This window comes from Anomaloglossus baeobatrachus, chromosome 7, assembly GCF_048569485.1.
Source record: "Anomaloglossus baeobatrachus isolate aAnoBae1 chromosome 7, aAnoBae1.hap1, whole genome shotgun sequence".
NCBI classification, from domain to species: domain Eukaryota; kingdom Metazoa; phylum Chordata; class Amphibia; order Anura; family Aromobatidae; genus Anomaloglossus; species Anomaloglossus baeobatrachus.
Genome location: NC_134359.1, coordinates 42,365,844 through 42,437,932, shown reverse-complemented (window position 1 = coordinate 42,437,932; position 72,089 = coordinate 42,365,844). Strand labels below are relative to the sequence as shown.

Sequence of the window (72,089 nt, the reverse complement as noted above, 5' to 3'; positions counted from 1 at the left end):
TTCCCGCAGCTATTCCGCTGTAATCTCGCAGCTAAAAATAGCTGCGGACGCCAGCGGGCAGCTGCGGGAAACATGCGCTCGTACCTGCGGATACATCTGGATTTTCTAGATAAATCTGCAGGTTTTAGCAAGTACAGACACTCTCCATGTTATCCTATGGGACATGGGGAGTGCTGTGTCCATGCTGCGGTATGTGCAGCTGCGGAATATGCTGCAGGTGTCCCGCAGCCACACGTAACCGTGTGTCAATTATTCATGTGGAAATACCTGCGGATGTCCCGCTCCTCCACTATGGAGATAGAGTCCGGGACTTCCGCAGGTAAGTCGCATGAATATCCACAGGTTTACCGGAGATATTTTGCTGGAATGGTTACCTGCGTATTCCGGGGAGCAGCTGCGGGAAACCTGCGGACAAACCGGCGGATTTATCCGCAGGTACATAGTCCTGTGGGTACATAGCCTAAGGCCCCTTTCACACGTCAGTGATTCTGGGACGTTTGTGCTTTTTTTTAAACGTACCAGAATCACTGACATACGCAGACCCATTATAATGAATGGGTCTGCTCACACGTCAGTGATTTTTCACTGCACGTGTCTCCGTGCAGCGTACCCGCGTGTGCGTGATTGCCGCACGGAGACATGTCCATTTTTTTCTGGCATCACTGATGTCCCACGGACCACGCAGTGGTGTGGTCTGTGAGACACGTGCCAGAAAAAAACGTGCATTTAAAATAAAAATCATTTTAACTCACCCGGCGTCCAGCGATGTCCTCTGCAGCCCGTCCTCCCTGCTGCTTCTAAGCCGGCTGATTACTGTCGCGCATCTTAATGATGCAAGACACAGCCGACCCGGAAGCAGCTGTTGCGGGGGTCACCGCCGGCCAGATGCTGCATCGCGGGAGGATTCAGCACCACGGACAGCGGGAGCAGGCGCAGGTGAGTTGATTTCTAAGTGCAATCACGGGCCACGGAGAACGGAGCCCAGATTGCACTTAGACAACCCACGTGTGCCGTGAATCACGGCACACGCAGGGACATGTGCGTGTTTTACACGCCAGTGAAAAACGTCTATGTTTTTCACTGACGTGTGAAACGGGCCTAAAAGTGAGGAAAAAAAGGCACTAAACAGTCATTTAAATTACCCAAACTGTAAGGCTATGTTCACACACTGCAGATTTGGTGCAGACATTTTCTGCACCAGATCTGCATGCTGTGGCAAAAAACTGCATCAAAATCAGATGCAATTTTGGTGTGATTTTTTTGCGCCATCAAGAAAGTCTATGAAAGTGAAGTCAATGGGTTAAAAAACGCTGCTAAACCTGACCAATAATTGACATGCTGCAAACCACACAGTTTGCACAGGAAATCTACAATCCCATGGACTTTACTGGCTTCAGGAGAGGCAAGCAGATTTTGGTGCAAATTTAAAAAAAAAACAAAAACACCTGCTTCGTGTGCACAGGGCCTAAGGGTGTATTGACATAATGCAGAGAGCTGCATTATTTCTGTATCTTGGCAAAAATTGCAGAAGGCTTCGATTGGATGCAATTCTCGAAAACTTGAATTCTCTGAAGCCAGTGGTATAACATAGCGGAGGCAAGGATTGTGGTTGTATCCAGGCCCTGGAGCCTTAGGGGGCCCAAAGGGGTTTATTTGGGCAATATGATAGTTGGGGCCTCTATTAAAGATTTTGCATTAGGGGCTGTAAAAGTCCAAGTCGACAGCAAGGCCCCGATTATCCAAAGTGATTACTCCAGACACTTTGAGTAAATCAAGTTGAAAGGTTGCTTTTTTTGCAACTTTTGTCCAACTTCTCCAAAAGTAGTGAAACTGGGGAGAAACGGGGGGGGGGGTGGGGGGGGAGGGGGGGTGGTGCAAGCAACAGCTCGTCTAATTGATAACAAGTTGCAGCATTCCTTATGCCAAAAAACTTACTCTAGACATAAAGAGGAATGGGGCATTTTAATTAATCAAAAGCATCTGACTCTAATATGTGAACATCACCAGTCTTGGTGAATCGGGGCCACAATGTTTCAAACCCTTAGAGGGAACCTGTCAGGTGAAATATGCACCCGGGACCATGAGCAGTTCTGGGTGTATATTGCTAATCCCTGCCTAACTGTCCCTGTATACAGTTAGGTCCAGAAATATTTGGACAGTGACACAAGTTTTGTTATTTTAGCTGTTTACAAAAACATGTTCAGAAATACAATTATATATATAATATGGGCTGAAAGTGCACACTCCCAGCTGCAATATGAGAGTTTTCACATCCAAATCGGAGAAAGGGTTTAGGAATCATAGCTCTGTAATGCATAGCCTCCTCTTTTTCAAGGGACCAAAAGTAATTGGACAAGGGACTCTAAGGGATGCAGTTAACTCTGAAGGCGTCTCCCTCGTTAACCTGTAATCAATGAAGTAGTTAAAAGGTCTGGGGTTGATTACAGGTGTGTGGTTTTTCATTTGGAAGCTGTTGCTGTGACCAGACAACATGCGGTCTAAGGAACTCTCAATTGAGGTGAAGCAGAACATTCTGAGGCTGAAAAAAAAGAAAAAATCCATCAGAGAGATAGCAGACATGCTTGGAGTAGCAAAATCAACAGTCGGGTACATTCTGAGAAAAAAGGAATTGACTGGTGAGCTTGGGAACTCAAAAAGGCCTGGGCGTCCACGGATGACAACAGTGGTGGATGATCGCCGCATACTTTCTTTGGTGAAGAAGAACCCGTTCACAACATCAACTGAAGTCCAGAACACTCTCAGTGAAGTAGGTGTATCTGTTTCTAAGTTAACAGTAAAGAGAAGACTCCATGAAAGTAAATACAAAGGGTTCACATCTAGATGCAAACCATTCATCAATTCCAAAAATAGACAGGCCAGAGTTAAATTTGCTGAAAAACACCTCATGAAGCCAGCTCAGTTCTGGAAAAGTATTCTATGGACAGATGAGACAAAGATCAACCTGTACCAGAATGATAGGAAGAAAAAAGTTTGGAGAAGAAAGGGAACGGCACATGATCCAAGGCACACCACATCCTCTGTAAAACATGGTGGAGGCAACGTGATGGCATGGGCATGCATGGCTTTCAATGGCACTGGGTCACTTGTGTTTATTGATGACATAACAGCAGAAAAGAGTAGCCGGATGAATTCTGAAGTGTACCGGGATATACTTTCAGCCCAGATTCAGCCAAATGCCGCAAAGTTGATCGGACGGCGCTTCATAGTACAGATGGACAATGAACCCAAGCATACAGCCAAAGCTACCCAGGAGTTCATGAGTGCAAAAAAGTGGAACATTCTGCAATGGCCAAGTCAATCACCAGATCTTAACCCAATTGAGCATGCGTTTCACTTGCTCAAATCCAGACTTAAGACGGAAAGACCCACAAACAAGCAAGACCTGAAGGCTGCGGCTGTAAAGGCCTGGCAAAGCATTAAGAAGGAGGAAACCCAGCGTTTGGTGATGTCCATGGGTTCCAGACTTAAGGCAGTGATTGCCTCCAAAGGATTCGCAACAAAATATTGAAAATAAAAATATTTTGTTTGGGTTTGGTTTATTTGTCCAATTACTTTTGACCTCCTAAAATGTGGAGTGTTTGTAAAGAAATGTGTACAATTCCTACAATTTCTATCAGATATTTTTGTTCAAACCTTCAAATTAAACGTTACAATCTGCACTTGAATTCTGTTGTAGAGGTTTCATTTCAAATCCAATGTGGTGGCATGCAGAGCCCAACTCGCGAAAATTGTGTCACTGTCCAAATATTTCTGGAGCTAACTGTACACTAGCATAGATAAAGATCTTTAGAAAAAGTATTTGTAAAGATTGTTTATTATATGCTAATGAGCGCAGGGACTAGTCACAAGGGCGTTAGTTCCCTTGGCTAGTCAGCCCACATAGCATGTTAGCACGCCCCTGTCAGCGTACTAACATGTTAATGAACGCACAGTAATGCCGCACATGCCTCACTCTTGATGGCGGCCGTCATAGGATGAATGCGCACTGCGCATGATTAGAAATCCCAGGACTTCCGATCATGCACACTAAACTGATGCTGGGTGTAACCTTTCCGGCTTCAGTGAGGTATAGTGCCCATGACTAGAAGTCCCGGGGACTCCCGATCATGCACAGTGCGCATCTATCCTCCGCCGGCCGCCATCAAGAGTGAGGTATGTGCGGCATCGTTGTGCATTCATTAGCATGTTAGTACGCGCACAGGGGCGTGCTAACATGCTATGTGGTCCAACTAGCCAAGGGACTAGTCCCTGCACTCATTAGCATATCATTAACGATCTTTAGAAATATTTTTTCTAAAGATCTCTTTATTTATGCTAGTGTATACAGGGACGGTTAGGCAGGGATTAGCAATATACACCCAGAACTGCTCGTGGTTCTCTGTGCATATTGCACCTGACAGATTCCCTTTAAATTGAAAATTTAGTAAAACCCCTTTAATTTCTTTTTGACTTGTGACGAGAATATATTTTATTCTTCTTCAGATACCCACATTTTGAGGCTTTTGCTCTGGACGTCAGACTCGTCTTTAACAACTGTGAAACATTCAACGAAGATGACTCTGAGATCGGTAGAGCCGGACACAAAATGAGGATACATTTTGAAAAAAGATGGACGGAAATTTTCAACATGAGTTGAAACCATCTGACAATACTTTTATCCTGATAACAGCAAGACCAGCAATGTGAACGATCGCAACACCCACAAGAAATGGAGACCATGGAACACCGAGGCGTCATCAATAAAGTCCTAGGTTACAACATCATTCCTACGATGACCATAACCCTTTTTTTTATGTTTGTTCTATTGTGTTTGCGTGTGTGCGTTTTATCAACCACTACTGTCTTGCAGTCCAGGGGCGTATACACTCAAGTCAAAACCTAAAAATATAAGAAAAGGGTTTCCTAGTGCAATAGGTAATAAAAAGGTATCAAAACGCACTGATTCTTCATCCGCCAGAGCTGTACTAAGGAAAGGGTTACTCATTCCTTTTCCAATAAATATCTATTTTTTATTGTTTAATATTATTATTATTTTTGTTATTTTTTTTATTACTTTGTAGCTTACTGTTAGTGAATGTATTTAATTTTTATGAATTATTTATGATTAAACAAACAGACCGAATCTTCGTTTTCTGTGAAAAGGAAGACTAGATAAAAAAAAAAATAAAATAAAAAAAATATTGCTTTAAATCTTGAAAATACAAGAATGTTAAGAAATAAAATAAAAAAAAAATAAAAAAATATAAAAATAACAAAAAAAAAACAAGCCAAGTAAAACTGTTTACACGGATGTGCTGAAACGGCACTGAAACGGAACTTTACTGTAAAGTTACAAGTACATTTATATAAATATACGTTGCTGCATCACTCATATAGAAAATTGTATTTCAAGATGGTGAAGACAAACGGAGAACTATGTATATACTGTTCACTATTGTTTATATTAAGTCTTGTTATATCTGTATGATGTGTACATATTGTTTGCGGGCATCGGCTATGATGTCGGTTTTAGAAGGATTGTAGCATTATTATTTTAGTTAGGCGAATATTAACCTATAACTTGTACAGTATCCTCTACCAACACTGTGGCGTCTCCCTAACATTGGTAGTGCCTGCCTTCAAAAACAGGGTGTAGGGGATATGATATTGTGACTTGTTTGTTTTTTTTGTTTTTTTTTTTGTTTTTACATTGTTTTATTTCATTATTTTTTATTATTATAATTATTATTATGTTTTATTTTATTTTTCATTTTTGTTATATCATTTGAAGCCAAGTAGGCCTAAAAAAAAAAAAAAAAAGTATAATCATTTGTATCCATGTGAAATTAAACGTGTGACGAATTTCCTACGCACAGTATTTTTTCATAGATGCATTTCCCGTCATTCGCCTCGCCACAAATGATGATCATAAAATAAAAAAAATAATAATAATAATAATTACAACAAAGACATTTGTAACCACTGTGTTTTATCTACTGTGTGGTATGGTGGCCCGTCAGAGGCAAGGAGATCAGACATTTTTTGTACCAATTGTACTTGAAGTTGTTTTATTTAAAAGCAAAAATGTTGTGAAAAGGGTAGTTTTTTTCACTAGTTTGTGTGGCACGGATACAATAAACGACTGTTTTGCAATAACTGGTGTTCTTCAAGTGTTTTGTGTCCATAGTGGACTTTATTCTTACTAAAAGGGCAACTGTCATATGTCATAAACATATGTATATTTTAGCTTGGTGTAAATGTTTTGTTCCTGCTCCTCTCCATCCCTGCGATATGGCCTCCTGATCCCTGTATATAAACCTGGTCTTGTTCTCTAAGTGGGCGTGGTCCTCTAGAAGATGACGTCCATAGTAAAGTTGTGGACCACTCCCACTTAGCTAGAAAGACAAAACAATCGCTGATCTCGGGGAGACGAGCCAGAAAAAACACTGCCGGCAGCCAGCAAAGGCGCTCAACACAGTGAAATCCTAGGTGCATTGCCCCCTGGGAAGTATGCAAATCAAAAAAGTCCATGGAGCCTCTGTTAGGAGTCTTGACACGGAAAATAGCCAGATATTCCTCCGGGAAGGACCTAGTCAAGAAGTGGCTCTTTTTAGGAGACCACATATTAAGTGGACCTTTTGGTCGATATCTAACTCTTGACGAGTTTAAAGACATGACAAGGTAAATACCAAGGCCAGGTATCCATCCACAGACGGCTGTTTCGGGGTATTGCCCCTCATCAGTGTGGAGTATGATTCTGGCCAGGTGGGAGAACAATCACTGATCTCGGGGAGACCAGCCAGAGAAAACCAGGGGGCAATGCACCTAGGATTTCACTGTGTTGAGCGCCTTTGCTGGCTACCAGCAGTGTTTTCTCTGGCAGAATCCTACTCCACACAGATGAGGGGCAATACACCGAAACAGCTGTCTGTGGATGGATACTTGACCTTGGTATTTACCTTGTCATATCTTTAAACTCGTCAAGAGTTAGATATCAACTAAAAAGAGCCACTCCTTGGCTAGCTCCTTCCCGGAGGGAAATCTGGCTATTTTCCGTGTCGAGACTCCTAATAGAGGCTCCATGGACTTTTTTTATTTACATACTTCCCAGGGGGCAATGAACCTAGGATTTCACTGTGTTGAGAGCCTTTGCTGGCTGCCGGCAGTGTTTTCTCTGGCTGGTCTCCCCGAGATCAGTGATTGTTTTGTCTTGTTGGTCTATTAGACATTGCTCCCACCTCGCCAGAATCCTACTCCACACTGGTGAGGGGCAATACCCGGAAACAGCTGTCTGTGGATGGATACCTGGCCTTGGTATTTCCCTTGTCATATCTTTAAACTCGTCAAGAGTTAGATATCGACTAAAAGGGCCACTTAATATGGTGGTTATGGTGGTCTCCTAAAAAGAGCCACACCTTGGCTAGGTCCTTCCCGGGGCGTTATCTGGCTATTTCTTTATCGTTCCTATGGGAGACCCAGACATTGGGTGTATAGCTTCTGCCTCCGGAGGACACACAAAGTACTACACTAAAAAGTGTAGCTCCTCCCTCTGAGCATATACACCCCCTGGATAACCAGATCTAGCCAGTTTAGTGCAAAAGCTGAAGGAGAATAGCCACCCACAAGTAAAGACAGAGCAAGAACCGGAACAACCGGAGCCTCTGTCTACGACAACAGCCGGTGATAACACGCGGAACAAGAAACTGCCAACAGGCAACAGGGAGGGTGCTGGGTCTCCCAATATGTAACTATAAGAAAAAGAATTTTCGGTAAGTAAACAAAATTCTCTTTTTCTTTATCGTTCCTGTGGGAGACCCAGACATTGGGACGTCTCAAAGCAGTCCATGGGTGGGAATAAACAGAAAACTGAGAAGTAGGCGGAGCCTAACATCACAAATGGGCGACAGCCGCCTGAAGGATGCGTCTGCCCAAGCTCGCATCTGCCGAAGCATGAGCATGCACTTGGTAGTGCTTTGAAAAGGTATGCAGACTAGTCCAAGTGGCAGCCTGACAGACCTACTGAGCCGTCTGGGGAGATGGGGAGAACGAGGCCCCTGCCGCCTCTAATACAGATTTGGCCAGAAGGTCAACCTGGCGGTCAGTGGAATCCTTAAGAGAGGTGCCATCAGCCACTGATACAACGGTCCGGGCTGAGAGTCTAGACACCGGAGGGTCTACCTTTGGTGAATGAGCCCACTCCTTGACCACCTCAGGTGGAAAGGGAAAACGGTCATCAGAACCACGCTTTGGGAAGCGTTTGTCAGGACAGGCCCTAGGCTTGGTCACAGTGGCCTGAAAACTGGAGTGGTTAAAGAACACACTCCTTGTCCTCTTAGGCAAGGTAACCTGGTGCTTTTCTGCCAGAGAGGGTTGCTCCTCTGATACTGGCGGATTGAGGTCCAGTACAGAATTAATGGACGCAATCAAATCACTAACATCTGAGTCCCTTTCGGACAGATCAATGGGGCACATGGAGGTAGCCTCCGAGCCCCCAGTAAAGGCATCCTCCTCGTCCTGCGAGACAGCTCTTGAATCAGAGCCGCGGGACGAGGAAGGAGAGGGGACCCTGCGTCTCCTTTTAGGAGGACGGGGTCTGGGACCAGATGAAGAATCCTCTGTGAGCTCCGCTGAGAGAGCCCTAGCAGCAGAGGCGCCCTGAGAAGGGGGCTGATGCATGTTCAGCAAAGTCCAGGACAGCTGTCCCATGGAGTCGGCAAAAGACTGGGAGGTTGACCTAGAGAAGGATTCTACCCAAGCCGGGGGTTCAGCCACCGGAGCCGGAGCAGCCGGAGGGACCACTGTGGGTGCGATTCCAGGCTGAGGCATTGTCAGGTTAGAGCAGGCATCACAATGTGGATATGTGCTCGGTTCAGGCAGCACGAGCTTACATGCAGTGCATATTGAGTACAGCCTTGCAGCCTTGCTCCTCGTGTGAGACATGCTGCTGAAGTGGGGGCTCTGAGTCAGAATGACCCCCAGAGAGTATATAAGAAGGTCCACAACCAGAGGTTGTGGCTTACCAGACAGTTTGTGTGCCCTCCAGATCCCACAGCCCGGACCCCCAAGCAGCTTAGCAGGGATGCTGCAGCCAGCGCTGATCCAGAGAAAAACGCTGAGAAAATGGCGCCGGAGCGAGGAGAGGGGGCAGGACCTGCTCTGAGAGCGGGATCTGGAGGGCCAAGGAGACTTACAGGGGAGGGGACATGTACTCAGAGAGGAGTGTCCCTCCCCTGTGCCGAACGGCCGCTGGGCGGAGCCGCACTGTCCCTCTGCATGATTGACATGCGAGGGCAGTGAAATCGAAAGTAGGCCTCCGGCAAAGCCGGGGCCTAAATTTAAGCGATGCGGCCGGCGCGCAGGCACCATCGGCGCGGTTCTCAGGCGACAACCAGAGAACCGGCCGGAAATGTCAGAAAAGTTACACAGCACACTCTCCCACAACAATAAAGTACCGGGACCCCCCGAATATAAACGTCTCAGGTACTTAGCTTGCTGAGAAGCAGGGTTCCAAGTCCTTGGTGATGAGTGCTCCGTCCAGCAGGATCCTGAAGGGCTGCGGATGGAGACCGGTGTCCTGCAAAGCAAGGAGAACCGTGCTGGCTCCCACTTCAAGCCAGAGCCCGAGGGATGGTGAAGGGGCTAGGCATGTAAGGCTCCAGCCTTGGAATCAACCTTAACAACACCGCCGACACAGTGGGGTGAGAAGGGACATGCCGGGAGTCCAGGCTTGGACCCGCTTTTCTTCAAAAACTTTCCAAAAATGAAAAATCAGATGAGAATGCATTTGTGGATGTATGCCTCCTTAAGGTGGTTTCTCCTTTCCACCTTAACCAGGACATTTCCCTGCCTTCCTTTTGTCCGGCTCCTGTTCATCGCTTTGAAAAAGCGTTGCATACTCTGGATCTGGTGCGGGCGCTCCGGATCTATGTGTCTCGCACCGCTATTCTTAGGCGGTGCACCTCTCTTTTTGTGCTAACCACAGGTCGGCGTAAGGGCCTCTCGGCATTTAATAACATACATAAAGAGATTTTTAGAAAGAGAGATTTTTAATAAAAGTATTTCTAAAGATCCTTTATGATATGCTAATCAGCGCAGGGACTAGTCGCAAGGGAGTTATGTCAACTGACTAGTCCACCCTCTTAGCATGTTAGCACACATATTACCCAGCGTCATCAGCGGTGACGCGCTTACCTGTGTCCATTGTCACGGCTTTAGTATGCCGGGTTTAGGGTCAGTGCGCATGATCAGGAGTCCTGGCACTTTCAGTCATGCGCACTAGACCTCTCTGAAGCTGGGACGCGTACCCCTGGCTTCATAGTGCACATGACTTGGATTGCGGTGACATCTGATCATGCGCACTGACCCTAAACCCGGCTTTCTGAAGCGGTGACAACAGACAGAGGTATGCACTTCGCCGCTGATAATGCTGGGCAATGGGCGTGCTAACATGCTAAGAGGTTGGACTAGTCGGGGGAACTAACGCCCTTGCGACCAGTTCCTGCGCTCATTAGCATATCATAAAGGATGTTTTGAAAATCTTTTTCTATAGATCTCTTTATCTATTCTATTAGATACAGGGATGGTTAGGCAGGGATTAGCAATATGCACCTAGAACTGCTCGTGGTTCTGGGTGCATATTGCACCTGACAGATTCCCTTTAAAGACTTACAATAATTAGGGTTCCCATTGGAGCTTCTGCATTGGGGCCCATGAGCTTCAACTTACGCCACTGGTAATTCTGCATCTATATTGGGGCAGCAAATGACTCCATATAGTAACATAGAGATTTTAGCCTATGCGTTTCAGATTAAGCATATCATGTCTGCACAACCAAAAATAAATGAGCAAATTTCCAAATCCATATGAGGAACAGCAGTATGCCAGACACACCCGCACCCTAAAGCTGGCGTCACACGAGACGATATATCGGGTGATATGTCGGCGGGGTCGCGGAGTTTGTGACGCACATCCGGCATCGTTTGATATATTGTAGTGTGTGACAGCTACGAGCGACTGTGAACGAGTAAAAATACTCACCTTATCGCTGCTCGTTGACACGTCGTTCATTTTCATAATGTCGGTCCTCCTTCTGTGCTCCGGTTGTTCATCGTTCCCGAGGCAGCACACATCGCTACGTGTGACACCCCGGGAACGACGAACACAGCTTACCTGCGTCCCGCGGCAATGCAGAAGGAAGGAGATGGGCGGGATGTTACATCCCGCTCATCTCCGCCCCTCCGCTTCTATTGGCCGGCCGCTGAGTGACGTCGCTGTGACGCCAAACGTCCCTCCCCCTTCAGGAAGAGGATGTTCGCCGCCCACAGCGAGGTCGTCCGGGAGGTAAGTGCGTGTGACAGGGGGTTAACGACTTTGTGCACCGCGGGCAACTAATTGCCCATGACGCACAAACGACGGGGGCGGGTGCGATCGCCCGATATATCGTCTCGTGTGACGCCGGCTTTAGAGTCGGGAATACTCTTCACCCGCTCCCACTAAAGGAAGATGGACTTTTGCAGAGCCCTTCCCAGGTGCCTAAAAGTGGGTGGCTGCGCACACTGGCCACAGATGGGTCAAACTCATCAGTAACAATAGAGCTAAAGGGGCAGAGTAGTAAATGCTAACAAATGAGCAAAAAAAAAAATAAGGGAGAATGGTAGGGGCAAAAAGATCAGCAAGTGCCAAAATCAGAGCCAAAGATTAACCCAAGAAACTATACCCTAAGGGTATGTGCGCACGTTGCTTTTTACCTGCTTTTTACCTGCTTTTTTGCTGCTTTTTCTTCTGCGCTGTTTAATGCCAAAATGGATGTGTTCTTCTATTCAAGCAAAGTCTATGGGAATTTGGGTTTCTTGTTCACACTATGTTGTTCAAAATGCTGCCTTTTTGAGGCAGAACTTTGGTCAAAAACTCAGCTTTTCAAAGAAGCAACATGTCAATTGTTTTTGCCATTTGGGTTTTGCACTGCAAAGCTGAGTTTTTGACCAAAGTTCGGCCACAAAAAGGCAGCATTTTGAACAACATAGTGTGAACAAGAAACCCAAATTCCCATAGACTTTGCTTGAATAGAAGAACACATCCATTTTGGCATTAAACAGCGCAGAAGAAAAAGCAGCAAAAAGCAGGTAAAAAGCAGGTAAAAAGCAACGTGCGCACATACCCTCAAAGCTACCCTCTCACAGATCACCTGACACCTCTGGGGTAACACCCAATTTCCACCTTCCACCTAGACTGAGAACAGGGCCAGGAGGGTGGACAAGAGGAAACCTCCCACCACACACCTGAGCTAGGAGACACAGTGTCCAAAGTTCTCTGACAACTGATGCTGGGGAACCCGGTGTCCCAGGACCCAAGAACAGCGTCAGTGCTGAGAGCAACGGCATGCTGGCCCCCACCACTTCAAGACCCGAGGCTGGATCCTGGGAACAAAGGACAGGCACAACAGGGCCCCACGCCGATGCTGCACCCGGAAGCGGCCCCCCCCCCCAACTAGAGAACCATGGGAGACTACCTGCCAGGGCACCGCTAGAAGCATGAAGGACAGATCTGCGTGGGAACATGGTAAGACCATGCTTGTCCTCTCAGTTGCCTGACATTTTTCAATTTTTTTGGGCCTAAGACAACTTAGAGAAAAGATCTTGAAAGTCCTTGAAAGCAGTCGACAAACAGTTGGATGCTCAGATGGGTGCGACTCGTGTACCAAGTATTTTGGAAGTCAATACTTCCAATATACTCTGCTACTTGAGTCGCAGCCATCTGAGCATCCAACTGCTCATTATGAATTCCGAACATGGTAGTGCCTGCTAATTATTAGTTAAGAGTATCCAGCACCTGAGCATAGTAGTGCTCACTCATCACTAGTTACGAGTACAGAGTACCCGAGCATGGTAGTGCTCGCTCATCACTAGTTACGAGAACTGAGCACCCGAGCATGGTAGTGCTCACTCATCACTAGTTACGAGAACTGAGCACCCGAGCATGGTAGTGCCCGCTCATCACTAGTTACGAGAACTGAGCACCCGAGCATGGTAGTGCCCGCTCATCACTAGTTACGAGTACTGAGCACCTGAGCATGGTAGTGCCCATTCAACACTAGTTACAAGTACTGAGCACCCGAGCATGGTAGTGCCCGCTCATCACTAGTTACGAGCACTGAGCACCCGAGCATGGTAATGCTCACTCATCACTAGTTACGAGACCTGAGCATGGTAGTGCCCGCTCATCACTAGTTACGAGTACTGAGCACCTGAGCATGGTAGTGCCCGCTCATCACTAGTTACGAGCACTGAGCACCCGAGCATGGTAGTGCCCACTCATCATTAATATTTACCATTTCTGGGTTAGGATGCTGTTAATGTCTTAGCCTAAATATCACAGGACACTTCAGAGGTATTGCATATACCACAATCTGCGCATGACCAATGTTTTGGAGCCACTAGGACGACCTAGTATTGGGCAGGTGTTTTTCATGTTTTGATTAGAGCACAAGCAGTTACTTCCCGCACACTACATAACCTTTCATTTGTACAATATCAAAATAGACTATATCATATCTCACCATCCAAAATGTACATATAGGAAGAGAGCTGTCATTCATTCTTCTGCAGAGGGAACCTTGGGGAATCTGCCTCTCACATTAGTCTTCTTAGATGCATTATCTCCAGACGGTTTTTAAATACATATTTACATGGAGACACCAGTAAGACATACACTGCGGCAATAACGGAGCCGGTGTCTAATTCCTGCTGCCCGTGTCTTGTGCAGCATCAATCAGCCAATGGCTTCCCTTTAAGGAGCAGAGCTTTGCTGAAGCAACCTGCCACACACTTAGGCTATGTGCGCACGGTGCGTTTTTGAGCATTTCTCGGGTGTGTTTTTGGTCTTAAATCCGCATGACTATGAGTTTTCATTTTTGCTGTCCGCACAGTGCAGTCTTATTTTAGGTGCGTTTTTGTGGTGATCAGAAAGAATGAACATGTCAATTATTTCTGCGTTTTTGCCAGCGTTTTTCACCCATGCAATGCATTGGAAAAAGATGCAACAAAAACGCGGTAAAACGCATGCGTTTTATTATTTTTTTTTTAACTGCGTGTGCGTTTATGTTTTTTAGCGGCTAAAAACGCACAAAAACTCTGCATCTTTGTGGTCACAAAAAATGGCAACATGCGCACATAGCCTTACCTAATATATATTTAAAGGGGACAAAAATAGTGTAAATTCCCCTTTAAATGTGTAAAGGAAACTCGCATGTATTATAAATCTATATTGAAAAACAAAAAACTTGTCCAAAAAATCCTTGTGAATTTCTGAGAAAAACTATTAAAACAAAAACAAAAGCACTCACTGTCTGCAGCAAGCACCTGGGGTCACATGACTTACATAGGAGAACCACGTGACTGCTCTATCAGGGACCGAACGTCACCTCCTGCGTCCCTCGCTGCTCTGCACGCTCCGCCCCCTGCCGGTCAGGACGCGCTGTGTCGGGTGAGTGCTAGTTGTAGAATGGGGGTCTGGACTGTCCCACTTGACAAGCGGCGCGGGGGGGGCGAAGTTTATCTATTTACGCCTGTATTCTTTTGTATGTATCCAACTTCCGGGTTCGGATGCACTGAGTTCCCTTCTGGTTATTCTCATCCCTTTTTGCTGTGCTCAGTTTATATTTCGGTAGTGAACCCCAGTTAGATAATCCAGCGACCCCCATACTTAGGAGTGAGCAGCCCCAATACTTTCTATAGAAAGCTGCTGTTACTAAGCAACAAAACATGGGGTCCACGAATTAGTGTGATGAATAAATGATAGTGATGTGTATTTTAGGGCTGATTCACACGACTGTGTCTCATAAAACAAGCGCAAAACGTCCCTCACATTGACCCATTGGTGTATTTAGGACTGTGGCTACAAGGCGACATGTCAGGTGGCCAAAAACTTATTTGTAGCCTATTGTCTGCATTGCTGTAGTAGAATAACAGCTAAATCGCCGACAGGTTGCATATAACCTGCACTGAAGTCTCTGGCAAGTGACATGGCGACCAGCGACAAAATCCCTCACATTGGGAAACAGTTGTGACTTTCAGTCACTATAGGAGAGCATTTCTTCCCGTGTCGCACCGCGATCTCAGTATCGCACGACACGTTACGCAAATAAGTCACAGCAGGAAAAAATGCAACAGAAATCACATGCAGAATTACCATGAATTGTCATGGTTTATGTTGTGGTATATGGCCATGGTGAACTTTATGGAGTACCACTAGTATCAGGAGACAATATGGCAACTCAGGAGGCTGTGAATAGAGCCCTTGTGAGCGGCACTGAGGCGTATCAATTTCAGTAGTATCTGCGTCATCAGGATTCACATACAGATGAATTCAATGTTGGAGCAGCCGTCATTCAGCGTCTGAGTCTTCTTGCAGCAGGCATGACGATATTACTAGTTCGTGCCTCCTGCGTGGAGCGTCCACAATGTCTGGAGCGAAGCACGGCATCAAGGGAACCGAGCTAGGAATTTGTATCCATTGTCAGCACTTATGAGTGGGGGGTGGTGGTGGTAAACTGTGGGGGTATCATGCTATGTGGAGGTATCTAGGTATGAGGGCATGTGGAAGTCATACTGTGTGTTGGGAGATGTGGGGGCCGTCATACTGTGTGTTGGGAGATGTGGGGGCCGTCATACTGTGTGTTGGGAGATGTGGGGGCCGTCATACTGTGTGTTGGGAGATGTGGGGGCCGTCATACTGTGTGTTGGGAGATGTGGGGGCCGTCATACTGTGTGTTGGGAGATGTGGGGGCCGTCATACTGTGTGTTGGGAGATGTGGGGGCCGTCATACTGTGTGTTGGGAGATGTGGGGGCCGTCATACTGTGTGTTGGGAGATGTGGGGGCCGTCTTACTGTGTGTTGGGAAATGTAGGTGCCGTCTTACTGTGTGTGAGAGGCTGTGGGGGTATCTAGGTATGAGGGCATGTGGGAGTCATACTGTATGTTGGCAGATGTGTGGACCATTGTACTGTGCTGTGGGGGTATCTAGGTATGAGGGCATGTAGGAGTCATACTGTGTGTTGGCAGACGTGAGGGCCATCTTGCTGTGTGTTGGCAGACGTGAGGGCCATCTTGCTGTGTGTTGGCAGATGTGAGGGCCATCTTGCTGTGTGTTGGCAGATGTGAGGGCCATCTTGCTGTGTGTTGGCAGATGTGAGGGCCATCTTGCTGTGTGTTGGCAGATGTGAGAGCCATCTTGCTGTGTGTTGGGAGATGTGGGGGCCATCTTGCTGTGTGTTGGCAGATGTGAGGGCCATCTTGCTGTGTGTTGGCAGATGTGAGGGCCATCTTGCTGTGTGTTGGCAGATGTGAGGGCCATCTTGCTGTGTGTTGGCAGATGTGAGGGCCATCTTGCTGTGTGTTGGCAGATGTGAGGGCCATCTTGCTGTGTGTTGGCAGATGTGAGGGCCATCTTGCTGTGTGTTGGGAGATGTGGGGGCCATCTTGCTGTGTGTTGGCAGATGTGAGGGCCATCTTGCTGTGTGTTGGCAGATGTGAGAGCCATCTTGCTGTGTGTTGGGAGATGTGGGGGCCATCTTGCTGTGTGTTGGGAGATGTGGGGGCCATCTTGCTGTGTGTTGGCAGATGTGGGGGCCATCTTACTGTGGGGGTATCTAGATATGAGGGCATGTGGGAGTCATACTGTGTGTTGGGAGCTGTGTGGGCCATCCTGCTGTATGTTGGGAGATGTGGGGGCCGTCTTACTGTGTGATGGGAGATGTGGGGGTCGTCTTACTGTATGTGGGGCTGTTGGTGTATCACACTGTGTGTGGCAATGTCTGGGAGCCATCCTATTGTGTGAAAGTGACTGCGAGCATAACACCATTTGTGGCTGTCTGTGGAAAAACCATCATAATGTGTGGGGTGCATCATCCAGTATGGGTGTGATAAGGTGACCCCTGGATGGATCACAACTGTTGCCAGCGATGACCGAATGCGGAGAGGGTCCCGGTCACCCCCTCGGCTTCCCTTAACCTTAATGAGATACAGACAGAGAATAGTGTCTGCACATAAGGCAAGAGAGTGTGCGCTCTGAACTAACGTTTATTGTACATACAGGTTTTTATCAAACTAATAGGGGCGTAGCTATGTTGTGTACAAAGGCATAACTTTCGTTTCTCGGCAAAGCATAAGTAAGTTTCATTTCTCCTTGGCTAAGCACAAGTCTTATCTGTCCTTGGTTCTTCTCAGTGTCTGATGGGTCAGTCTATGCTCTTTGCAAGCGATGTGGGTGTCTATCTATTCAATTTTAGTTAACTCTTTCCTCACAGGTGCATCATAGAGTCTGTAAATAGCTTTAAGGTCTATGATCCTCATACTGTATGTTGAGCGTTATGGGGGGCTGTGGATGTATTATACTATGTGTGGCAGTTTGTGGAAGCCAGAATATTGTGTGGGGGTGACTGTGGAGGCACCATACTGTGTTTAGTGGTCTGTGAAAGCCATCCATAATATGTGTGGGGGGTGGTGGGTGTATCGTCCAGTATGGGGGAATCATAGTCTCTGTAAATGGCTGTGAGGTCTAGGATATTCATACTGTGTGTTGAGCGCTGTGGGGGGCTGTGGATGTATCATACTGCGTGTGGCAGTTTATAGGAGCCAGTATATTGTATGGAGGTGACTGTGGAGACATCATACTGTGTTTGGGGGTCTGTGAAAGCCATCATAATGTGTGTGGGGGGGCATCATACTGTCTGTAAAGGCTGTGGGAGCTATTATACTACCTGTCTTGTTTATGTTGTCAGTACTTGTGGTGGTGAGGGGTAGACTGTGGGGACGTCACACCGCAGGTAACTGTGGGGGTATCTTGGTATGAGGGTATGTGGGGGTCCTCATACTGTGTGTTATGAGCTGTGAGGGCCATCTTACTGTGTATGGGGGGCTGCGGGTTTATCACACTATATTTAGTCTGTGGGAGCCATCATATTGTATGGGGGGTGGGGGGTGTATCATCCAGTGTGAGAGCATTATACTGTCTGTAAAGGGCTGTGGGGGCTATGATACTGTGTGGGGGTCCTCATACTGTGTGTTGGGAGCTGTTGGGTTATCATACTTTATGTAGCTGTGTGGGGGGATTTGTTTTGTTTTTTTATTATAGGGAAAAAGGGTATTGTAGCCAGTGAGAACAGTCTGGGGATTAATGCGGCAATCCATGTTACTGTACCTGTCTGTAAAAGTTGGGAGTATGTATTTTATTTGCTTATATTATGTGACCTTCTGTGACTGCGACTTTGCTCCTAAAAGCCTTGATACTGCTGAATTTGTATGTATTTTTTCAGCGGTGGCCTGGTGTGGTGGGGGAAAGGATGAGAAAACCCAATTAGGACTTTTGCTATGTGGCCTCATGATTTCTTAATATTCTTTTTGGTGAGACACATAATGAAAATAGGGGAGACTTACTAATCTAAAACAGAATTCTTACCTTTTTTGTGCCACAAAAATGTATTTTATGGGAAAATATACTATATAAGGGGAACTGTATGGGGGACAACTGGGTACATTATACTGTGAGGAAACTGTGGGGGCATCATACTGAATGGGGAGGGCATTATACTGTGTGGGATGCATTATACTGTGTGGTGCGACTGTAAGGGCATTATAGTGTTTATTAGTGGCAATTCGGGGGCATCACACTCAATGATGTGTGGTGTGACTGTGGGGGCATTATAGTGTGTATTAGGGGCAATTTGGGGGCATCATACAGCGTGTGGGAGGCACTATAATGTGTGGTGCAACTGTGGGGGTATTATTTGAGGGCATCATACTGCGTATGGTAGGCACTAAGCTGGGTGGTGCAACTCTGGGGGCATTATAGTATGTATTAGGAGCAATTTGAGGGCATAATAGTGCATGTGGGAGGCATTATGATGTGTGGTGCGATTGTTGGGCCATTATAGTGTATATAAGGGGGCAATGTGGGGCACCATAATGAGGCTTAGAAATCAATGTTGGGGCATCATATTATGGGGGTAACTAGTCATCATTATGTGTGTGTGGGGATACTGTAGGTACAAAACTGTATGTTGGGTTCATCATACTGTGCCTCCTTCTTAACTTTCAAAGTTGGGAGCTATGACCATGGCTTTGCTGAGAAGGGAGGGGGCTTAGCTGAAATGGACATGGTCTAACGTCACAACACTGTGTGCCAAAAAAGTGCTTAAAATTGCCAAATATTTGTATCACAAAGTAAGTCAAGTAATAGGCAGCGTAAACTATCAGTAGAGACGCTCCACAGTTATCAATCAACATGAATCACTATGATAAAGCTGACGCATTTTAAGCCAGTCTCATCTAATCTTACTCTGTACAGAAGGTAGTCATTGATAATGTGCCCAATATGAGTTTCCCGAGCCTCTACCCGGCCTGAAGGGCTGAGAGTTACATAGTGACATGGATCTCCTCTCCTGGGGATGAGCCGATCACAGGGGGGAGCTGCTGGCGCCTGCACATTTCCTCTGCAGGGAAGAAGTAATATTACTTGGCACACGCTGACATAGTTTTTGCCCATTAGAATGAAAACTGCTCTGTACAATGGCTGATAGCATGAGCTGTGACCGGGGAACCCCCACCAAATTATTTTCTTTGGCCCCACACCAAGTGAGCACTGCTCCAAAAAGTGGAAAAAGTGCAAGTAACTCACAACAGTACCAGTGCTGCATACAGTCCTGATGGCAACGATGGCAAAAACACTTTGGTACTGATAGTCTGATTCCGATATTATCACTTTTTAATCAGTGGGGGTCTGACATTGGAGAATGAAGGAGTCACAGCGCTGATGTTGCTGTATTATTCCTTTGCACAGCGGCTGTGCAGGGAAACTGCGGCACTGATATTAATGTGGTACTTGGTTGCGGTACTCTGCACAGTGAGGAAAGCATGGTGAAATAAAGCGAAAGGGTCCACATAGCTACATAAGTGCTGCCCCAGAGGTCAAAGCCAGCCAATGAGAGCACCTGTCCTAATAGACGATTTTACGATGAATGTAGTCAGTAGACATTGTCAAGCATACAGTGTGTCTACCCATATCCTGTCCACCGCCATTAACTTGAGAACGGCGGAAGCTATAGGTATGGAAGTGGTGTCTAGGTATAGTAAAGTAGCCATGCAAGGTGTCGATTCGTATTGAATTGATGATGCCCTACAACTTTGTAATTCACTTTTTTTCTCTCTCGTTCCATTTTAGAGATAAAAATGCTAACTCCGTTGTTTTCCACCAGGTGACGCTATAGGTGGTTTCATTGCGTAGTGCATGGCTACTTTACTATACCTAGACACCACTTCTATGCCTATAGCTGCCGCCGTTCTCAAGTTAATGACAGTGGACAGGATATGGGTGGGCACACTGTATATACACAGTAAGTATATTCCCCCTTAGAGCCTGGATTATGGTGGTTTAATTAATGAAGGGGCATATGATGTTAACCAAATTTTTTGTTCTTATTTTCCAGACTCGGTAAAATGGTGGAATTAATCCGGACACTATCGGATCACACCGATGATGTAAACAGCTGTTCCTTCTCGGACTCGCTCCTTGCTACGTGTTCTTTGGATAAAACTATCCGGGTTTATTCCATCGAGGACTTTGCGGAGGTATCGTTCTCACCGCTGCGGGGTCACACCTACGCCGTGCACTGCTGCTGCTTTTCCCCTAATCAGACCGTCCTGGCTTCATGTTCAACAGATGGTAAAACCATCCTCTGGAATATGTGTAACGGACAGATTCTGGCATCGTTGGAGCAGCCAGGCAGCAGCCCGGTTAGAGTCTGCAGGTTTTCACCAAGCTCCATGTATTTAGTTTCGGGGTCCGCGGATGGCTCGGTGGTCCTATGGAATGTCCCTTTGTTAAGATTTCACAGGTGTGTGCGCTAGATGGGTAAAATTGGTTATGGAAGCAGCTTAGTGGTCAGAATGTCCGGATGATTTTTGTTTGTTAGGTTTGTTTACAGAACGATTTAACTGAGAATCAGTCAGTGAGCCGATAGGGGAGTTTATGTCTTCTTTCAAGTTCCTCTCGGATGATTTATGACCGCAGACCACATCAAAGTTGAATGTGCAGGGAAACGCCAAACAATGCTACATTTTAAATCAATCCCAATTGCAAAAATTATTAATTTTTGCCCAAATACATACATTTAAGTACAAAAAAATGTCCTTGAAGGTGGATATCCATATTGGCAGAAGATATAACTGCAAGCGTTGCGGCTCATAAACTGCTCTGTGTGCAAACTCATTAATATATTCGGGTCATTTCAGGGGAAACGTTAATGAATGTCTGCTTTATGCTCTACCGTAGGCTGGCCACAATAAAGGCCACTCTACAATGTGCAGTTTTATCACACAGCACAGTGCCACAGATGTCACAAGGAGCGTGCAGTTGGCTACTGACTGCAGGAATGGCCACCAGAGATGTTGCCCGTGAACTCAATGATCATTTCTCTACCATTAGTCATCTCCAAAAGTGTTTCAGAGAATTTGGCAGAATATCCAACCGGCCTCACACCCGGGGACCGCGAGTAACCACAGCAGGCGAGCACCGCCACATCTTCACCTTCTGAGACCGGCCGCCCGGACAGCGGCTGCAACAATCCAAAGAATTTCAGCACAAATTTTCAGAAACCGTCTCCGGGAAGCTCATCTGCTGCTTGTGGTCCACATCGGGGGTCTCCACCCGACTGCATAGTGTTATCATAACCAACTTGAGTGGGTAACTGCTCACATTCGATGGAGCCTGGCACATTGGAGAACCTTTTATTTTCCGATGAATCCCGGTTCTCACTGTACAGGGCAGACCGTGTGTACGGCATCATGTGGGTGAGCAGTTTGGTGATGTCACCGTTGGGAATGGAGTGGCACATGGTGGCAGTGAGGTTATGATATAGGAAGGTGTATGTTATGAATAACGGACACAGGTGCATTTTATTGATGCCATTTTGAATGCCCAGAGGTACTGTGACGAGATCCTGGGGTCATTGTCGTGCCTCATCCACGACCATCACCTAATGTGGCAGCTGATAATGCACACGGCCCCACGTGGAAAGGATCTGTACACAATTCCTGGAAGCGGAAAACATCTTAGTTCCTGCATAGTAGCATACTCGCCCATTGAGCATGTTTGGGGCTATGGATCAATGTTCAAGATCCTGCCAATATCCAGAACTTCGCAGCCATTGTAGAGGAGTGGAACAACATCCCACAGGCCACAATCAACAGCCTGATCATCCCTAAGCGAAGGAGATGTGTGACACTGCACGAGGCAAATGGTGGTCACATCAGATACTGACTGGTTTTCTGCCCCCCCTCCCCCCCCCCTCCCCCGAACGACTCCAAATAATGTAAAATTGCACATTATAGAGGCCTTTATTGTTATTGTGGTCAGCCTAAGGCACGCCTGTGCAATAATCATGCTGGCCAGCCTATGGCACAGGTGTGCTATAATCATGCTGGCCATCCTAAGGCACACCTGTACAATAATCTTGATGGCCAGCCTAAGGCACACCTGTGCAATAATCATGCTGGCCAGCCTAAGGCACACCTGTGCAATAATCATTCTATCTAATCAACATCTTGATATAGCACACCTGTGAGGTGGACAGATTATCTCCACAAAGGAGAAGAGCTCACTAACAGATTTAGACAAATTTGTGAACAATATTTGAGAGAAAAAAGCTTTTTATGTGCATAGAAAAAGTCTCAGATCTTTGAGTTCAGCTCATGAAAAATGTGCTCAAAACCAATGTGTTGTATTTATATTTTTGTTCGGTGTAAAAACATTACATGTGAAGGTGCTCAAGAGAAAACGCTTTACCAATATTTGGTGTCAACACCTTATTTCCAGGCTGATTTGTATGTGTTTGTAGAAAAATAGTTTGGATCTTTAGTTTGATAAGTTCTGACAACTAATGTACTAAAGGGTGTCTGTCATCCCCAAACTGCAAATCGGCTACTTTTATATCTACTTAGCCCCTATAAAAATAATTCCAGTAACATAAATTTTAGTGGCCAATTTCTCGTGCACCCTTGGTGTGGTCAATCTATCAGCGCATCATTATGCACTTCTATATGCATGTTTAGCACTGTCCATCAGCTTGATTGGCAGCATTTGCTTTCACACACCGAGAGATCCTTAAACTGAAATTCTTGTTCATGCGCTTGCGCGGTGACACTGGAGGAGTCCAAAGGTCACAATGTCAATGAGGACATGCACGTAATGTGGGTGAGGGTACACACTGATCCCCGGCCTCCTGCCAGGCCGTGGCCAGTTTAGTGAGAGTGGCTTCAGAGAGGAGCCAGAGCTCAGAGCATGCACACACTGATCCCAATAGCATGCCGCTCCCAACATAATGAGCATGTCTTTCTGCTCCTCCAATTCACTGTGCAAGCACAGGAACAGGGATTTCACATTAAGAGATCACTCGCTGTGAGAAATTAAATGCTGTAAATGGCGTAACTGTGCAGGGAGATGTTGACCACACCATGAATACAGGGAGATGTTGACCACACCATGAATACAGGGAGATTGACCACACCGAGGGTGCACAGTGAGGTTGACCACACCGAGGGTGCACGCGGGGTTGACCACACCGAGGGTGCACGGCGAGGTTGACCACACCGAGGGTGCGCGGAGAGGTTGACCACACCGAGGGTGCGCGGAGAGGTTGACCACACCGAGGGTGCGCGGCGAGGTTGACCACACCGAGGGTGCGCGGCGAGGTTGACCACACCGAGGGTGCGCGGCGAGGTTGACCACACCGAGGGTGCACGGCGAGGTTGACCACACCGAGGGTGCACGGCGAGGTTGACCACACCGAGGGTGCACGGCGAGGTTGACCACACCGAGGGTGCACTAAAGTGCTCTCATTTACATAATGGATTAAAAGTGTTTTTCTTTTTTTTTTTGTGCAACTATATTCCGGAAAGGTTTGCTGCTTGTATGATTTTTATAGGGATTAGGTCCCATATAGTTGCTGAATTTGCAGTTCGGGAGTGACAGACTCCATTTAATCAATAATCCAGATGTAGAAAGTTATGAATATATTACACTATGGCTTTTTCCTTGCAGATCGGGCCAGGTGAAGGATGGCTCTCTCGTGGCTTGTGCCTTCTCCCCTGCTGGGAATATTTTCATCACCGGTTCTTCATGTGGAGATCTGACAGCCTGGGATGAGAACATGCGCTGTCTGTACAGTGACAAAGCTCATGACCTGGGAGTAACGTGCTGTGACTTCTCATCCATACCAGTAACTGGTCAGTAAAGAGAGGCGGTCATCAGAGGAAAGGAAGTTTCAATGTATTAATATATTTAATAGAAAAACTTCCCATTCTATTTATTAGCGGGATTAACATCAAACTGACGGGGGTCCGACACTTGGCAGCTCAGTACCTGGAAGTGGCCTCTCAACAATGTACAGACCCTCTTATGTCAAGCCCCATATATTGTGCACATCTGGTCAATGATTGTAGGGGTACCTAGTGATAGACCCCCACTAGTCTGATATTGACGACCTATCCTACAGATAGGTCATTAATAGGGATGATCGAATACCTTAAATATTCGGCTTTGCAAATATTTTCCGAATAGGTCGCCACTATTCGCGATTATTCGATGTGCAATATAAGTCTATGGCAAACCCGAATAACAACTATTCGGGCTTCCCATAGACTTACATTGCGCATCGAATATTCGTATAGCGGCGACCTATTCGTCGGATATTCGCAAAGCCGAATATTTGAGGTATTCGATCATCCCTAGTCATTAATATTTTAGTCCCAGTCAGCCATTGTGTAATTAATAGTGATGGGCGATTAGTAACTATTCGTGTTCGGATTATTCGTAACGAATCCCAAAGTTCTATTCCGGTATTCATCACCAATAACAAACCTAATGCAAGTCAATGGGGAAATGGAGCATTTTTCTTGCCATGACGAACACTGGAATAATACTCTGTAAGCATTATCCGAACACCAATAGTTACTATTCGCCCATCTCTAGTCATTAATAAAGCAACTTGATATATAATTCTTCACCAGTTTCAAGATCCTTTTTGGTGATCAGTGAATAGAAACAATACTGTGCAAATTCAGAGGCTGAAAACCTAGAGACCTAGAACCTCTCACAGCTGAGGATTTGTTACAGTTGTATCCAGTCTCCTGTCTTGATGATGTGCCGCTGTGTATCAGTCTAGTTTCTTATTCGCGGATGATTCATTTAGACTGGATACAGTTGCAGCAAACCTTCGGACCCTTGGGGTCTGTGCATTCAAGACTTACCCACTTTCCAATTTCTGCAGTAAAATTCCAACAGCAAAAAAAACGCTGCAAATATACAGCTGGATTTGCCACATATATCACTCTTTGCATTACTAAGGCTATGTTCACACTTCCGTTGTTTTGCTTCCTTCGCAATCCGTCGCCTTGAGGAAATACAGTATCCTGCAAAATATTTTTCAGGGACCCGTTTTTTTCCCCATAGACGTCTATTAGCAATGGATTGTGACTGATGGCCTTGCGTTGTATCCGCCGCATGACAGATCAGTCATTTAGTGACTGTCAGTCGCTGAATGTAATGTTTTTTGGAGCGGCAAAAAAACGCACTCCGCAGGTGTCCGTCACCATCCGTCACAAGCTATAATGGCTGTCTATGGTGCTGGATTCCGTCATGCTCTACTGAGCATGCCCAGCATGTCTGGAACACCCACTGTTCACAAACGGATTACGATGGATCCGTCAAAAAACGGACGCACAGCGGATGTAACGGACGCGACGGATCAGTTTTTTCACAGGATTCCTGTGAACCGAATCCTGTGAAATAGCACATCCGTTGCGTCAGTTGATATTTAAAAAACGACGGATCCGTCATTGTGTCGCAACGACGGACCTGACGGAAGCAAAACAACGGAAGTGTGAACATACCCTAAGAAATGTACTGGATCAGCTGTCGTGCTCTGGAATCTGGGAAGGAGATGTTGATTTTTTGACATTTTGGACAACCATATGTACCAGTTCCTTGTCATCCTACAACTAAAACACCCCTAAAGCGTATAATCCCTGGCTCCGACCCCATCAAACGCACCTTCTCCCTTACGATAGATGATGATGTCTCCTCCGGGTCAACTCGCCCCTCTTTTATTTTCTAATTGGGAAAGAAGTCTTGCTATTGCCTTTGATTAGGCTCAACTTTCTAGACTGTACAGGTCTCACAGCTCCTCCATGTCTAGTCGTTTTCAGCAAGCGGTTATATGGCCATATCAGGATGGTATTTGGTTCCCATCAAGCCTCCTGCACTGATGCCCGTTATCTCCCTACAGGGCTGAGAGTACCTCTCTTGCCATAGCAATGGGTAGTTAGGGGCCTCGGGTGGCTTCTAAATTTTTTCTTATCTTTTTTTTTTTTTCTTATTTTATTTTTTTATTTTATTCTTTTATTATTGTATCTGTCAGCAGGCTTTTTCTATGTAATCTGTTTGCTGCATGATGTAGGGGGCTGAGACCCTGATTCCAGCGATATTACTTTGCTGTGTTTTATTTTCAATAAAATCAGTGTTTTATCAGAAGGAAATTATCACTACAGGTCAAGCTGTCTCATGCCTCCTGGTCCAACCACATTCGCAGCACAGATTAGCAGCTATAGATCAATATACAGTGTACACAGAAAGCTGCCAATCAGTGGTGTGGGCGGGATTATACACAGCTCAGCATTCCGAGCTCTGCTAGATCTGCAGCAGAGGAAACTGTGATTATATCACAACTGCTGCACCCAGTAAACTAAGCTGTGGATGATATAAGCCGGGCTGCTGGATTTTATGCTCGGTGTGTATAATCTGGATGACACTTTTGCACGCTGCTGTTGTTTTTGACATTTTTGTTCTCCTCCAGACACAATACGTGGCACCGAATGCTTCCAGATGGCGTCTTGTGGTCAAGATAACGAGATCAAAATTTGGCTGATATCAGTTGGAAGTGAGAAAGGTGATAGCAATCCACGAGGATAAAGCTGCGTAGTGCGGGGGCGCATCCGTCATATCATTTATTTCTATTTATCTTTAAAGGTTTTGACATGAGATGCAAGTTGACCCTCAGCGGCCATGCAGCCCCGGTCTTGTCCTGCGCCTTCTCCAGTGACGGGGAAACCATTGTCTCCGGGTAAGATTTTTTTCCTTACAAGATTTGGATACCTTTTTTGTTTTTTTTTTTTATTTACTTAAATGCATTTATTAGGCTAAAAAATAATTTTGCAATTAGTTTTCATTAAGAATGTTGCACCAATTAACATTTAACCCTTGTCTAGTACCCTGGGGTTAATGTGACCCCCATGCAGATTGGTACAACTATTGATTTTTTTTCATGGTATCAGACAGGGGTAAAGGTTATTTGATTCCCCCTCTTATTGCTGGCTGCAGAATGAGCTAACTAAGAATCTGTCAGTGAGCTTTTTCTGAGGGGTGAGTTATGACTTATCTATAGTTGCTGAACTCCTATCAGCTGTTTTTTCTTACCACACCAATTATCTCTTCAGGGAAGGGGATGAACTCTAGTGCCTCCTATTGGAAGTAGCAATCCTAAAGGTCAAAAGTGGTTTGTCAGTCTCCGCAAGGAGAAAAGTTTCCCCCTTTGACCACAGGTTACATGAAAGAAGAGAAGCTTAGTAAAGACAGATAAGAGTTACAGACTAAAGCTGGGTTCACACATAGCGACAACGACGTCGCTGTTACGTCACCATTTTCTGTGACGCAACAGCGACCTTGTAAGTCGCTGTTATGATCGCTGCTTAGCTGTCAAACACAGCAGAAGCAGCAGCGATCATAACCACACGCGTCGCTGTGCTACATGTGCAGAGAGCAGGGAGCACACACCGCTTAGCGCTGGCTCCCTACACTCCTAGCTACAGTACACATCGGATTAATTACCCAATGTGTACTGCAGCTACATGTGCACAGAACAGGGAGCTGCGCACACCGCTTAGCGCTGGCTCCCTGCTCTCCTAGCTACAGTACACATCGGGTTAATTACCCGATGTGTACTGCAGCTACATATGCAGACAGCAGGAGCCGGCACTGGCAGCGAGAGCGGCGGACGCTGGTAATGAAGGTAAATAACGGGTAACCAGGGAAAGGTCTTCCCTTGGTTACCCGATGTTTACCCTGGTTACAGCTTTCCGCAGCTGCCAGACGCCGGCTCCTGCTCCCTGCTCGCTTCATTTCGTCGCTCTCGCTGTCACACACAGCGATGTGTGTGTCACAGCGGGAGAGCGACGACCAAAAAATGAAGCTGGACATTCAGCAACGAGCGGCGACCTCACAGCAGGGGCCAGCTCATTGCTGGATGTCACACACAGCGACAGCGACGGGACGTCGCTGCAACGTCACAGAAAATGGTGACGTAGGAGTGATGTCGTTGTCGTCGTCGCTGTGTGTGACACCACCCTAAAGGCCCTGTCACACACAGATAAATCTGCGGCAGATCTGTGGTTGCAGTGAAATTGTGGACAATCAGTGCCAGGTTTGTGGCTGTGTACAAATGGAACAATATGTCCATGATTTCACTGCAACCACAGATCTGCCAAAGATTTATCTCTGTATGTGACGGGGCCTTTAGAACCAACTCGCTGGCAGATTCTTAGTTAACACATTCTGCAGCAATAGACTGTGCAAAATGAATAATGAAACTAAAAGGAAACATTATTTTCAGTCCAATATACATGTATTTAAGAGATAAAGGTAACCTTCCCAGAAGGGGTCCATATCTTTCAGTAGGATTCGTCAGAGGAATAGGACGTGGTTCAGATCAGATTTATAGCCTTTTAATCATATATTCAGGACCTATTAAGGGATCCTGTCAGATTAGATTTCGGTCAGCTATCTGACAGACACGGACAGAGAAGGGCCCCTGTGCAAATACAATATATGGGCCCTTTGCAGCTCAAGAACTCATAGAAATGCCCAATTCCACCTGCTTTTTAGGTTGGCCTGGGCCCCCCAAGCTTTTGGGCCCCTGTGTCTGGTCGTGTAGGTTGTAGGATGTCCATGAAATATATATATATATATATATATATATATATATATATATATATATATATAGATAGATAGATAGATAGATAGATATATATACACATATAAATTTATTTATATACACTGTTGAAAAAAATAAAGGGAACACTTAACACAATGGTATTTTAGTGTTCGCTTTATTTTTTTTGAGATATATATATATATATATATATATATATAGATAGATAGATAGATAGATAGATATATATTTTGAGATATATATTGGATCCTATGGGTACCATTATCAGATCTGTGTCAAAGCCATCCATATAAACAGAACCTTTCAGGATGATTTATTAATCGAGCTAGTGGTATGGCTATATACACTGTGTGTGTGTGTATATATATATAATATATATATAATATATATGTAATCTATGTATGTGTTTGATACCCTGGCAACACATCAGCCTTTGATACCAGACTTGTCTTTAGCGGCCCCAAAAAAAGGGGGTCTTTTATTGTCCACTATAACCTGTGAGCCCTCGCGGGCAGGGTCCTCTCTCCTCCTGTACCTGTCTTTGCCTTGTATTGTTTATGATTATTGTACTTGTGCCTATTATGTATACCTCTTTCGCATGTAAAGCGCCATGGAATAAATGGCGCTATAATAATAAATAATAATAACCTTTCATACTGTGTAGTGTAATTTTACACAAGGACACTAGAGGGCAGCAAACCATTCACTGTATCTTTTATGTGTCCTAAATCGTTAAGTTTCTGCCCAAAAAAATCTCGGGAATAAAAGTTTTATGTAGATCCTTTATAGGTCCCATAGGGTGAGTTACCCGGTTATGTTCGGTCTGTACTGAGAAGTGTAACTTGTTCTTAATATTTCATTTTATTCTTTTTACAGGTCCGTGGATAAGTCAGTAATTATTTATGGGGCAGTAAGTAAATTATTTTTTTTTAATCAATTTTAATAGTCTGTAAAGGAGATGGTCACCTTTTATCTTCTGAGATGTTGTTAAAGATAGAATTGATAAAGGATCTGTGAGCGGAGACTCCACCAGTTGCCAGAATGAAGGCCGATCTCTCGCTTATGCTGCTTTGTTGAGACAGAAATCTGACATATTCCAAATTACTGCAAGTAAATGACTTCCTATATCACAAAGCCATGAAATCAAACCATTGTGTTTGCATCTACCACTAGGGGGAGCTCTTTGCACACACAGATACTGCTGGGTGCCAGTTGTGTAAATCTGGGTGCAGAAGGACAGGTACTTTAACCCCTTCTTGTCTGTAATCACAGGGGATGTATAGATCGATCTCCTGCTACAACTGCCAGGATCGAAGATGGAGCCACATTCACATGTTGAGTATTTGGTCAGTATTTTACATCACTATGTGTACACCAAAATCAGAAGTGGAACAATCAGACGAAAAATACAATAGAAACATGTGCACCACTTCTGCATTTTTGGCTTACAAAAACTGATGTAAAATTCTGACCAAATAACTGAACATGTGAACGGGGCTTAATTCTGGCTATATAACCATGGTCAATAGCGACCCCTTATATCTAAGCCATTAGACAGGTGGACGGGGCTCCCTCCCTTTACAATGTAATTGCTGGGGGCGCTGATGACGACCCCGACAGGCGCAATTCTCTGCTATACACAAGTTTTGTGGTGCGTTATACAAGCAGCTGCATATTCTAGTCATCTAGCAGGTCTAATATACTTAGAAAAAGTTTTGAAAATTTTTTAGAAAAAAGTTAAAGTTCAAAAAGTTTCCAATATAGCATATAAAAAAAAAATCTAATGAATAAATAATAGTTTTGCATAGTGTTATCAAAGTTCTATGACAAAGCAAAAAGTTCATTGGGTCAGAACATCGCACTGAATCCAACATATTTTTTTTTTTTTTTTTTTGCAGAAATCCGGCTGCATTCTGCATATCCTGACACATCACACCCGGTGGGTAGACCCCAGCATTTACTATGTGGTACGGATGTACATTGCAGCCTGACTGACGCTGCCCGGGCAGGGAGGAGGTCTCCAGCACTGACCCTACCGGGACGCACTGTCCCTACCGGGACGCACTGTCATGTCAGGAATGTGCACTAGGTGTATGTTATATTCTCAGCTGCCAAGAGACAAACAATAGGACATAGTGTTCTGTGTGTGTCATTTCTTCCTGCAGCTGAGCTCTATACCAGGGCGCAGCACCATGTGTGTAATATAACAGGGTGGCATTCCCTCGGCAGGTATGTGACGGCCTGTGCACTCGCTCCAAACCAAAACCTGCTGGCAACAGGCTCTATGGACAAGACCGTAATGATCTGGAAATTGGGAAAAACAAGTACCGGTAATTCACCAGGTAAGTTCTTACCCAAAAAATAACCATGGGGGTGATTTACTCAGACTGCAGTATTGTCCTCCTGGCGGAAGCTAATGTGCGGCAGAATAAAATAGGACTAATTTATTACAAAGTGTCACTTTAAAAAAATGTACCAGAATTTAAAATCTTTCTGCTCCCAGAAGAGGTAGATTTGGTGTATACTATAAAGGTAATCTAGAGTACAAATTATAATAGAATACTATAGGGTCACCCTCCGCTAAATTTTTTGTTTTTTCTTGGTCTTCAGCATTTTTTTTTCTTTAAAATTCAGCTTGCTCTATGTATGGTGTTACTTTTATGCATTCTCCCATAGGCGATAGGAATGCCCTCATCGCCCGCAACAAGATAAAACTGATTTTGGTGCAGCTGCCAGTCTAATAAGTCAGGAACTGTCAGTATTATCATGCTCTGTTACTTGGCATCCGTTATTTTTATGTGGGCAGTTCCTCTCAGCATTTTGCCAGCACTATAGGTGTGGGAGAAGTCTTCCCTTAATTTCCCCAAAATTCAGGTCATCTCATTGCCTGATGGTTTGCCTGCCCTTAATAGAAAGGTCACATCTGTTTATACCTCAATGCAGACGGGAAAGCAGGAGCCGAAAGACCAACTCCCATTTTTTTTGTAGGGAGACAAAGACTAGCCCTCACTTCCTGTAGAGACAGAAATGCCCCCCACTTCCTGTAGAGAGACAAGCCCGGCCCCCCTTCCTGTAAACAATCCCCACCTCACTTCCTGGAGAGACAAGGCCTGTCCCCAGTTTCTGTAGAGACTATTCCCCCCTCCCCCACTTCCTGTAGAGAGAGACTATCCCCACTTCCTATAGAGAGACTATCCCGGCCCCCCTTCCTGTAGAGAGACTATCCCCCCTCCCCCACTTCCTGTAGAGAGACTATCCCCCCTCCCCCACTTCCTGTAGAGAGACTATCCCCCCTCCCCCACTTCCTGTAGAATGACTATCCCCCCTCCCCCACTTCCTGTAGAGAGACTATCCCCCCTCCCCCACTTCCTGTAGAGAGACTATCCCCCTCCCCCACTTCCTGTAGAGAGACTATCCCCCCTCCTCCACTTCCTGTAGAGAGACTATCCCCCCTCCCCCACTTCCTGTAGAGAGACTATCCCCCCTCCCCCACTTCCTGTAGAGAGACTATTCCCCCTCCCCCACTTCCTGTAGAGAGACTATACCCCCCTCCCCCACTTCCTGTAGAGAGACTATCCCCCACTTCCTGTAGAGAGACTATCCCCCCTCCCCCACTTCCTGTAGAGAGACTATCCCCCTCCCCCACTTCCTGTAGAGAGACTATCCCCCCTCCTCCACTTCCTGTAGAGAGACTATCCCCCCTCCCCCACTTCCTGTAGAGAGACTATCCCCCCTCCCCCACTTCCTGTAGAGAGACTATTCCCCCTCCCCCACTTCCTGTAGAGAGACTATACCCCCCTCCCCCACTTCCTGTAGAGAGACTATCCCCCACTTCCTGTAGAGAGACTATCCCCCCTCCCCCACTTCCTGTAGAGAGACTATCCCCCCTCCCCCACTTCCTGTAGAGAGACTATCCCCCACTTCCTGTAGAGAGACTATCCCCCCTCCCCCACTTCCTGTAGAGAGACTATCCCCCCTCCCCCACTTCCTGTAGAGAGACTATCCCCCCTCCCCCACTTCCTGTAGAGAGACTATTCCCCCTCCCCCACTTCCTGTAGAGAGACTATACCCCCCTCCCCCACTTCCTGTAGAGAGACTATCCCCCACTTCCTGTAGAGAGACTATCCCCCCTCCCCCACTTCCTGTAGAGAGACTATCCCCCCTCCCCCACTTCCTGTAGAGAGACTATCCCCCCTCCCCCACTTCCTGTAGAGAGACTATCCCCCCTCCCCCACTTCCTGTAGAGAGACTATCCCCCACTTCCTGTAGAGAGACTATCCCCCCTCCCCCACTTCCTGTAGAGAGACTATCCCCCACTTCCTGTAGAGAGACTATCCCCCACTTCCTGTAGAGAGACTATCCCCCACTTCCTGTAGAGAGACTATCCCCCCTCCCCCACTTCCTGTAGAGAGACTACCCCCCCTCCCCCACTTCCTGTAGAGAGACTATCCCCCACTTCCTGTAGAGACTATCCCCCACTTCCTGTAGAGAGACTATACCCCACTTCCTGTAGAGAGACTATCCCCCACTTCCTGTAGAGAGACTATCCCCCCTCCCCCACTTCCTGTAGAGAGACTATCCCCCACTTCCTGTAGAGAGACTATACCCCCTCCCCCACTTCCTGTAGAGAGACTATCCCCCACTTCCTGTAGAGAGACTATCCCCCCTCCCCCACTTCCTGTAGAGAGACTATCCCCCCTCCCCCACTTCCTGTAGAGACTATCCCCCCTCCCCCACTTCCTGTAGAGAGACTATACCCCCCTCCCCCACTTCCTGTAGCGAGAGCAGGCCCCTCTGTAATCAGTCTCAGAGTCTCTGTAGTTAGGGGGAATTACACAAAAGGTAGCGAACAGAAAGTTAGATAGAAGGGCGACACTTAGTGGCCGGCGCTTATTTATTACCCTATAATATCCACACTGTTCTGTGGGATTGTCTGTAATTGTGTCTTAGTGCAATTCACAGCCTGAGAAGACGGGACTCACACATCCATGTTTCCTAATAGATTTATGAGCCTGTCCGTTCGCGATGACTTATGGTTACACCCCATCATTTTTCGTTCTGGATGTTCTTTACCCACCCTGTAAGATCTCTATAGAAATCTATAGTCTCCATATTGAGGTTATTGATGGGTATATCTTGTGTTCCAGCTGCCGGAATGAAGAGAAAAAGCGACCCTCTTATTGAGTCCTGGACGGAGGCCGATGTCCGGATGTGGCTTGTAAATGAGAGCCTGGCGGAGGTGGAGCGTCACTTCACCGCAAACAACATCGATGGAAAAGAATTACTTGGCCTCACTAAAGACAGTCTGCTTCACGATCTCAAGATAGGTACGCGGCCTGCGGATGAAGACATAGAGCCCCGATTCAACAGCAGTTTTTTCATGTCTGAAATGTCACAAGAATTTTGTGCAAAGTAAATTGCATAAAAAAAAGGCGGTGACTTTTGGAGTTTTTACGCCTATCCTGGCCAACTCTGACAACTTTTTGAAAAATGGTGTGTAGCCAAACTCGCACAACAAAAGTATTAGTTTATGCCACAAAAGTACCAAAACTTACGTCAACATAAAAAGCAGCATAAATTAAATTATGGGGACTGGTGTAATTGGCGGGGGTTGTGGCTTTAAGTTCACTATACTGTTTTTTGATTTTTTGGAAATCTCTTGTCCCCCAGCTGAAGCTTGCATAAACAAATCCCCAAAACAAAACAGGGCTTTACTCACCCACCCGGGTCCAGCACTGAGTCTCCACTGCTGCTCCCAGAGTCTGTTATGGTGTGCAGCGCTAACACAAGATTGAGCTCACTGATGCGCTGCAGCCAGTGTTTTGTGCCGCCTACTCGGAGTAGAGCCACCAAGCTCACTGATTGGCTACAGCGCTGACAAATTTACATTAGCGGGAGCAGCAAGGGAGACTTAGCTATTCGCTCAACTCTAATCGCTAACTATTCTTACTCACTATACTCATAACAAGTACTGTCTAATACTCGCGTATTCATTCCGAATATGCAATGCAAGTCAATGGGGGAAAAACTTGTGATGTAACGAGCAACCCGAATGCCGCACAATTTGTGCAAGTAGCGAATAGTGCGGAATTCCAGTTACTCGTTACATTGTGAGTATTCCCTATTGACTTGCATTGCACACGCTATTTGGAACGAATATGCGAGTATTAGACAGTACTCATAATGAGTATAGCAAGTACAAATAGCTACTTGCTCAACTCTACTAGCGTCTACCTGGGGAGGGTGAGTAAAGCACTATTTTAAAATAAATAAACTTCAGATAGGGAACCTGGGTTTTCTAAAAATCTGAAAAATTCCTTTAAGCAGCCCATGCCTCCTAATGAATTTGGCACATATTATTCCGGTGCGTTCTTCATTATAATGTACCAGTAATGAATTGGGGCTGTTATGTTCATAGACTCGTGTTTTCTTTTGACAGAATCCTTAGGGCTGAGAAATAAAATTTTGAGGAAAATTGAAGACTTGAAAAGCAAAATGCAAGTAGCATCATCTAACATCCCGGAGGAATTTCTCTGCCCCATCACGTGTGAAATTATGAAAGAGCCGGTCATTGCATCAGGTAATGTTCACTTTAAGCAGTCGATCTCCTTCCTGACTTTTCAGATTTTTCCCCCCCCCCTGGAAGGCCTCTGTACACATTACATGGTTGGCCAGTCCTGCAAATATTGGTGGGTGCAGTAGATTTTTTTTTTTTTTTTATGGGGGGCCTTCAGCCCCAAAGCCCCCACTAGATCCTTATTTTTCAAAGCTTATGGATCACCAATTTCTGTGCACATCATGAGATTACGTGCTCTTTTCCACTTGCGATTTTTATGTGCGAGTGCGATCTGATAAAACATTGCATCGCACTCGCACCAGTGTTAATTAATGAGGCAGTGCATTCTTTCCTTTTATTTCTTGACATGAATCGTGCTTTCGGTGCAATCGCAGCATGCTGCGTTTTGCAACGAATCTTCGCTCACGCACCCCCGTACAAGCCTATGGGAGCGTGTGAAAAAAATCACACTGCACTCGCACGTGGTGCATGCACAGAGACACAGTGGAGGAGATGGGAGAAAGTATTTCCTCCCTCTTCTCTGAGGCTGTGGTACGATCCCAAGATCAGATCACAGTCGCAGGACCCTCGGCTGACACCCGCAGCAGAGGGTCATTAGCATATTGCTGCCGATGCTCCCGCATTGGAAGCTCTGCGCAAGTGGAAAAGAGCCCTTACGTGTGATAAACCCCTTCGCTGTCAGGTCAGATTCGCAAAGTCCAGGGATGGGTGGTCTGTCTTACAGAATCTGGGCCACATATCATCGGTGTGCACCATTATCTCTGGCAGTGGTTGAGGGTTATGTTCATGAACCAAGAAAACACGTTGATGTTGTTGCAGAAGGAGTTAATTTGTTTTTCAAGCAGCCAGGAAAACGTAAAGGAAAAGATTGTCAGCTTCAATTAATTAGCAAGTCACGTCCCCGTTTCTGTTCTTCCTATTTACACATGAAAGCGTTCGGCCGACCAGGGACTTCTGAGAGCATCTTAGATTATTCCAGTGACAGATCTGTGATGGAAATTCACAAAACAATTCCAAACTCACAGCGATGGCTGATTTGCACAAAACTACTTTTTTTCATATCAAACACTCAAAGAAGAAATTATTCCGTGATGGAAAGTGCATTTATCTTTATTCTCAGCCATACAGTAATATGGAAGGAAATTATACATAAGACCATATCCTATGTATACACTGGAGGTCACCATGGGGCAGTCAGTTCATCAGTCACCCGCGAGGTTAGAACTTCCATGAGATTCAAGTGAAGTTCCTGATCAGTATTTGATTCTGCAGATGTTCTTTGCCAATTACTTCATTTAAGCTTCTTGCATTTTTCTTTTTGGCTTTTTTTTTAAAAAAAAAAAAAATAATAAATCTTTATTTTTATATAGCGCTAACATATTCCGCAGCGCTTTACATACATCAGGACACTGTCCCCATTGGGGCTCACAATCTAAATTCCCTATCTATATGTTTTTGGAGTGTGGGAGGAAACACACGCAAACACGGGGAGAACATACAAACTCCTTGCAGATGGTGTCCTTGGTGGGATTCGAACCCAGGACCCCAGCGCTGCAAGGCTGTAGTGCTAACCACTGAGCCACTACAAGACTGCAGTGCTAACCATTGAGCCACCGTGCCGCCACCCCCCATAAGTTTTATCATTTTTCCAGCTGAGGTTTTTGTTTTTTTGGTAGGTCAAGCTATAAGAAGGTTTCCAAAAGAATGTAGTTATACTGTTATTTAGCTTTACTAAAAGTTTGTCAAGTCTTGTGAGGAAACGCACTAAAAACAAATGTGATTTTTTTTTTTAGTTACTGCTTTTCCTCAACTCATTCAAGTCCATAAAGAAAGTTTGCAATAAATCCTATATTTACCGCAAGAGAAATTGCTCAAGGTTAAAAAAAAACAAACAAAAAAACAAACAAACTCCAAAACACCAAAGGTCGGATTCTGCAGCATTTAAAAATGCCCTAAATACTCAATGAAAATCTTGCATTGCACTCAGCCCCATTTAAGTCAATGCTGCAGCTCAAATCTGCGCATTTTTCCTCAACTCTAATTGGACGGAAGAAAAAAAATTGCAGCATTGTATCACTCGCACCCATACAAGTCTATGGCGGGTTTTCCACGTTGCGACATCGCAAGCAGATGCCGCACGCGATAGTCCCCACCCCCGTCGCAGGTACGATATCTTGTGATAGCTAACGTAGCGAAAATTATCTCTACGCCAACTTCACATGCACTCACCTGCCCTGCGACCGTCGCTCTGGCCGGCGACCCGCCTCCTTCCTAAGGGGGCAGGTCATGCGGCGTCATAGCGACGTCACACAGCAGGCGGCCAATAGGGGCGGAGATGAGCAGGATGTAAACATCCCACCCACCTCCTTTCTTCCGCATAGCCGCCGGCGGCAGGTAAGGTGATGTTCCTCGCTCCTGCGGCTTCATACACAGCGATGTGTGCTGCCACAGGAACGAGGAACTACATCGTACCTGTCGCTGCAGCATAATTATGAAAAAGTCGGAGCCTGCAACGATGATACGATAACGACGCTTTTGCGCTCGTTAATCGTATCATCTAGCATTTACACACTACGATCTCGAAAGAGACGTCGGAAGTGCGTCACTTTCGATTTGACCCCACCGACATCGCATGTGCGATGTTGCAACGTGCAAAGCCGCCCTATGGGTGTGCGTGAAACATCAGACTGCTCTCGGATGACCTCAAAGTGCAGTGCAATGTACGCACAGGCTGACAATGGAGGAGATGGAAAGATCACGCTCGCTCTCTCCTCCGCAGCTGTGATCCGATCGCAAAGATCGGATCAAAGAATAATGACACTCAGACCATGCTCACAGCAGAGCGGGAGCCAAGGGTCATTAACATATCTCATCCAATGCCATATGCTAATGTGACTCCAGCCTTAAGCTGGTGTCACACACAGCGACAACGACAACGACGTCGCTGCTACGTCACCATTTTCTGTGACGTTGCAGCGACGTCCCGTCGCTGTCGCTGTGTGTGACATCCAGCAACGACCTGGCCCCTGCTGTGAGGTCGCCGGTCGTTGCTGAATGTCCAGCTTCATTTTTTGGTCGTCACTCTCCCGCTGTGACACACACATCGCTGTGTGTGACAGCGAGAGCGACGAAATGAAGCGAGCAGGAGCCGGCACTGGCAGCTGCGGTAAGCTGTAACCAGCGTAAACATCGGGTAACCAAGGGAAGACCTTTCCCTGGTTACCCGATGTTTACGCTGGTTACCAGCCTCCGCTCTTGCTGCCAGTGCCGGCTCCTGCACTGTGACATGTGGCTGCAGTACGTATCGGGTAATTAACCCGATGTATACTGTAGCAAGGAGAGCAAGGAGCCAGCGCTAAGCAGTGCGCGCGGCTCCCTGCTCTCTGAACTGTGACATGTAGCTGCAGCACACATCGGGTTAATTAACCCGATGTGTGCTGCAGGAGAGCAAGGAGCCAGCGCTAAGCGCGGCTCCCTGCTCTCTGAACTGTGACATGTAGCTGCAGCACACATCGGGTTAATTAACCCGATGTGTGCTGCAGGAGAGCAAGGAGCCAGCGCTAAGCGCGGCTCCCTGCTCTCTACACATGTAGCACAGCGACCTTATGATCGCTGCTTCTGCTGTGTTTGACAGCTAAGCAGCGATCATAACAGCGACTTACAAGGTCGCTGTTGCGTCACAGAAAATGGTGACGTAACAGCGACGTCGTTGTCGCTGTCGTTTAGTGTGAACCCAGCTTTAAAGGGATTTCCCATCATGGGTTTTTATTTCTACAGGATAATACAGAATGGGTAATAAATGTCTTGTGGGGCCCTTAGCAATCAGCTACTAGAAAAGAATAGGGATAATGAGTCCTGGACTCCTCCACACTCCTACTCACACAGTAATGGAGGGACAGTCAAGTATGTTTATAATATATATATTATATACACACACATGCATATCACAATGTCTTGCGGACATTTCTGTGTTGAATACCAAGTAATGTGCATATTTTCATTGTACTTTATTTTGTAAGGGAAACCTAGAAATCAGGAGTTAGGGCTACAGGGATGTTCCCTTTGTGTTTCTGGCTGCACGAGGGGAGCTAAATAGATATGTAGAAGAAAAAAACCAAGACCAAGAACTAAGGACATGTCCACAGAGAAGGCACAATTAGGGTCTGTGCATACGTTGCGTATTTACATGCGTTCTGCGTCCCCAGCAAAGTCTGAGAATTAAGCAAATTCCATGCGCACGTTGCATTTTGAATGCCAAATTTGTGGCCAAATCGATGCGTTCTAAAAAGCAACGTCACTTTTTCTTTGTCGCTCCATTGGGAGACCCAGACAATTGGGTGTATAGCTTCTGCCTCTGGAGGCCACACAAAGTATTACACTTTTAAAAAAAGTGTAACCCCTCCCCTCTGCCTATACACCCTCCCGTGGATCACGGGCTCCTCAGTTTTATGCTTTGTGTGGAAGGAGGCACACATCCACTCATGCATTCTCATACATAGTTATGTCGGATGGAAGAAAAGAGGACCCCGATGGGGTCCCCGGCATGTTCCCTTCTCACCCCACTATGTCGGCGGTGTTGTTAAGGTTGAGGTACCCATTGCGGGTACGGAGGCTGGAGCCACATGCCGTCTCCTTCACCATCCCTTATGCGGCTCTGGGAGAAGTGGGATCCTAAGCGGTCATCCATGAGCTGGGACCGTGCTCCATCCGCAGCCCCTGGTGGAACTTGCCGGACCGGAGCTTCTTCACCCCCAGGGACCGGGCCCTGCAACTGGAAGGTACTCTACTCTGTGTCCCCATGTGGGGACTGTACAGAGAGGGTCGCACCTTATCCCCGGAAGGCGCGGTAGTTCCGTCCGTTGTCTTTTCGGCGGACTTCCGCGCCGACCGTGCCTGCTTGTCGGGCACGGCCTTAAATTTAGTCCCCGGCTTCGCCGCGGCCTAGTCACGAAAAATCCCGCCCCCGAGCCTGCCTGTCAGGGGTTAGGGCGAGATTGCCAGCATGACGTCGGCTTTGAGGGCTGGAGCATCCTGCATGTTTCCCTCCCCCCTCATTGACCACTGTGGGGACTCCAGATTCCCGCTCTTTGCTGACGCCGCCCTCGGCTCCACACCCCCCCTGAGAGCTCCGGCAGCCATTTTTAGCATTCTGCCGGTGGATGCTACTCAGCAGCAAAGCTCTGCAGCTCCGGGGGATCCACGACAGGGAATCTGGAGGACACACTCCGCTCGTTAGCGGTTGGTAAGCCACACCGGTCACGGTGCTGGTCCCCCTAGGGTGCCGGGATATTATATTATATATATATATATATATATATATATATATATATATTATAGATATATATATATATATCTGTTCGGAAAGGCTGTATACCCTTTTCCTATATACCCTCAGTGGTCACTCTCCTAAGAGACAACAGCATGTCGTCCACAAGAAGCAAAGCTACTAAGGCACAGATTTTTTTCGCGGCCTGTACCTCTTGTGGGGCTATGTTGCCTGCGGGATCCACCTACCCTCACTGTGATCAATGCTCGACTCCTGCCACTCTTGCTCAGCCGGAGCCTAGGGCACTTGTGGGCCCCTCGGCTCATGTAGATCCCCCTGCTCCCGCTGAACAGGCTGCAGGGACAGAGTCACAGTCGTTGGCCTCTTTCGCTGAGAAACTCTGTCACTTTCTCAGTCCATTGCACAGTCTATGGACAAATGGTCATCTAAGCTCCTTGAAGCTTTGCAGTCCAGACCGGGCCCTTCACAGGCCCCGGCCCCTGTTAGTCTGTCTCCTCCAGGCCCTTCTCGGTCCGCACCGCAGCGCGCTCCCAGGATAGCCCCTAGGCCCCAGGCGGAGGACTCCTGCCCGGACCGCAGCCCCAGACCGGCTAAGCGGCCTCGCTGGGACTCTTCCCCGGCCTCCTCACGCTGCTCTGGATCCCAGCTTGAGGACTCTCAGGATGACGAGGCGGACGTGGGAGCTCAGGGCTCTGACCCTGACTTCGCCCTTAACCTTGATACCCCTGAGGGGGACGCCTTAGTAAATGATCTTATCTCGTCCATCAACCAGGTGTTGGATGTCACACCACCGCCGCCTCCTGCAGAGGAGTCGGCTTCTCAGCAGGAAAACACCAATTCCGTTTCCCCAAACGTACGCGCAATACGTTTTTTGATCACTCTAACTTCAGGGACGCTGTCCAGAAGCCCAGAGCGGTTCCGGACAAGCGTTTTGCTAAACGGCTCACTGACACGCGTTATCCCTTTCCACCTGAAGTCGTTAAGGGCTGGGCACATTCTCCCAAGATGGATCCTCCAGTCTCTAGATTGGCTGCTAGGTCCATTGTGTCTGTTACCGATGGCTCATCCCTGAAGGATGCCACTGACAGACAGATAGAGCTCTTGGTGAAGTCTATTTATGAGGCCACGGGCGCGTCTTTCGCCCCGGCCTTTGCGGCCGTGTGGGCTCTCCAAGCAATCTCGGCATGTCTGACTGAGATTAATGCTGTCACGCGGAATTCTGCTCCACATGTTTCTTCCTTGACCTCTCAGGCATCAGCATTTTCGTCCTACGCCATGAACGCCGTCCTGGACTCCGCTAGCCGTACGGCTGTAGCATCCGCTAACTCCGTGGCAGTCCGCAGGGCCATGTGGCTGCGCGAATGGAAAGCAGACTCTGCTTCCAAAAGGTTTTTAACTGGTTTGCCTTTTTCTGGCGACCGTTTGTTTGGCGAACGGTTGGATGAGATTATTACGGAATCCTCGGGAAAGGACTCCTCCTTACCCCAGTCCAAACCTAAGAGACCTCAGCAGAGAAAAATCCAATCGAGGTTTCGGTCCTTTCGTCCCTCCGCCAAGTCCCAATCCTCTTCGACCAACCGGCCGGAGAAAGGCCAGAGGAACTCCTATGCGTGGCGGTCCAAGTCACGCCCCCAAAAGGCCGCAGGAGGCACTGCCTCCAAGACGGCCTCCTCATGACTCTCGGCCTCATCTAGCCACATCCTCGGTCGGTGGCAGGCACTCCCGCTTTGGCGACGCCTGGTGGCCACACGTTCAAGACCGATGGGTGAGAGACATTCTGTCTCATGGTTACAGGTTAGAGTTCAGCTCTCGACCTACGGCTCGTTTCTTCAGAACCTCCCCACCCCCCGCGCAGGCCGACACACTTTTTCAGGCAGTGGACGCTCTAAAGATAGATGGAGTTGTGATTCCCGTTCCCCTTCAGGAACGTGGTCGCGGTTTTTACTCCAACTTGTTCGTGGTGCCAAAAAAGGACGGGTCATTCCGTCCCGTTCTGGACCTCAAGCTGCTCAACAGACATGTGAGAACCAGACGATTTCGGATGGAATCGCTCCGCTCGGTCATCGCCTCGATGTCACAAGGAGACTTCCTAGCATCGATCGACATCAAGGATGCTTATCTCCATGTTCCGATCGCACCCGAACATCAACGTTTCCTGCGTTTCGCCATCGGGGACGAACACCTCCAGTTCGTGGCATTGCCTTTCGGCCTGGCGACAGCCCCACGGGTTTTCACCAAAGTCATGGCATCCGTCGTGGCGGTCCTGCACTCTCAGGGCCACTCGGTGATCCTCTACTTGGATGATCTCCTAGTCAGGGCTCCTTCTCGGTGGCGTGTCAACGAAGTCTTTCCGTCACTCTGGAGACTCTCCAGCAGTTCGGGTGAATCATCAATTTCCCGAAATCCAAGTTGACGCCGACCCAATCACTGACTTACCTCGGGATGGAGTTTCATACCCAGCCAGCGTTAGTCAAGCTACCGCGGGACAAACAGCTTTCTCTGCAAGTGGGGGTGCAATCACTTCTTCGGAGTCAGTCACACCCCTTAAGGCGCCTCATGCACTTCCTGGGGAAGATGGTTGCAGCTATGGAAGCAGTGCCGTTCGCGCAATTCCATCTACGGCCACTCCAATGGGACATTCTTCGCAAATGGGACAAGAGTTCGGCTTCCCTCGACAAGAACATCTCTTTCCCTTGCAACCAAAACATCACTTCAGTGGTGGCTCCTACCCACATCTCTGTCTCGGGGAAAATCCTTCCTACCTCCAACCTGGGCCGTGGTCACCATGGACGCGAGCCTGTCAGGTTGGGGAGCGGTTTTTCTCCACCACAGGGCTCAAGGGACCTGGAATCCGATAGAATCGTCCCTTCAGATCAATATCCTGGAGATAAGGGCAGTATATCTAGCCCTATTGGCTTTCCATCGGTGGCTGGAGGGCAGGCAGATCCGAATACAGTCGGACAACGCCACTGCCGTCGCGTACATCAACCACCAAGGCGGCACTCGCAGTCGTCAAGCCTTCCAGGAAGTCCGCCGAATTCTGCAGTGGGTGGAAGACACAGGCTCCACCATCTCCGCAGCTCACATCCCGGGCGTAGAAAACTGGGAAGCAGATTTTCTCAGTCGTCAGGGCATGGACGCGGGGGAATGGTCTCTTCACCCAGACGTGTTTCGAGAGATCTGTCGCCGCTGGGGAATGCCGGACGTCGACCTCATGGCGTCACGACACAACAACAAGGTCCCGGCCTTCATGGCTCGGTCTCAGGATCACAGAACTCTGGCAGCGGACGCCTTGGTCCAGGATGGGTCGCAGTTTCGACTGCCATACGTGTTTCTCCCTCTGGCGATGCTGCCCAGGGTACTACGCAAGATCCGGTCCGAATGCCGTCGCGCCATTTTCGTCGCTCCAGACTGGCCGAGGCGGTTGTGGTATCCGGATCTGTGGCATCTCGGGGTGGGTCAACCGTGGGCACTTCCAGACCGCCCAGACTTGCTGTCACAAGGCCCGTTTTTCCATCTGAATTCTGTGGCCCTCAACCTGACTGTGTAGCCATTGAGTCCTGGCTCCTAGCGTCTTCAGGGTTATCTCAGGATGTCATTGCCACCATGAGACAAGCCAGGAAGCCAACGTCCGCCAAGATCTATTACAGGTCTTGGCAAATCCTCTTATCCTGGTGCTCTGATAACTGTTTTCCTCCATGGCCGTTTGCCTTACCCACATTCCTTTCATTTCTACAATCTGGAATGGACAAGGGTTTGTCCCTCGGCTCTCTCAAGGGCCAAGTTTCGGCGCTCTCCGTGTTTTTTCAAAAGCGTCTAGCCAGGCTTCCGCAGGTCCGCACGTTCCTGCAGGGGGTTTACCACATGGTTCCACCTTACAAACATCCGTTGGAACCTTGGGATCTTAACAGGGTCCTGACGGCTCTTCAAAAGCCGCCTTTTGAGCCGCTGCGGGATGTCTCTTTCTCCCGTCTTTCCCAGAAGGTGGCCTTCCTGGTGGCAGTCACATCACTTCGGAGAGTGTCTGAGCTTGCAGCGCTGTCATGCAAAGCTCCCTTCCTGGTTTTTCACCAGGATAAGGTGGTTCTGCGTCCTGTCCCGGAATTTCTCCCTAAGGTGGTATCCCCTTTTCATCTAAATCAGGATATCTCCTTGCCTTCCTTTTGCCCTAATCCAATTCACCAGTGTGCAAAGGATTTGCACTCTTTGGATCTAGTGAGAGCACTCCGGCTCTACGTGTCTCGCACGGCGCCCCTGCGCCGTTCAGACGCGCTCTTTATCCTTGTCGCTGGCTAGCGCAAGGGCTCTCAGGCCTCCAAGTCAACCTTGGCTCGGTGGATCAAGGAACCGATTCTCGAGGCCTACCGTACTTCTGGGCTTCCGCTCCCTTCAGGGTTGAAAGCCCATTCTACCAGAGCCGTAGGTGCGTCCTGGGCATTGCGACACCGGGCGACGGCTCAGCAGGTGTGTCAGGCAGCTACGTGATCTAGTCTGCACACTTTCACGAAGCACTATCAAGTGCATACCTATGCTTCGGCAGACGCCAGTCTAGGTAGGCGAGTCCTCCAGGCGGCGGTTGCCCACGTGTAAGAGGGGGCCGTTTTCGGCTCTATTGAGGTATTGTTTTTTACCCACCCAGGGACTGCTTTTGGACGTCCCAATTGTCTGGGTCTCCCAATGGAGCGACAAAGAAAAAGGGAATTTTGTTTACTTACCGTAAATTCCTTTTCTTCTAGCTCCTATTGGGAGACCCAGCACCCACCCCTGTGCCCTTCGGGCTGGTTGTTCTTTGTGTACACATGTTGTTGATGTTGATTTGTTCTTTTGGTTCATGGTCTTCAGTTCTCCGAACATCCTTCGGATTGAATTTACCCTAGACCAATTTATAAGTTTTCTCCTTCCTGCTTTTGCACCAAAACTGAGGAGCCCGTGATCCACGGGAGGGTGTATAGGCAGAGGGGAGGGGGTTACACTTTTTTTAAAAGTGTAATACTTCGTGTGGCCTCCAGAGGCAGAAGCTATACACCCAATTGTCTGGGTCTCCCAATAGGAGCTAGAAGAAAAGGAATTTACGGTAAGTAAACAAAATTCCCTTTTTTTTGTGCGTTTTGGATGCTTTTCCCTCTTTGTCAATGGGAGAGCAAGCATCCAGAACACATCCAATCTGCATTCAAAATGCAACCAAAACGCTGCATTTTATTTGTCACACCAGAACGCAACGTGCACACATACCCTTACACCCATTTAGTATCACTTGGCTGGGGTCAAGTGTAATGGGGCCTTCACTGTTGGTAGGGCTCCAACCCCAGCACACCCGAGAACAAAGGTGCCGTGGGGCACATCACTAGTTTATACAGGCACAGTGACAAACAGGAGGAGTACCGGCTTTGTTCTGGCAGTTGCAGAGATTTTGAGGGTCAGACTGCACTGGTCATACATAGTCATAGGATAAAAAAATAATATATATATGGACAAAAATGCTTTTGTAGTAAGAAATTTACGCAAATCTCATCACAACATGCTATACTACGTAAGGGCAATATTAGTATGTGAACAGTTCCGCTCACCTATAGGCCAAAAATTTTAAAACAAGTCATCGGAGGCTACATCAGACTCCTAGCCATCACTTTGATGGTCATTACCCCCATCCTCCCCAGTGGTGCTATCAGTTTGAAGTGGATGGTGAGAACTCTACTCCATTAACTCCTATTGGGCAAATGTCATTCTTTTGTGCCGATTCAGTGGAAGGTCGGCTCTCCATACATCAATATAATTTGCTTTTATTCTTAAAATATGTAGATGGATATTCCTATGAGAGAAATGCCATTGAAAGCTGGATTAGTACGAAGAGGACAAGTCCCATGACCAATCTACCGTTGGAGAACCTTCTCCTCACACCCAACAGGACATTGAAAATGGCGCTGAACCGCTGGCAAGACACCAGGACAGAGGGGAAAAATAAGTATATTTCATCCTGATATCAAGTTGCATCTTCCCAAGAGTGACATTCCTTGCTGAAAATCTCTAAATAATCCGCCATATCTGCATGTGGTTCTATAGTGCAAATTATCTATCCAGGAAAGGAGACAAACTCTAGCGCAGCGCCACCTATTGGAAGTAGCGATCCTAAAAGTCAAATGTGGATTTTTAACAATCCTTTGCATATGACGTAGGATATATGCCAGATCAGAATCCCAATTTGCAGACACGGTGTTTCGGGGTGCTTGCCCCTCATCAGTGCAAAGTATGGGGTGTCTGATCTGGCTCATGAGAAAGCTATGTGGGGAGCACGGGGGAACACTATTTTCCTTAAGGAGACTTTGCAAGCCAGTCTATAGTGCAAAGCATGTGTTGACGTGGCCTCTCAAATCTCCTCTTATTTTTCTACAGAACCCATGACCTTTCATGCACTGGTAAGACATGTTCTCTGTATACCAGGTAGTTGTTGCTTTGCCCTTTATTTTAAAAGGTAGTAGATGAGTGGTTATTGCCATTGCTCTACAGCGCTATGAGTCCCGGTTTAGCACCGTACCCCTATAGAGGTCTCGGACTACAATCTCACATTAGGTTATGGATTTTGCACAAATGGAATGGAATTTAATGGGAAAAGTGAGTGTGCGCTTCTGAGATGGAAGAATTAGTTTGTGAACCCCATAGAAGACAGGTAGTGACATGACAATGGCCAGCACTGTGGTATCACTGGTTAATGTGGACCGATATGTCAATCAGTTCCTGTGAAGTACTGGAATACCTTGTATTTATGTACGGTATGTATTGTTTAGTTGTATGTGTAGTTAATTTTATAAACAGTTCTACAGTGGTTAAACAATATTATTAGGTTTAATAAATATATATAAAAAAAGTGATATGGGTCATTCCGTGTCAAGTGGACCAGTTTTAAAAATCGTCCCCACTCGACGTTCTCAGATTTTGCTGAAAATTTATAAGGATGTACATGTATGTTTGAAAAGAGGTTCTGTAAATTTTTAGGGCCAGATCTCAAATATATTGGGCACTGTTGACCTTTCACTGGAGGCCCCCCCCCCAAGCCTGCGGCTTCAGCTAAGAGGATTTTGCAAACTTTTGCACATAGCCATTAGAGTTCTATACTGGCTATGATGCTGAAATTTGGCATACTAGCTCAACTTTTGCTGCTAAACGCGATAAAATTATTACCGGCTATGACAAAACAATATTTCGGCCGCAATTTTGTGTCAAAGTAGCTTGTAAAACGCCTCGCATAAAATTTATGCCAAACTTTGCCCATATATAACTCAAGACCAAAAACCAATAGGAACTGGTGCTTTACCCTGTACAACAAACATCTTCATGACTTTGCATTGCTGCAATATCACGGTCAAAGCATATGTATTTGTGGAAATATTCACACCCACATATGATGAAAAACTTAAAAAAAAACGAATTTTACCTATTTTTAGGTCAAATTTCCCAAAAAGGGTACCCCTAAAATATATTAATTCTGTTATCATTTGAAAGATCACATTTTTCTCTACAAGGATCATTGGGGTTTTTTTTGGAGTCTCTCCATTTAAGAAAAGAAAAATGCCACTGAACATGGTGTTATTTATTAATACGCAATGAATGCTAACTGCACTATTCAAACCCTTGCGTTGGTCCATGGTGGTTATACCACAACCAATTCCCTAAGAATTGGTATTATAATCCTATTAAGAATTGTAATAATGCTGTCTTTCGAGAATTGGCAGCCCCATCGCCTAGGAGCCATGGCCGATAGCCGTGCAAGGCAAGTCGCGGGTGGTCTCTTTATCGCAGGTTCCAAAGCCTGAGGGTGGGTGTCTTTGCCTAGGATCCCAAGCCTAATATTGGGTTATCTTTTGTTGGTTCCCAAGCCATAATGTTCAGTCTAAGTAAGTGGTCTGGAATTGTTGCTGAATTTGCAACATAATGGGTTCAGAGAAGCTGTATTGTCGGCCCATTGCTGTTGCAGCTGGTGCTGGAATTATTGCAATGATCGACTGCTCGGGAATCCAGCATGTATCATAACTCACAGGCCAGTGAAAGAAGCTAGCTGCTCCATGAGGATGCATAAAATGTATTAATGCATCATGGTCGTCGACTGAAATTTCAGAAATATTTCCAATCCACCAGTTCCTATTGTAAATGCAGGCAATGTATTGCCCTGGCTGGAGGTTTGCAATTGGCACAAAAGGCATTTCTGATCTGACAGATCCATCTACATGGGCAGTGAAAGATGATGGGTCATTTCACACCCTTGAAATGCGAATCTTTTTGTCATCAATTGGCACAAACTGGTGATTTTCTCTTGTTCCAGCAATTGTATGTCCATCTTTGAACCTTTCCTCTTGAACTACCCGTATTTCGTCAATTTTTTCTTTTGGAACAAAAAAAAAAAAACTTGATTCCATGCAGTTGCTCGTTGCAAAAGTTGAATAAATCCACCGGGGTCAGTATTTGGTTTTCAGTTGGGCGTTGAAGACTGGCACGAGCTGCCAACCTCTTTGCTGTCCCTCCAATCCCATCACAGGGCGACTTTCCATGACTGGTACCAAAAAAAATCCATTCAGCGCTGATATTAAAATCAGCATTGTGGTGGCACAAGTTGAGAAAATTTTTGAAATTTTTGTACTGGGCTGCAGATCCATCACTGAAGTAGTGGATATGATGAATCCCATTGATGAGAGTCTTGAGATACTCCACAATTACTGTTAAAGTGTGGACTGCAACAAGGGTGTCAAATGACCCTTCATCTTTCATTGCAAATTCAGCAACAATTCCAGACCACTTAGACTGAACATTATGGCTTGGGAACCAACAAAAGATACCCAATATTAGGCTTGGGATCCTAGGCAAAGACCCCCACCCTCAGGCTTTGGAACCTGCGATAAAGAGACCACCCGCGACTTGCCTTGCACGGCTATCGGCCATGGCTCCTAGGCGATGGGGCTGCCAATTCTCGAAAGACAGCATTATTACAATTCTTAATAGGATTATAATACCAATTCTTAGGGAATTGGTTGTGGTATAACCACCATGGACCAACGCAAGGGTTTGAATAGTGCAGTTAGCATTCATTGCGTATTAATAAATAACACCATGTTCAGTGGCATTTTTCTTTTCTTAAATGGAGAGACTCCAAAAAAAACCCCAATGATCCTTGTAGAGAAAAATGTGCTCTTTCAAATGATAACAGAATTAATATATTTTAGGGGTACCCTTTTTGGGAAATTTGACCTAAAAATAGGTAAAATTCGGCTTTTTAAGTTTTTCATCATATGTGGGTGTGAATATTTCCACAAATACATATGCTTTGACCGTGATATTGCAGCAATGCAAAGTCATGTAGATGTTTGGTGTACAGGGTAAAGCACCAGTTCCTATTGGTTTTTGGTCTTGAGTTATATATGGGCAAAGTTTGGCATATATTTTATGCGAGGCGTTTTGCAAGCTACTTTGACACAAAATTGCAGCCGAAATATTGTTTTGTCATAGCCGGTAATAACTTTAACGCGTTTAGCAGCAAAAGTTGAGCTAGTATGCCAAATTTCAGCATCATAGCCAGTATAGAACTCTAATGGCTATGTGCCAAAGTTTGCAAAATCCTCTTAGCTGAAGCCGCAGGCTTGGGGGGGCCTCCAGTGAAAGGTCAACAGTGCCCAATATATTTGAGATCTGGCCCTAAAAATTTACAGAACCTCTTTTCAAACATACATGTACATCCTTATAAATTTTCAGCAAAATCGGAGAACGTCGAGTGGGGACCACTGGTCCACTTGACACGGAATGACCCATAAATGAATTCTAGTTTGGAGCTATGTTGACTTTATTAAAGACTTTCTCCTACTTTAATAAAAATTGAAGTAAAAATGGTGTAAAATTTTATCAGGCATATTTACCCAGTCACCTGACTGCTGGGGTGTACACCTGAAAGAGTTACTCCAGCACCCCTTCATTATGACTGCTCTACAAAAGACTAGTCTTGGATCATGTCACACTAAGGGTGGCTTTACACGCTACGATATCGGTCCCGATATCGCTAGCATGAGACCCGCCCCCATCGTTTGTGCGAGAGGGGCATATCGCGCACAAAATCGCGCAGCCCTGTCACACGTACTTGCCTGCCCTGCGATGTCGCTGTGACCGGCGTACCGCCTCCTTTCTAAGGGGGCGGTTTGTGTGGCGTCACAGCAACGTCACTAAGCGGCCGCCCAATGAAAGCGGAGGGGCGGAGATAAGCGGAACAAACATCCCGCCCATCTCCTTCCTTCCGCATTGTGGCCGGCGGCAGGTAAGTTGTTCCTCGTTCCTGCGGCGTCACACGTAGCGATGTGTGCTGCCGCAGGGATGAGGAACAACTTCGCCCCAGCGACAATTGGGAGTGGACCCCCATGTCAACGAGGAGCAATTTTGGACGTTTTTGCAACGATCCAAAATTGCTCCTAGGAGTCACACACAACGATATCACTACAGCGGCCGGATGTGCGTCACAAATTCCATGACCCCCAACGAGATCGCTGTAGCGAAATTGTAGCGTGTAAAGCCCACTTAAGGCCCTGATTCAGTAAAGGGAGTTTCCCACAAAAAAAAAAAAATCAATAGATCTTGGAATAATAATAATTTCCACAATTAAATATGATTAAAAAAATGCTCCTGTGCGGAGATAATCTTATATATGTGTCCCTGCTGTGTACTGTGTAATGGCCGTGTCTGACCATACATGAACATGGTGTAATAGCACATCTTCTGGGCCAGGGAGAAAGTAAAAACAGTATACAGACATTACAGCAAATGATTCTTTGAGGTAAGACCTTTTTATAAAAAAAATTAAAAAAAACAGGTAGGGAAAGGTTTTACCTCACAGAAAGAATTAGCTATGATACCGTTATTTAAGTGGATATCCAGGGACATGGTCTGATCAGTAAGGATTCAGTGAACAAGGGCGTTTGCCTGAAACAGGTTTTAATTTTATTCTGTCTAACATGGCTTTTAAATGGATTAAAATTTTATTGGGAGGATCCGGATTTTCTTTCTACATGAGGTTTTCCCGTTGCCCCCACAGCCGTGGACCGACATTATAGTACCCGGGTGGAAATATTAGAACGATACTGGGGAGCATAAACTTTCTTAGGGACATGTCTGATCATACCACAGCTCCTGGGAAGGGGAGGAAGTATACAGACATTACAGCAAGTTATTCTTTCTTTGAGGTAAAACCTTTTTTTGTTTTTCTTTTATAAAAAAAAAAAAAAGGGCCAGGAAAATGTTTTACTTCACAGAAAGAATCAGCTATGAATGAATACTTTGCCTGTATACTTTTTTTTTTTTTTTTTAACTTCCTCCCCTATGGTCAGATCATGTCCCTGTACGGTCAGACACGGCCATTACACAGTACACAGCAGGGACACATATATAAGATCTCAGCACAGGAACATTTTTTTTTTTTTTTTTAATCACATCCAATTGTGGAATTTATTATTCCAAGATCTATTAATTAAAATTAACTTTGATTTGGGGAAAACCCCTTTAAGAGTAGACTAAAATAGAGAAAAAAGTATGTCACTCAAAATCAGTGAGAAGAAAATAACTGTCATTGTTGCCCCCAGCAACCACAGAGCAGCTTTTATTTTAGTGGACATTTAAAAAATGAAAGCTGTGTTCCAATCGGTTGCTATGGGCAACAGTGACAGTTGATCAATAAGGGCCAGTATTTACAGGGAATTTTTTGGTTGTGACTTAAACCAGTAGAGAAACAAATGAGTAACACGGTTTGATCATATAAAATGATATATTTTTAATTCCTTAAGGAAATACAGTAGATGTGCAAAGGACAGTTACAGACCGAAATAAGAGAAAGGAAACCATTGTAAAAAATAAATAAGCTATATGGTAACATACTGTACTGGTGAATGTTTTGTTAACATTTTTTTTACACTGGTACGACATATTACAGGTACATACTGTCTTAATGTAGCAGGAACCTTAAACAAGTCATCTATGTACAGAGTGAACGCATCAGAGAAAGCAAGAAGGTCCTTTCCAATGCTCCAGAAATGTGAAGTTTCTGTCTGAAAACCCGAAAATGTGCAGGTCATCAAAAATCCCATTAAAGCTGAGTACAATTAGGATCTACTTGACAAATATCCATAATACAATAGGAGTTTGAGGTTTCTGACAAAAACTCCAATCCCTCGAAATTGCATTAAATGGACTGTCCACCTTTAGGGATTTTTTTTTTTTATCTATTTAAATGCATATATTGGGGGCTAAAAATCATTTTTGCAATTGGGTTTCATTAAAAATATTGCACCTTTTTCCTTCTATAGCTTATCTGCTAAATTGTCTATTGCAAGTTGTAGACTGAGTTAACTGAGAGTCATCCAGTGAGCTCAGTCTGACAAGTGTTTGTAAAGGCCCCAATGCTAAAATGGGCGTAACCAGCTTATATCAGAGGAATCTGCCGATAGTCTATTGTGTATGGCGGCCTTGATTCAAATCGGTGGAGGGAAGCAGCAGCCAATCTTTTAGTTCTACCTGCAGATAACATGCAGTATGGCAGCATCTATTATAGAGGACAGGAGCTCCTGTGCATTGGGGAGTCAGGAAAGATAGCCGTAGGCCAAACAGTTTGACCAACAGCTATATAATGTGGAGGGGGGACTTTATTCTTCTATCTTTTTATAACCTATCAAATTTGAATATGCCAGGAAACAAAGTATCTAACAGCTAAATGGTCAAAAATTATTAATGAAATTCAATATAAAAATATGTATTTTTTTTTAGCTCCAAATACATGCATTTTTGTAAAAAAAAAAACAAAAACAACAACCCCAAAAGGTGGACAATCCCTTTAAAATTATACAATTCTGGTTTCCGCATCCACCACTAGAGGGAGCTGACTACATATGATTACACATTGGACTCAGTATTATGCAGTGCTCCCTCTGGTGGTGACTGCTGGAAGCCCAGATTTTATAGTTGAACTCATTCTAAGGAGACTTAGAGCTGAAAAATAAAGCACTAATGCTATAAAGATAATTATCTCAGAACGTCAGATCTAAAACGTGGACATTCACTGATTTTTAGTGAACTGACATTCATCAAGCTTTAAACCTTGTTTAGCTAATGGGAATATTTTGCCTTATAAGCTTATTGCCCGCCAAGTAATATCACCAATCCCCCTGTACATTTTAATACTCCCTGTACCTTTTTTTACTTTTAATGTACAATTATCCTCTAAGATAGCACCTTAAAGGTGTTTTATATAAAACAGGAATAAAGTGCGATAACTGTTAGGACTGATATTTTGCCATATTTATATATTAAACTCAGTGCAAAAACCAGCATAGTCGAAGCCTTAAAATGCATGCTATATATATATGGCCTTCGTACAGCTTAAAAAAAAAAAAAAAAAAAAAGTTATACATTATATACATGTGAAAACAAATTCTGGTCATAACGTTTATATTATGACCTAATATGACCCCCTCTATAAAATATATCAGAGCCTGGTAATCTATTAAAACATTCATTTACATGGCTATATAGGACCAACCTTGGGGGTAATGAACTCATTTTTCGAAAATACAACCAAGGGCGGCTTATTGCCCCGATTTATAAACTTTGGAGGGGAACAAACTAGAATTCGAGTCGTCTTGTTCCCTTTAAGTGGTAACATAAGGCACCAATTGAACACACAATAAATACGCCCTGACACTGAATAATCATATACAGTTAACCACAGAAAAATAGGGATTTTTTTTTTTTTTAAAGGCACCATGACAATATTGTATATAACACTGATATTCCAGTTATTTATTATGATCTGCTCTAGAAAAATGAATCTTACGCAACCCCATAAATCTATACTAACAAGTCTCACCAAAATCCATGACACTGCAATCCCCCTACTACCAGTGCTCTTTGGTGATCTATAAGGGGTTGTGCAGCACCAAATAAAAAAAAAAAAAAAAGGAACTGACCCTTAAGACCACTAGTGAACATTAGTGGTTCGCCGGTGATCCGGCCAACTTCGGGTCAATCATTTTGCAATTTTACCATTTTAACAAGAGGAGACAACCCCTTTAAAGGGGCTGTCCTCTTAAAAAAAAAAAAAATTAGATGTGATTGGAAAAAAATGATGGAAAATTTATTGTATTAAATGTGCCCTGATCTGAAGATATTAGAACTGGTTCTGTCAGCTGCACTTCACCTCCTGACACTGGAGTCTCTTGTGTCAAAACAAACCTGCCTCTATGCGAAGGGGGCTGGCTGAGTGCACGTTATTAAATTAAAGGGAAGCAGCCATCAGGATTTTCATATATAAAGTAAAGACAGTAATATTCTGGCTCTAGGATGTTGAATGTAAGCATAGCTTCTGTTCAGAGATTGGATTTTTTATTTCAGAAATATGTACAAGTAAAGTTTCAGAAATGCACGGCTATTTGATTGACAGGTGCAACAGGAAGGGAATACATGGGTCTGGTCTTGCAGTCATGCTGTCTGCCTGAGGCAAAATTAACGTGCATTACGGCGACAAGTGCAGGAAAGCCAGGGAAGCAGACCGGGGCGGGAATAGATAGCAAAACCCAACCCACATATTCACTTCCTGTTGCACCTGTCAATCAAATAGCAGTGCATTGTTGGAACTTTACTTTACATATTTCTGAAATAAAACATCCAATCTCAGAACAAAAGCTATGCTTACATTCAGCATCCTAGAGCCAGTATAGCACAGGCTTTACTTTATATATGAAAATCCTGTTGGTTTGGTCCCTTTAAACCAGCCTAATTCGAACCGGCTTAGATATTTAGGTGGGTGGGGGTGGGAAAGCTATTCAGCCAGCCCCCTTCTCTAGCACAGCAGACGCATTGACAGAGAAGGGGGCTGGATTAGATCTTGAGAAAAGGCCAGCCCCTTTATACAATGTGCAGCCGGAAGTGATGGATATGAGACATTCGTGGCATTTTTAATAAAAACTTTTTTTGTATCTATTTCAAACCCATCTAAACAGAATTTTGACAGAAGTGAATAACCCCTTTTATTCTATAGTTCCAGCCCTCCATTAAGTTATCAATATAATCCATGTACAATGGCAAGTCCAGTTGCTATGGATTACAGCACCTTTTAATCATGCACCAGTTAAACAAAAAAAAGAAAAAAAAAAAAAACAAGTCGCGCAGTATTGTGACAATGCAGTCAGATAAATGCAGGGCTGCTGGTTCTGATGGGACGTACGTCCTATGTTGTATATATTGCAAAAAAAAATGTTAATGCCAATCTGAGAACGCACCTTGTTCTAATCTAGGCCGATATATTTTAAGGAAAGATGTATCTGGTGGTTATTGGTTACAGTTCATTTGCTCTGCAGAGTATTGTTAAAAGGCATAAAGGGTGGTCTATTTTTTACAAATCAAGGCAAAGCTCGCATGTTGTACTTTTATACAATGTCCATTGAGATTTGGTAACGTTCTGAAGACCAAAGTTACGAAAAGTTCCTCCAGAATTATTGAGAGTCCTTATTCTGCACCCGGCAGTGAAAGATATGGAATCGAGGGCACCGATTCCGCACATAGATCGCTTTATTTCCTTCTCCGGAGACCAAAGCGTTTATAATACACCTCCGCTATTCCTCGACACTGACCAGCAGCCTCTACTAGAATTTTTGGCTAAAACTTCGCTCCGGTGCCAGCCATGTTCATACAACAGATAAAGCCAAGTTAAGAGTTTTATTTCCAGAATATGTTTACCCAGAGTGATATAAATGGTTTCCACCAATCAGAGAATTTTGCTTTATCGTTGCTTATCCATGGAAGTGGAAGATAAAGCAGCAGACGGTAAATTAGGTGAATGAGTGCAGCCATTTGTACAGCAGAGAAGTTGAAGCTTCAATGTCCATTTTTCCCTAAATCGAAAGCTCACACATTGGATTCTATGAAAGATCGCTTTGGTTTTGTAGAAGACAATGAGCTTAAATTTGAGTCTTTAACCAGAAGAGATTGTGACCGCAACATGGCTTCTTGGTAGGACTGGTTGACCGCCTTGGATACTCTAAGATCCTGGTTGGGGCTGGACGCCTGACTCTTCCCTTCCTCGGTGTCCTTAGAGTAAACCCCATTATGGCCAACTCCTCCATATACATTTGGCATGGTTTTGTTTTGATTTCCATACGTATTTGCCTGCCTGCTAGGAAACTTCTCAAAATTTCCAGGCCCGGGAGGGTTGTTGCTCACATCCATTGTCTGGTTTTGCCAATTTCGACCAGGCTGAGGGTTTTGTTGGAAGGATCTGGCAGTTTTGTCCATGATTCCCATAAAGGGTATGTTTCGCGGTCTGTGCTCAGCTGCACTAAGGGTTTGGCTGGTCTTATTTTCTTTGCTTCTTACGTCAGGTACTTTGATACCTTCGGAAAAACTACTGCTTGAAGTCAAGCTATGGGAGCCTATCCTTTTGCTTTCTGTCCCAATCGTTTTTTCGTTATTTGATTGGGTCTCACGAGGTGGAGAGAGGCCCACATATCTTTCTGATGTTTTTGAAATAAAGGAGCCAGAGGACTTGTATACCTGGACGTGGCTGGCATGTCCAGATGGAAGCTTCTCACTGTACACAGGACCATAATGAGTGGCATCTGAATTAGGACTTCGTAAACTGACTTGGTTAGAAGACTGTCTCAATGGAAGTGGACTGGAAGGTATCAAATTAGAAGAAACTGAATTCTTCGGAGAAGAAAAACTGTTCCCAGATCTCGTCATGGATTGCAAGGAATTCATGTGCTGATTGGTTTTCACTATCTGTGCCTGCTTTGCCGGTCTTTGTACTAATGCTTGCTGTAGGCATATACCCTTCCCAGTCAGTTCCTCCGCAGTTTCGGAATGGTACTTTTGATGACCATGTTCCATCGCTCGATTGTGGTTTCCCAACTCTTGTGGTTTCGAGTTCCCTGGGAGTTTATCAGAAGTTGGACAGTCTTCTTCTTGAATATCCTCAAAATTGAGATTGCTGTCCAGCGCTTCTTCAATAGCCTCATCCTCCTGATCGGAGTCATGGCTTGGTGGTGGCGGCGGCGGCTGGAATTGCTTCTGCTGTTGTGACCTTTGATGCTGTTTGAACTCCTCTTCTATGCGGGATAAAAGTCGTCTTATTTCTTGGTTGTTGGGGCATAACTTCAAAGACTCGTGAAGATCGGCAAGAGCAGCAACAAATTGCCTAAAAAGTAAGACAAAGAACCAAATGTAACTCATCATAACACTACCAAATATAAACAAATCCTTCACAATGGCCAATGTGGTGTGATGGCATGTTTGAACGATTGAGAAGATCACAGAGAAGCCAGGATTATATTTCTATAGGGGCATTCTGGTGACAGAGGTGGGACATTCCCCAGTAGGGTCCAGGAATATGAGGTCAGAATAGACCTTTATAAAGGTTAAATTTACTTGGAAAAGAACCTTTTTGGGTCACACATCGGAAACCGTAAAGAAACCATTCGATGCCGAGTTATAGATACATAGAAACGTACCTGCTGTTTCGCTTTGCTCTTGCCCGCGCATAATAAGCTTCGTAGCACTTTGGTTTCAGCTCTAGCGCTTTACTTGCAAACTCTTCCGCCATGCCGAAGTCCTAAACAGAGAAGACGGACACATTGTATCTTCAGCTCTGCGTACTTTGTAACCACCGCAAGGTACAATGTTAATAACAAGTACGACGTATTATAGCACACGTATTAGTGACGCAGGAGCGGTATTAACGTATGATCCAATTCCAACAAGTCAAGTCTCAAAGACGGGGGCACAAGGATCTCATACCTGAGGCCCCTTCCCATCAATAAAGATAGGCGAGTCATCCTGTAAATGGGAGAGTGCTGTACCTGCTTCCTCCTGTAAAACAATCAGCATGACCTTCACCTGCCCTTCCAAAGACTACAAAATAGGGGTCACACAGAATAAAAAAAAAATAAGTTTTTTCTTAAAAAAAAAACAGCACCACCCCCATCCATGGGATGTATTGGGTAATGCAGCTCGGCTGCTTTGCTTTAATGATTCAGAACTGCAGTACCAGACACAACCTTTGCACAGGTGTGGCGCTGTTTCTTGAAGAAGAAAAAAAAGCCACGTTTTTGTAATTTTCTACCACCGCTTTAACAAGCAAACTAAGACATGCCATTACTCTCAGATAATGATTTCTTGGCATGAGCACAAAATGCGGCTCAATATGTACAATTTAATAGATTCCTACAGACACTTCGCTCTGCGTGGCCGGAGCATAAATCTGCATATATTGCTGCCCAACTTGCCACTTACTTTACTTAATCTACAGAAAGTAGCAAACGGCGCAAAACTATTTTCCTTACATTCATTTTTCGGCGACATCTGGACAGGTTCAAGTAGAGGGAGACGCGCAGCTCATTAAAAGCTTTCATCTCTTCTCCTAATCCTTCTCGAGGAAACTTTCTGAGCGCGTACTGATACCGCTGGGCCGCTTCTTTCATCTTTCCCTTCTGCAGGAAACAAAATCAATGTCAGGAAGGAGACCCAAAGAAACGCGCCGCAGCTTTCACAGCATTTGTCATCTGCGCGAGGAGAATGGGTCTCCTAGATTTTGGAGGTCTGACACCTGTAGGGGGTTGGGCTCTAAAAAAATTTAAGTTTGTTATTAGAGTCTCAGGAAAATAAACTAAAATTAAGGAGCGCCTAGTAAATCTTGGCAAATTTTTAATTTCCCCTTCCACAAGGAAAAGTGACGCATTACATATTGCCTATTGAAAACAGGCAGTCAATGTATGCAAGGACAAGCTGGGGTCAAGGTGGTGTTGGGGAGAGGGTGTAAAAAAAAATAAAATAAAAAATAAATGAATAATAAATATAATAAATGAAAAATAAATATACAAATAATATAATAAAATAAAAATATACAAATATAATAAAAATATTAGAATAAAAGGAATGTAAAAATTTAATACATAAAAACAATAATAAAAATAATAAAACTAAATAATAAAACTAAATAATAAATATACAAATATATAATAAAATAAAAAAATATAAAAATTAGAATTTAATAAATGTAAAATATTAAAAATTAAAATAATATCAGAGAGACTCTCTCCATTGCTGGGGGAGATTGTCCACCCTGACCAGGCTGGGTTCATGATGGGAAGGGAAGCGAGGGACAACACCACTAAGGCGTTGAACTTAATCCACAGGGCTAATTCGGAAGGGTTGCCCCTGATGCTCTTGTCGACCGATGCAGAAAAAGCGTTCGACAGAGTCAATTGGATATTCATGGAGGAGGTTCTGCGGGAGGTGGGGTTGGGGAGGATGATGTTCAGGTGGATTTGCTCTCTGTATAGCAATCCCTCTGCTGCGGTCAGGGTGAACGGTCTCCTTTCAGATAGATTTTCCATTCTTAACGGCACAAGGCAGGGATGTCCCCTCTCACCCCTGATCTTTATCCTGACCCTGGAACCCCTGCTTTGCCGAATTAGAGGTAACATTGATATTTCCGGCCCTATAGTTGCGGGTTCCACCTACAAAATCGCGGCGTACGCGGATGATTTACTTTTCTTTATTACTAACCCTCGGGTCTCCCTGCCCAATTTACTGAGAGAGCTGGAAACATACTCCTCTCTTTCTAATTTTAGAATTAACATGTCAAAATCGGAGGCTATGAATGTTTCTTTACCCCAAGATCTGGTTATTGCGCTTCAATCTGCGTTTGGGTTTAAGTGGGCTAATCATTCTTTGAGGTATCTGGGGGTCCAGCTGGCAGCGGACAATAGCCAACTATATAAGCTGAACTATCTCCCTCTCCTGCAGTCCATTAGAACAGATTGCGCAAACTGGGCGAGGGGTCTTTTCACATGGTTTGGGAGGTGTGCAATATTGAAGATGAACATATTACCACGGCTTCTCTATCTCTTTCAGGCCCTGCCAATTAAGATCCCGAGCTCTTTTTTCAAAGAAGTGGCCTCACTATATACTAAATTTATTTGGGCAAATAAGCCGGCGAGGCTTTCCCGTTCCCTACTGTGCAGACCTAAGCGTAGGGGTGGGCTGGGAATACCTGATATGAAAAAATATTACTGGGCCACACATATGGTTAGGATTCTGGATTGGTGCCGTCACTCTAGGATGAAACCTTGGGTCGCCCTGGAACAGAGCTTCTCGGAGGTACATTTACCAGCCATGCCTTGGGTCGGGAGCCTGTTCCCGGCCTCTGTGAGATCTCATCCCACCATTGGCGCTACTCTGGAATGCTGTTCGAGGGGAGAGGTTCGGCGCCTTCTCTTGCCGTTGCCTTCTCCCATGTCACCAATTATAGGAGATCCGGATTTCCGTCCCGGCCTCTCAGATCCAGTTTTTCGGAGCTGGGTACAGGGGGGCAGATTCAGAGCTTACCAGATGGGAGGAGAGGGTGACTGGCTGTCTCTTTCGGATATTTGTGGTCTCCTGCCGCCGGACCCCATGGGGAGATGGAGGGCAATGCAGTTGAGACACTTCTTGAGCTCCCTTCCCTGCTTCGCCCGGTATGCTGGGCCTCTCACTAGATTCGAAAAATTGTGCTTGGGAGAGGGGGCCCTGCGGCACTCACTTTCCCTGGCATACAATCTGCTATCAGACCCGGGAGATTTGCCCACCCCGGTTTATTTGCGGCAGTGGGAAAGGGACCTTGGGACGACCTTGTCAGACACGCAGCGAAACAACGTCCTAATGTTGGCACATAAAACCTCGGTCAGTTCCAGAATGTTGGAGGCCAACTTCAAACTACTGACCAGGTGGTATAGAGTCCCGACCAGGCTTCATAGGATATTCCCCTCAGTCGATCCCGTTTGCTGGAGGTGTGGTTCGGGGGAGGGTGACTACGTGCACATCTTTTGGTCTTGCCCTTCTTTGCAACGGTTTTGGTCAGGAGTGAGGGAGGTAACTAGACTGGTGACCGGCACGGCTGAGACATTGGGTCCGGAACTGTATATCTTACAGCTTTCGGAACTCCCGGCTCATAGATACAAGCGCTCTTTGCTTAGGTTTATGGTAATGGCCGCCAGGTCTTGTATCCCGCTTGGCTGGAAGTCTACTACCCCCCCTACACTGGCACAGTGGGTTGCAAGGGTTAATGACCTAAGGCACATGGAGGACCTGACATCCTCTCTCAATGACAGTCAGGAAGGTTTTCGCAGGACCTGGCTCCCATGGTTGGAGTTCACTTACTCGGCGGATTACGCCAGATTACTCGCTCCTCCACGGCTGCTGTGAGGCTCTGGTGGAGCATTCCCTCCCCCCCCCCCCCCTTTTTTTTTTTTTTTTTTTTTTTTCTCCTCTCTCTTCTCCTCTTCTCCTCTTTTCTCGCTTTCCCTTTCTCTCACCTCTCTGCCCACTATCTTCTCCTACTCTCCCCTCCCCTTTAATCTCTCTCTACCTTTTTCTCTTATCCTGGTTCTAAATTCTTTTCGGGCTTTGCCCTCTCTTTCTATGTTCTGTATTCTACCCATGTTGGGTTGGTTCATAAAAGGGTTAAAATGGGACTGACTCGAGCAGTTGCAGTTATTAGATATGTACAGGAGAGCGGAAGGGTGGGATATATGTCATTGTTAAATATCTGAAATCTGTTTTTCTGCTCTTTGTGGAACAGTGGTTATTTTGTATGTTCTCGTGTCGGTCTTTAAAATAAAGAATTAAAAAAAAAAAAAAATTAAAATAATAATACATAAAAATATAATAAAAAATAATGAAACAAATATAATTAATATAAAATATAAAAAAATAATATAATATAATAAAAATAATATTCAAATAAAATAATTAAAATATACAAAATAATATAATAAAATAATAAGTAAAAATATAATAAAAATAATAAAACCAATATAACAAAAATAATAATTTAAAATATAATAAAAAATATTATTAATAATAATAATAATAAATAAATAAAGAAATCACACAATCCCATTTTAACAATATATGACAATTTAACTGACAACCTACTCTGTACAATATATTGCCTTCATCCATTAACTTCTGTAGGAGAATGATTAGGATGTCTGGCTTGGAAGTCGCCATTGCCCATGCGGCATTTCCTATAGAAAGGAGGAAAAAATAAAATAAGGAATTAATAATATAGGTAAAGCAAAAAATGTCAAAAGTCAGTACTTAGGCACCTGGCACTGCCTCTACGCGGGTACCTAGGATCCATCCGCTGAGGCCCCCCTGCACATTAAACTAACAGCGACTGATACCCTTATGTGTATTGGGGGGAAGCGACAGATGAGAAGGAATTGGCATGTCCAATTTCAGATTGCCTATCCTTTTCTGTAAGACATAAGCAGTCGCTAGATATGTCTGACTTCCTGATGGAAGGACACAGGAGCCCTTTGGCCAAATGAGCGCTCCAGTATATGGGAGAGACGCAGAGATGTCGGCCAGCCGAACCATCGCACAGATCAGCAATTGGCCGACAGCGATCTAGACTATACGGGGGGGCTTATTGGAACAGAGGAAGTAAGCTGCAAATGGAGGAGTCCGGCAGGAACTTTATGCTTTTTCTGCATTGAAAACTCATTAAGGCTCTGTGCGCACTAGGCCGTTTTGCCCGCGGATTTACCCGATGATTTGCTGCGGAAATTTCTTGAGAAATGTCTGCAATCTTTGTGCAGACATTTCCCAGCAAATCCTATAAGAAAAAAAAATAGTTGTGCGCACACTGCGGATTTTTCCCAAGAAATTTCCTTGAGAAAATTTTATCGAGAAACTTTCTAGAGAAAATGAGCATGTCCATTATTTTCCGCAGGTACCTGCGGAATACCCCCGATATTTCACTCCATTCACTGTAATGTAATCGCGAAATTCCGGGGGTATACCGCAGGTAGCAAATGATGTGCGGTATACCCCCAGTATAGCCGCGATTTACCTGCGGTAATGCTCATCGCTGCCTGCGGTTTTGCAGGAAGCGATGTCATTATGCCAGGAAGAGGAAGCGGAGCAGAGTAAACACAGACGTCACACTCCCTGGACGCCGCACAGAAGCACTTCCGTGCGACCTCCAGGTGCCCGTGCAGTCTGTGTCCCGCTCCAGCCTCGCGGCTGCCTGCACTGCAGTGTGTCAGTGTCTGCCCGCAGTGTCAGCAGCTTGTCACCCTGCAGTGTCAGTGTGTGCCCGCAGTATCAGCAGCTTGTCACGCAGCAGCGCAGGCAGACACTGACACTGCACTGCAGGGTATCAGTGTCTGCCCGCAGTATCAGCAGCTTGTCACGCAGCAGCGCAGGCAGACACTGACACCCTGCAGTGCTGGCAGCCGCGGGGATGACTATCGCTGCTGTCAAGAGGTGAGATCATTACCTGCTGTGACGATCTCCTGATGTCACCGCTGTCACTGCTGTCTATGCCCGTCTCGCGGGCGGCCTGAGACTGTCACTAGTGGTGACGACACGGGCTCTCGCGAAACTTCTGACAACGCGGCGGGCATAGAAGTCAGTGACAACGCTGACGTGAGCAGTACAGGAGATGATCACAGCAGGTAATGATTTCATCTATGCTCCTGATGGCAGCGCTCGGCATCCCCTGCAGTGACCTGGGCTATTGATGTTAGCTCAGGTCACTGCATTGCTCTCCCAGCCAATGGGGAACATTCTGTTCTTCATTGACTGGGACAGCGACTATGGTATGGATCGCCGTGCCCCCCCCACCCCCTTATTGGATTACGCCGGACGTGGAATTGATTGTTCTTCTCAATAAATTGGTTTAAGAGGGAATGTTTTGGGGAGTGTTTTTTTAAATAAAACTTTTTTTGTTGTCTATTTTTTATTTCTTACTGACTGGGTTGGTGATGTCGGGTATTTGATAGACGCCTGACCTCACCAACCCCAGGGCTTGATGCCAGGTGACATTACACATCTGGCATCAACCCCATATATTACCTCGTTTGCCAACGCACCAGGGCAACGGGATGAGTTGGGGCGAAGCGCCAGGATTGGCACGTCTAATGGATGCGCCACTTCTGGGGCGGCTGCGGCCTGCTATTTTTAGTCTGGGGAGTGTCCAATAACAGTGGACCTCCCTAGTCTGAGAATACCAGACCACAGCTGTCCGCTTTACCTTGGCTGGTGATGCAATTTGGGGGGGACCCCACGTTTTTTGTTTTAAATTATTTATTTAATGTAAAATAACAGCGTGGGGTGCACTCTATTTTGGATTACCAGCCAAGGTGAAGCTGCCAGCTGTGGTTTGCAGGCTGCAGCCGTCTGCTTTTCCCTAGCTGGCTACAAAAGATGGGGGGACCTCACGTCGGTTTTTTTTTTAATTATTTATTTATTTTATGGCTAAATACAAGGCTAAGCACCCTTTAGTGCCACATGAAAGTCACTAAAGGGTGCCAGCTTAGAATATGCAGGGGGGTGGGACATTATATAGGTCTTTCTCATCTATCTATCCATCTATCTATCTATTCATCTATCCATCTTTCCCTCTATCCATTATCTGTCTATCGATTATCTATATTATTTATTGCAAAACCGCAGGGACCAACCTGTGGTAAATCTGCGGCAAATCCGCATGCGTTTTTTCCGCAGGTGCGGAAATCTTCAACTCCCAGAAGTTTCTCAAGAAATTTTCTTGCGAAAAATCACTTTTCTAGTGCGCACATAGCCTAACACTTGGCCTTGAACTTATGAGTAAGGGGAAGTCTGGCGAGAGGCCGTCTGCCAACCAAATGTCCAGCTGATAGTTCTCAAATATGTGACCGGATAAGGCCAAGATCCAGCACCAAGGTCCTGCAAGGTGGAGGGTGCAGGTGCTATAGAAATATATGATGGTCGCTTCATCCATAAAACAGCGGCTGTGACAGTTGCACATTACATAAACCCAGATCCATCATCTGACCTGACTACATAGAGCTTCCCATGGAGGTTAGGAGGGCACTGATGTGACTATGGAAGGATACGACAGATGTCCCTAATACAATAAGGAAGCCGAGAAGGAAATGACATCAGCTTCCTCAAAATGTGGCTTCACGTCAGGCGGTCTGAGTGATTGCGGCCCTACGAGCTTATGATCTACAGACATGGAGTATAATGGGACTACGCACGTGTCGCTCATCACCGGCTATAGACCGTGTCAGGAAGCCGGACCATTAACGAGCATTAGCAAGAAGAGGTCGCCGAGCAGTTATATCACTCAGGACCATTTCCACTTATCCTTTGTGTTTATTTCTGGTGCTGAATACAAGGAGGATGTATGATAATGTGTGTACGCCATCATTACTCAATGCTGTACTGACTGACAAATGTAGCAGGACCACGCAATCAGTGGCCGCAGCAATAACATGGCCGACTGGGTGGGATTTCATCCCTCCTGTTGGACTGGACTGGTGAAAGTAATGCCTATTTCTTTACTTTGTAGTGATCTCTGAAGGATAGGATATGTTTGATGTAATGCTTAAGGAAACTAATTTACGAATCAAAATAGGTTTATGGACGGGTTATTCATGTCGTGCTGATTTTTGTGATAATATCTCTCTATTGTTTGTTGTTTGTTTTTTTTTCTTTCCTTTCTATTTTTTATTTGACTATTTTACTTTGCCTTATTTGTTGTGACTTAATGCAATAAAGATTATACATAGTGATCTCTTAATTCTTGCAAAATCCAGGAAAACCCCTTTAGGAAACGGAAACGCCGCTCAATTGACACCAAAGGTGGTCACCTGCCCTTTGCTCAGACAGTGGGTAATTCCTCTAATAGGAGTTTTCTGCTTTTTACAATCCCTTTATATTAGAAGAACCCCCTGAATGAGTTGAATGCAGGGGGTGATCGGCTGCAATCTATGGGGCATTTGTTAAAATCCCCTGCAGCGCCACCACTAGGAAAAATGAGGTATTACACAAATCGTATTAAATAATGTGTATGTTCACTCTCTGCATCAGGCCATTGATTAAAATCCTGAAAAAGTGACTTCCCCCACTACTAAGATATAAAAATGCCTAATGGGGGTCTACTGGGAAATCCTTTCATATGCCACATTCATCAATTATGATGATCAACTGGCCGCTCCTATCAGACACCGATTCTTAGATAATATGTATCAGTTGCATTAAAATCGTCACCTAATTTGGCTCCTTTTCTGAGCAGAGTCACAACGACTGCTGTATTTCGACAGCCGATGGCTCGATCCAAAGGTCTCATCCCGCTGTAGTCCACATGTTCAATCATCGCTCCATTATCCACCAGATACTGCACCTAAACAGATCGATAACACAAAGAAGACTGTAAGCAAAGAGCAAGAAGAACCCGACAAACGTCATATCACATTACTGCAAAAAGGATATTAACCGGCTCAATGACCTTCACGTAAAGAGCATCAGATCTACAAATAGTTCCAAAGGGGCATGATCAGAAAATGGGGCAAAATAATAAAATGTGTAGAAATCCGCCAGATATCAGATGTAATCTTATTTTAGGCATGTAAAATAGAAAATTAAGCAAATTTGAAAGAAAAAATAAATCCTATGATTGTAAAGGGCTACGGAATATGCTGACGCTATATAAAAAATTATTATCCTATTGCTATAAATTCTACGTAATTTGTTCCCTAATTTGAACTATTATGTATTCAGTAGGCTTAAGGAGTTTTCGGTGTCTCCAGCTGCAGTTAGTAATATAGCAAATTATCGTCTTCTCACCCTCCTGGGTCCAACACAGACTTTCCTCCGCTGCTCACAGTGTTTGTTATGGTCAGCAATGCTGACGTCACACCGCTGCAGACAATCTGTGAGCTCAGCGGCTCATGCTGTCAAATTGAGCTGAACGGCTGAGCTCACCGATTGGCTGCAGTGCTGTTAACCTGCAGCAGCTACAGACTTGGCGCACTGGACCTGGGGAGGTTGAGTAAAGCACAGTTTGTTTTTAAAGCAAACAGCAGCCAGGGATAGGCAAGACATGATACAACTACACAGGGTTTGTTTGTAGTCTGTTACCATGGAGACTCATAACTCTGCATAAGAGCTGCAGACAAAATGATTTTTACATAAATATTTGCAAAGTTGCATCATTTATTTTTTTTTACTTGAGATTTGCCCATCCTTATAACACAGAACCACACGGAGTATTGTGTGCAATTTTGGGCGCCGGTGCTCTGGAAAGACATTCCTGAACTTGAAAGGGTTCAGAGGTGGGCAACTAAAATAATACATGGAGTGGGTGCATTACAATACCCAGAAAGGTTATCAAAATTAGGTCTATTTACCTAGAAAAGAGAAGAATTAGGGGAGACCTAATAAATATGTACAAATATATCAGAGGGCCATACAGAGATCTCTCCCATGATCTGTTTGTACCAAGGATTGTGACAAGAACAAGGGGGCATGCTCTCCATTTGGAGGAGGGAACATTTCTGCACCAGCATAGAAGTGGGTTCTTCACGGTAAGAGCAGTGAGGCTCTGGAACTCTCTTCCTGAGGAAGTGGTGATGGCCAACTCACGGAATGAATTTAAGAGAGGAATGGATGCTTTTCTTATTAGTAACAGTATAGAAGGGTATGAATAACATAATATTATAGGTACATAGGTGACCCAGCTTAGGAGTCGGGAAATAATTTTTTTCTCTATGGGGAAAATTGGCTTCTACTCTGGATTTTTGCCTTCCACAGGTTCAACACTGCAGAACAGCGGCACTAAACATAGGCTGAACTAGAGGGACATAAGGTCTAAACATAGGCTGAACTAGAGGGACATAAGGTCTAAACATAGGCTGAACTAGATGGACATAAGGTCTAAACATAGGCTGAACTAGATGGACATAAGGTCTTCCTTCAGCCTTAGAAACTATGTTACCATGTAACCCTATTGATTTAGAGATCAGGGCTTATGGTCACCACCAATATCATGTTTTTAGGTTCATTTCAGCTGGATCCCCCCTTTAAGCTTGGGTACTGCTATCAATCATACACCTATAAGATTACACAGCAGTGGAAGCATGCTCTCGGACCCTCCTAATGTGCAGCAGCCAGGAGCGAGGTGACGGGTCACATGAATCATCCCTTCCCAGAACTTTTCCATGTTTCTCATATGTTGGCATACAATAAAAGAATCAAAACCCTCCATCCGTCATATGCAATCAACAAAACGTAAAATATCACACATTTATCAAACGTTGCAGGAAATTCCACTTTCTTATCACTCTTCTCGGTGCATATGTGAGGGAGGGCGCACTCTCCGAACCTGCAGACGTGTGTGCGATGTCAGGACGGGAATGCAGCCTTCTGCACAATATCTGCAGCTCCCACAGATAAAACCGCTATCACGGGTAACAAAAGATGAGCTCATCCCCCAGCACAAGTACATAAGGGGCATTCCTCTTCAAAATGCATGGCATGTATTCCCGGTACCGCCGCAGCTATAAGAGCAGGAATGCGGAGGCCTGGCGTCCGCGCAGTATGGAACTATAGGATTACTTATGATTTTCAGTAGCGGGATCCATCTTTATAGAACTGGGGTGAACACTAATCTATCATAAAGGATCTTTCAACACATCTGTGTTATGGAAATATTTAGCCATTCACTTACAATCTCGGCATCTCCGTAGAAAGCAGCCAAATCCAGCGGTGTGCGGCCATTTCTGTCCATCTGGTCAATGGTGGAGCCCCTTTCTACCAAGCATTGGACAACGGCTTTGTGGCCCTTTAGGCAAGCCCAGCTGAGAGCCGTCAAGCCTTCTTTGTCCAGTGCGGCAATGTCCGCCCCTGGAGAGAAAACATCGGGAAAGTCATCCTACTACCATGTAGAGGTTTAAAAATGGAGTGTCTGCACAAAATGACTGTTCAAACCAAGCACATGCGCTCAGTGCACCCTTGGTGTGGCCAAGAAGTTCAGGGCTCCTTCCCATTTGTTTTTTCTATCTCCACCTTCCTTGATTGACAGCTCTGACTTTACAAGAGTAAGAAGAGGGCAGAAACAGATGGAAAACAAGTATGTGGGAAGGTGCACGGAACGGCCTGGCCATTGAACTGGGGCACCAAGACTCCCTTTAAGTAGCACAGGGTATTTTTTTTTACATTTCATGGCAAATATATTCAGCCTCTTAACTAAAAATGAGGACATGCAATTAAATCTTTATTTATTTTTTTTTATACAGGACTAACATATTACGCTGTGCTTTACATACATCAGGAAAACGGTCCCCATTGGGGCTCACAATCTAAATTCCTTATCTGTATGTTAGGAGTGTGGAAGTAAACTGGAGATCCCGGAGGAAACCCACGCAAACACGGGGAGAACATACAAACTCCTTGCAGATGGTGTCTCCTTGGTGGGATTCGAACCCAGTGCTGCAAAACTGCAGTGCTAACCACTGAGCCACCGTGCCACCCGCAATTATTATGGCTGCCACACAACTTCCATATGTTCTTTCATGAATTGCACATTATCCAATATCCCTCTCATACCTACCAATGGGATCCCAAAAAAGAGGCTCTACAGAAGCACGGAGATGCGTATGCTCAACCTCCGTTACATTCACTGTCTATAGGACTGCTGGAAATAGAGGAAAGACGCGCTCAACTTTCTCCCACAGTCCTAAAGGCAATGAATGGAGTGCGAAAATTTTAGCATAAGCATCTCCTCGCCACTACCACACGTCTTATGCACAGATCCTTCTAGTTGTATCATATGTACATTTTGCATTACCCGTATTTTTCGGACCATAAGACGCACTTTTTTTTCCCCCAAATGTTGGGGGAAAGTTGGGGGTGCGTCTTATGGTCTGACTATAGGGCTGCGGCTGGGAATGAGGGTGCTGCGGGTCATCGGGGGCACGAGCAGGCAGCAGCAGCGCCTGCCGTGACCACGTGGGCCCGCTCATTACATATGCACGCCCATCCTCCCGCCCATTTCTCAGCGCTGAAGCCGGCACTGACAGGTGGGCGGGAGGACGAGCGGGGACGCGCGCATAGCAAAGAGCCGGCCGCATGATCACCCCTGGCAATTACAGCCTGGAGGGATCATGTGCGGCTGTATTCACTGCCCCCAGCGCGTCATTACCAGCGCGGGGTGCAGTGAATCAGTACACTCACCTGTCCCCTTGTGTGGAGCCGTTCCCCCACAGCACGCGATGTCTTCCTGTCTGTGCCGGTCAGCTGATCTGTGCTGGTCAGCTGATCGGCACAGACAGGAAGACATCGTGATGCAGCAGGGGAACGGCTCCACACACACAGGTCAGTGGCGCAGAGGAAGATGATCGGTGCTGGAGGGAGTGAGGAAAAGGTGAGTATAAACGTTTGTTTTTTTCTCTGTGCTATAGGATACAGGCCATATACCAGGATGGTATATGAGCACGATGGGGGCATATAGCAGGATGCGAGTATATGAGCAGGCAGGATGGGGGTATATGAACAGGATGGGGGGTATGTGAACAGGATGGGGGGTATATGAACAGGATGGGGGGTATGTGAACAGGATGGGGGGTATATGAACAGGATGGGAGTATATGAACAGGATGGGGGTATATGAACAGGATGGGAGTATATGAGCAGGCAGGATGGGGGTATATGAACAGGATGGGGGTATATGAACAGGATGGGAGTATATGAGCAGGATGGGGGTATATGAACAGGATGGTAGTATATGAGCAGGCAAGATGGGGTATATGAACAGGATGGGGGTATATGAACAGGATGGGGGTATATGAACAGGATGGGGGTATATGAACAGGATGGGGGTATATGAACAGGATGGGGGTATATAAACAGGATGGGGGTATATGAGCAGGCAGGATGGGGGTATAGGAACAGGATGGGAGTATATGAGCAGGCAGGATGGGGGTATAGGAACAGGATGGGGGTATATGAACAAGATGGGAGTATATGAACAGGATGGATGGGGGAATATGAGCAGGATGGATGGGGGGTATACCAATAGGATGGGGGTATATCAATAGGATCGGGGTATATGAGCAGGATGGGGTATATGAACAGGATGGGAGTATATGAGCAGGATGGGGGAATATGAGCAGGATGCTGGTATAGGAGCAGGATGGGGGTTTATAGCAGGATCATATACAAGGCAGGAGGATCATTACCAGGATGGGGTACCTTAGTAGAGAATTTGGGGACATTACCCCCATAACAGTGTCAGCAGCAGATCCTCGCCCCATAACAGTGTGTCATGACCACATTTTTTGCTTAAAGTTTT

General features: G+C 45.6%; 3 protein-coding genes across 5 annotated transcripts in view; 2 read left to right on the top strand and 1 right to left on the bottom strand.

Annotated features, from left to right (window-relative positions):
- Positions 1–6,139, top strand: part of BAZ2B (bromodomain adjacent to zinc finger domain 2B) — a 475,838-nt gene extending 469,699 nt beyond the window's left edge. Inside the window, exon 38 of the mRNA XM_075319681.1 lies at positions 4,504–6,139. Within this exon, the coding sequence (XP_075175796.1) occupies positions 4,504–4,657 (154 nt within the window). The 3' untranslated portion in view covers positions 4,658–6,139. The remainder of the gene's footprint in view (positions 1–4,503) is intronic.
- Positions 6,140–14,417: 8,278 nt separating this feature from the next.
- On the top strand, positions 14,418–47,869 carry WDSUB1 (WD repeat, sterile alpha motif and U-box domain containing 1). The gene is made up of 11 exons (XM_075318824.1): positions 14,418–14,481; positions 20,481–20,888; positions 24,092–24,276; positions 26,904–26,996; positions 27,077–27,170; positions 29,931–29,964; positions 30,953–30,993; positions 31,284–31,396; positions 34,202–34,381; positions 35,494–35,634; positions 46,718–47,869. Exons 2-11 carry the CDS (start codon positions 20,491–20,493, stop codon positions 46,894–46,896), a joined length of 1,458 nt encoding a protein of 485 aa, XP_075174939.1. The 5' UTR covers positions 14,418–14,481; positions 20,481–20,490; the 3' UTR covers positions 46,897–47,869.
- A 7,955-nt stretch (positions 47,870–55,824) lies between these two features.
- TANC1 (tetratricopeptide repeat, ankyrin repeat and coiled-coil containing 1) overlaps positions 55,825–72,089 on the bottom strand; it is a 133,348-nt gene continuing 117,083 nt past the window's right edge. For 2 of the 3 annotated variants that reach the window (XM_075317251.1, XM_075317250.1), the window contains 7 exons: positions 69,468–69,643; positions 67,010–67,142; positions 62,900–62,991; positions 59,266–59,412; positions 58,721–58,792; positions 58,435–58,535; positions 55,825–58,121 (listed from right to left, as the gene is read on the bottom strand). In XM_075317251.1, the coding sequence (XP_075173366.1) occupies positions 56,834–58,121; positions 58,435–58,535; positions 58,721–58,792; positions 59,266–59,412; positions 62,900–62,991; positions 67,010–67,142; positions 69,468–69,643 (2,009 nt within the window). In that variant the 3' untranslated portion in view covers positions 55,825–56,833. The remainder of the gene's footprint in view (positions 58,122–58,434; positions 58,536–58,720; positions 58,793–59,265; positions 59,413–62,899; positions 62,992–67,009; positions 67,143–69,467; positions 69,644–72,089) is intronic. The other variant, XM_075317253.1, reaches the window with a different exon arrangement.

Coding starts and splice junctions, on each gene's coding strand:
- WDSUB1 (XM_075318824.1), top strand. CDS start 20,491: ATGGTGGAATTAATCCGGACACTATCGGATCACACCGATGATGTAAAC. Junction 26,997..27,076: donor ATCAGTTGGAAGTGAGAAAG/GTGATAGCAATC, acceptor TTATCTTTAAAG/GTTTTGACATGAGATGCAAG. Junction 27,171..29,930: donor GGGGAAACCATTGTCTCCGG/GTAAGATTTTTT, acceptor TTCTTTTTACAG/GTCCGTGGATAAGTCAGTAA.